Below are 65,245 nucleotides of genomic sequence, written 5' to 3'. Positions count from 1 at the left end.
ATAAATCCATAAATAGGAGTTTGTTAAGAACTCGGGATTAAGATCATTCTATATATGACCATCGGTAGACTCAATTAGAATTTCTATGCTTAACGGAAATTATTAGAAATTCATATTGTGTCTGTGTCCCTGTTCTACACAATCTCATTATGCGAAATACACTCATTTAATATCTCACCATATTAACAATGCGAATAGCACCGTTCCATTCTAAATGGGAATGACATGTATTAATAATGTTTTAATTAAAGATTCTGAACTTTAATTAAATTCATTATGAACAATATTTTTTTTTATTATTATCCTTAAACACTATCCTCTCGTATATAACACTTATATACTATGTTTAAGGTTACATAAATAATCACGGAATTTTCATTTGATATTCATAAAATATATAAATATATGCACATAAAATGATGAATAAACTCTTTTATTAATTGAATAACTAATATTTTATTACATCTTATGCTTCTAGGACACTATTCCCAACATATATATATATATATATATATGTATTCACGTGAGCTATATAATTAAGCTTGAGTTGCACATGAGAATTAGAACTTGAAATTTGACTTGGTCAAAGAAAAGTCAAAGATAACTTGCTATAATGAAAGATAAGGCATTGACGTGGAGATAACTAAGAGAATATTAGATGTTGCAGATAACGTTGAGGAGGATTTTTTGGTATCTGAATATAGGTTCAAAAGTTGAAAAAGGAGATACGTGGAATGGGTTTATATGGGAAGTGACTCTGCTAGAAAAGGTGGGTCAACTATAGGAAAAAATCTTGTGATAGAGAATCGGTGCTTAAGTAGAACAATCTGTAGCTTATGTTTTTTTCTCATTGAAAGTATGAACAACTGAAGGGAGTTCAGCAGTTAAAGGTGAAGACGTGTGGTACACGCTAAACAGTGTCATTGTGAGAGTTCATCACAGCGGCGCTATAGTCTAGGAGGGAGTCCTTGAGTGAATAAGTCCGTCAAGGTTGTAATTCTTAAATCATAGTGAAACTGTTTACTGTCTGGGTGTGGCCCTGCAGAGTAGGTGTGCGCACCGAACTGCGATATTATATTGTGTGTTCCTTTACTTTCTGCACTTTATTTTACTCGAGCAACTGAACGTAATTAACTCATATCTATCATATATATATATATATATATATATATATATATATATATATATATATATATATATATATATATATATATATATATATATATATATATATATATATGAATAAATATATGTATCAAAATAAAAGGAAATTTAGGTTTAACTATTTAGGTGTTTGTTAGCATTCTAGTGTTTAATTAGAAAAAGAAAGAGGGACCATATACGTGGAGGAAATTCTTGCTCATAAGAAGATGGGTTGTCCAGTGTCCACTAAATTAAGTCACACAGTAACATTTATAATAAGGACTAGGACTGCCAAAAAGAATGAGGATGGTGCTGTTTTGCCCACTAAATCAATCTCAACATCGGTGGATAGGTTCCTTGTTATTTTCAAGCAATAAATCTTGGTCAGTTGGTTGCACTTTACTGTAGTACTAGAGTTGTCATAGCTAGCTCACCGCTACAATTTTTTTGGCCCCCTGTTTTCTTCTTTCCATTATTATTTTTCTTCTCAGAAGGCAAGTGTATACATATTCAATAATGCAGATTTTCCTTTTCAATAAGCTGAAATAGACTACAAAGCAGAGAGTGAAGCAACAAGAAAACGCCACAGTAATGGAGTAAAAAGAGAGAAAAAAAAGGGTATTTTGTATATTTGCTTCCTCAACTTTTGGGGTTTTGATAATTTTCTCCGTAGACATCTAATTGTGGCAAATTGGCATCTTTTATAAAAGTGTTGTAATGTGCCTCATTTTACTAATTTTGTTATGAATTTTTGTCAATTTCGATATTGAGAAACAGGAAAAGAATAGATTTATATTACAGTTTATATTTATATGTTGAAATGCTTTTTCGTCACCAATTTATAACGCGGTCATTATTAAAATGGGACAGTACATTACTAGCTTTGCAAGTTGGAGGCAAAGGTAAAAGCCTACACAGAGGCATATATAGTAAAAAGAAAAATACTATGGACTTTGACCTTCTCATCCAAATGGCACAATTCATTAGCCAAAATCCATGTTGGGCGCCAACTAATTAATTTACCTCTTACGCATATTAAACAATTGAACTCACATCCAATGAGGCAACCTTAAGCCGTTAAAAACAAAAAACATTCTTCTTCACAGAAAATCTTTTCTCATCCTTAGAGGATACTCGTGTCCACTGTCAAACGTAATACCAAAGCCTCGCACTCATGGAAGGAGAGAAAATATCCACTTTTTGCTCCCCGTGAATGTACAACGAAACCGTTATCGTTCTTGAACAATCCAACATTTTCAATCACAACCACATCACAGTCGGGGACAGACACCAAACTTATAGGTCTACTAGGAGAAAAAGTATAAAGAGAATACACTAGGCACATCACTCGATGAACAACAAGTAGTAAAAATCCTACGAAACCTTAGCCATGAGATTGGAATCCGGCATGATCCCTTCGAAAATTAGGAAATCATTTCTACCTCTCCGAATCAATCAAGAATGAAATCACAAAGAGCATAAACATTTTATATTGTAGGTGCGTTGAAGATCAAAACTTTACGGCGGATCACGAAAGGATTTGATAGAGTCTAACATTTGTTTCAAGAGTTCTATCTGATTTAGAATTATGATTCTTAATTCTACTACCGTGTTTTTTTCTCATAAAAAATTTAAATTTTAAAAATAAAAAACATGAACTATGATTTTGAACTCATAAACCAAATGTTAAGCATCCCAACAACAAAGTCATCCCACAGCAAATATTTAAGCACCACCAACCACCAAACCAACAAGCCTTGGTCAAAGCGCGACAAGTGAGCTTTATCCTTTCTAGCGAGTTTACGCAAAGGGCATCTCGAGTCAGGAATCGGGAACCTCTATTTCAAATTTGTTTCAAAGATTCGGATCTTCCAAAGTTTTCACCCAAGCAAGATCATGTGTCGGCTAATTCGAACCGTTGTTCATTAAGAATCCAATAGCAGACGGATTTGGTGCTAACATAAATGCAATTTGAGCACTTGAAACCAATGACGAGCGATAAACACTTGAAACAATCGGAAAGGTTACTGACTCAGCTCTCACTGGAATGCGGCACAGGTTTATATAGGTGAGACCCATATTTTCTCTCAAGAGTCAAGATCTCCAAGAGGTTACCGAGTAACCGAGAATGCTTAAAAGATTAAGTTAGCAGTTAGCACCACATCCTAGGATAATAGCATTCTCCTATGTTTACCGGAAAAAAAAAATCCCTCTTCAATATATATGTGTGTGTGTGTGTGTGTGTGTATTTATATAGCGTGCAGCCACATGTAGTCTTTGCTTGTGCCCTCGAAAATACGTTGGCTTTTTTGAAGCAATTACTTATTAAAGTTTGATTCACCTATGGGCACGTTTAGTTCGCTAATTCGAGTTGAGATGTGATTTTATGTGAGAACTTTTTATTATAATAAAAAAGTTAGATGTGATTATTTTTTAGAGCTTTTTACTATAGCAAAACTCAAATTTTAAATTTAAATCGGTAAAATGAACGAGGCATAATTTTGTTTAGACAACCATTTTTGTTGAGTTGTGTGTGGGCTAATTATAGTCTACTCTATTCCCACTGACCACCATTTGACCTTGTTAGTCTGTTCTAATTCTTTGTACTATAAAAATGGGATATTTTTGTACATCCCTTTTTGTTTTTTGTTTTTGTTTTTTTGTTTTTCTTTTTAAAGTGAGAAATGAGTAAAACGTCACAAGAGACATTCTCAAAAATGTAAAATTATCTTGTATCTTTTTTACTCTGATGTGACAAGTTTTTTATCGTTAGATCTTATTAAAATTACATCAAATTAAAAAAACATGCAGAACATGCAGTTTCTAATACATATTTAATAGCTGAAAACATAGACTCTTAAGTCGTTCAATTTTTCAAGACCTGCCAGAAAAACTCCTTTTTTATGTGAGAAATTTAAAACGATACAGTGAACATTACTTACATTAAAACATGTTATTCCTGTATTGTTTTTCTTTGCTTTTGGCGTTGCTCTAGTATATTAAGGATTAGGAGTAGTTCCTAACAATTGTCTCCATAATATGTGGAGAACAGAAATGGGCTTCATCATTTAGTTGTTGTCACTCCATTAAAAATTGGGTCCAGGCCTGTCCACTCTATTGAGAACAAGAGGTGGCTAACTGTCCCAATAGCCAGGAGTCACCATCCTTTCTTTTCATTGTGGAAAAGTCTGTCTCTCTTTATTTATGCCTCTCCAATTTATTTTAATTTTTTGGGACTAAAAAGAGGATTGCAATTCTTGATTTTCAATGTAAAAGATGATTTCAATATATCATAGGACTTTCGATTTAACTCAATCGCCAACTATGCTATGAAGAATAAATTATAAATGGCATAATGAGGTCTTGCCAGTTTTGGTTTACAATTTGCCTACACTCAAAAGGGAGAAAAAAGTTGCAATGGAAGTATAAGTTATACAGCTTCAGATTTTAATAGTTACTTTACATCTAATAATGTAAAAGAAATAATCTGTATTTAATGATAAATAGTTATTTTTTGTGTAGGTTTTTTTCCACTAATGTGTGGAGAAATTGATTTTCCCATACTTTTTTTCTTACATATTTATAATTTTTCAACAGGGAAGCCAACAACAGGTTTTATTTCTGAAGCCAAAGAGCGCAGCTCACTTATTTCTTCATTGCTGAGCCTCCATCCAAGTGCACCTGCAAATTCTTCAGCCTGTTCTCCATTTTTGGCTCCTGGGATTGGGAGCACATTTTCTTGGGCTATAAGCCAATTGAGGACTACCTATATGAAGGCACACACTTTTCAGTAAACTATATCCCTTTTGTGCGCATGTGTGTGTGTTCTGGAGAGAAATTGAAAAGAAATTGAAATTGCACTTTTATTGAGGTATTTAAATCAAACTTTTTTATTCTTTACATATATAAAAGTCGGCTTTGTATTGATCAGAAATAAAGTAAATATGTTGCACAATAGATATAATCCAACATAGTAACGTAACACCTGCGGACATGATAACAGGTAACTGCACAGTACATATTGTATATGGATAGATAAGTATAGCACATTTAAGGGGGGCAAAAAAAAAAAAACCAGATTTGGGTTATGTTTCAGCAGTTAATGGAAGTGACGGAGACAGTACTAGTGTTTGATAACTAAAAGTTGGCGAAGTATTTTTTATTTCATTAACTATTGGTCATGTTTAAGCAGTTAAATGTAGACCATTGTAGAACGGAATTCCAAGCAAACATTATCTACATTTGGAAGTTCAAAAAGAATTTCACAGACCTGTGTGGGAGTTTTGCTGTAGTTCTCTCCTATTTCACGGATTCTGTTTATTAAAGGTTGAACCTGCACAGCAGATTCATCTGTCAGCAGCAAATTTGAAACCTAAAGGAACCAGACATTTGGATAATTAGCATCATCAGGCGTTACCTTTGTCAGAAACTCTGGTGTGTAAATTCTTCCTCGAGGACCATCCGGTGGATTTTGCGGTGTATACTTACCAGTAAGGGCACCTATGTGCGTAGAAAATAAAGAGCGCCATCATTCAGTCGGAACAAAAAAAGAAAATAACAGTTAAACACTTGCCTACAAAAATGTATTAACATCCTGATAAAGCCCCAGTCCATATCACCTATGTGAGGCGGAAGAAAAAAGGGCAGGGAGGCAATTTGGAGTAAATTGTCGAGGGCAATGTGGCTAGCGGTTTTCTGGGTTTGTGTGATGAGGAGTCAAGGGAAGGAGGTTTGTTACGAGTTGGTTAGGCTTGAGATTAGTGAAAGAGAAGTTGATAGTAGAATAAAAGGGAGGGATGATCATCTAGTGAGTAGGCTGGTTTTTGGTAATTGTGGAGAGCTTGCAAGTCTCTCGAATACTTGCTCTTTTCTTTGTATTGCATAGTTTATCAGATAATTCAATAAAATTCAGAAAACCCCAGAGAGAGGATTCTTGCTCTCTGTGACCAAAAACTAAGTCTCAATTCCTCACTTCTCTGGTTCTTAACAAATTGGTATCTGAGCACCGACCTGGATGGCACCTCCAGGGTGACGAGAAGGCCGAGGGGAACAACGGCAAAGGAGGGAACGATGAAGTCTGAAGGGAGATGAAACAGTATAAGGAGGAAATACTGAAGATTCCCAAGCTAGAAAAAGGAATGGAGATTATCTTCAGGAAATTAGAGGAACTGACGTGCCAGAAGGAGGAGCGGGAGCGAAGGGAGATAGTTTCACCGTCGGCCACCATGTGATGGCAAGATGCCTATTAAGTTGAAAGGAAAGTTCTATAAGACTGAAGATTTAGGGGTGAATGATAATTTTCTCATTGATCAGAAACGTATATACAACCCCCTTTTATACATCAAGACCCCGGTTACCCTAATGCTAATTACATCAATTATTAATTCTAGCAGAATTGGGGAACAAAGGGAAAAAGGAAACAAATTAGTAAAAACAGGAAACTAATCAAAAACAGAAAAGGAAACTAACTAATAGAGATATTGGAAATGATTCCAAATCTCTTTATTCCTATTCTACTTTGTCAAATATTCTAGGATCTCTGATTCCTAACCGAGTATTTCAACACTCCCCCTCAAGCTAGGCGTAAATATTGATTAAGCTGAGCTTGAAACTCAATTCTTCAAAATTCTTCCTTGGCAGAGCTTTAGTAAGGATGTCTGCTATTTGCTGATTTGTAAAGAGATTTGTCGAGATAGTAGAGCCTATCCCGTTCTCTAGCATGTCCAATCGTTCTCCCTGAATCCTTGTCCTGAAATGCACAATAACTATGATTAAAAACCACTTCACAATGCAAATCTTTAGTGAGCTTTTGGATGGAAATAAGATTTGTGGTTAGTCTAGGGACGTGGAGAACATTTTTTAACAACAGTGATGGGCTTATTTTGACATCACCTATACCTGCCACAGTGGTCAATGAGCCATCAGCTGTGACTATTTTCCTATTACTTGGACATGGGACATATGATGAGAAAATTTTTGATGAATGGGTCATATGGTCGATAGCTCCCGAGTCAATAATCCAGGAGATGGTAAAGGCTATATCCGAGACATTTAATCCAATGGAGAATGAAAGTTTACCTAAATACGCCAGTGAACAAGTACCTGATGGTTTTTCAAGGTTGCTAATAAGTGATCCCACCCTCTCAATTTCTTCTTGGCTGAGATTTCCCATCTCTTGTGGTGTTCCTTCATGCGGCTGCACTATTGCAATCTGGGTTTGTCCATTGTTCCTCGGTTGCTTTCCTTTTTGTCCCCACTCTCGGATTGGTGGTTTTCCACGCAGTTTCCAACACCGCTCACGAGTATGACGTGCCTTCTTGCAGTAAGTACACTATAGAGTGTCTTTGTAGTCACGATTTTGAGTCTTTGGCTGGCTGGTCCTCCCATTCTCGGCCGCTGGCTTTTTTCTGCATTTGTGGCTGTCTTATTGCTGTTACTAGCAACCAAAGCCGAACTGTCAATGCCTTTTGGTTCAAGCATCAATTCCCTTCTACTTTCTTCTCCTCGGATGAGTGCCACCACTTCATTGAAACTCAGACCTTCCTGTTTGCCAAGAATCTAAATTCTAACTAGGTCGAATTCCGGATTGAGTCCAACAAGGAAATCATAAACCCTATCTTGTTCAATAAACTCCTTCATGATTGCTGCATCATTGAGACACTTGGTCTTAACCACCCTATAATGATCAAGTTCTTGCCACAAGGCCTTCATTTGATTGGCATATTCAGTGACAGTCATATCTCCTTGTTTTGCAGTGATCATCTTTGCTTTGACTTCGTAGACTTGAGCAGCATCCTTTGCCTTGGAGTACGTTTGTTGAATTGCATCCCATATATTCTTGGCAGTGGCTAAGAACATACATGTATCGCTAATCTCCGGAGTCATGGAGTTCCACAGTCATGCCATGATCATCGAATCCTCCTCATCCCACGCTTCAAATCGTGGATCTTCCGGTTTTGGTCCTGTCCTTAAGAGGTAGCTGATTTTTCCTTTTCCTTTCAGCACAGTTCGAACAAGTTGGGACCATTTAAGGTAGTTTTTTCCATCCAGCCTATATGAGGCCTAAATGTTCTGCAATTCCCCGACCAGTTGAGGCCTAACGGTTTCTGCATCCTCCGGCCGTGTTGTAGCAGTTGTCTCTGCCACCTCCGACATCCTCAATCAAACCAAGCAGTCTCCAGGCAATTAAGGCCGGTTGTGTCAAATAGAATATCAGCGATTAAGGCTGATACAATCCAAGCACTCTTCTATGGAAGCGTCCTGACAGCAGTGGCGGCAAGGCAGAAAACAGGACAACAGTGACGAAACAGCCCCATAGCAACACGGTAGAGAAAAAGAAACTCAACCCTGGCGATGAAGGCTAGGGTTTCAACCCTTGGCGATGAAGGCTTGGGTTTCAACCCTTGGCGATGAAGGCTAGGGTTTTCGTTCCCAGAAAAAAAAAGCGTAAGGCTCTGATACCATGATGCAAATTGAAGAAATTGTATTATTGCACTACAATTACAACCGGGTTTATATACAGAAGCCTTAGCCTCAGAAACGGCAATTACTAGGTTATATCTCATCCCATATTATGTGGGATATCCCAACAAAAAACGGAAACTAACCAAATCAACCTAATTCTAGGGAAACTAACTATTATATTCAAACTTTCCTAATTTAGTCTATACACGTGTAAAACACATTCTCCCACAAGGCTATTCTTTAGCAAAAACGCATCAAGGAGTATAGAGGGATTCACTGATGCTGATTGGGCAGGTTCCATTAAAGACAGAAGGTCCACCTCAGGCTATTGTACATTTGTATGGGGCAACCTAGTCACATGGTGAAGTAGGAAGCAAAATGTGGTGGCCCGAAGCAGTGTTGAAGCTGAACTTAGAGCCGTGACACATTGCACTTGCGAAATACTATGGCTGAAACTCCTACTTGAAGAATTGAAGATGGAGATGATTCTTCCGTTAAAGCTTTACTGTGATAACAAGGCAGCCATAAGTATCTCTCACAATCGCGTCCATCATGATCGGACAAAGCATGTGGAAGTGGACAGACATTTCATCAAAGAAAAAATTGAGGGAGGAATACTGTGCATAACCTATGTATCCACAGATGACCAAGTGGCTAACGTCCTAACCAAGGCTCTAGCAAGGAGGATGTTTGAAAGATTAGTTGGCAAGCTGGGAATGTTCAACCTTGGAAATCCAGCTTGAGGGAGGGTGTAGACTAATAGCCAGTGTTGACTTTCCTAGTTTATAGGGATCTAGTTGTTATTATCTTCCTTTTTTTATACAGAGATAAGGAAAGATATTTTCCTCATATCTCTCTTCTCAATGATAGAATTCATTCCCTGATTAATGGGGATTTTACTGTTTTAGTTTGTTTCCTTTATTGTGGAGATTCATTGGCAGATATGTTGCCAAGCTTCTCTATAAAAAGGATATGTATTCTCTGATTATAGAATAAGTGAGAATGTCTAATTCCTCAATTTCACACCAACTCATTAGCCATTTATCGCACTACTAGTAACATAAAACAACTAAGCCGGAACCAAAATCCAATAAGATGATAACGAAAATGCATGAGAGAAGAAAGACCAAACTGGAGAAATGTGAGTGAGGTGAACATAACAAACAAGGACAAATAAATGAGTAGGATTTCACCTTGAGCAATAGGTGAATAGGCAATCAAAGTGATCCCAAGTTCATCACATGTAGCCTTAACGCCATTTTCCTCCGGTGCCCTGTATATGAGGCTGTAATTGACTTGGTTTGAGGCCAATGGGATGCCTCTCTTTTTAAGCTTCTCATATGATTCGCGCAGTCTCTTCTCTGAAATGAGAACCAAAAGAATCAAAATTGGCACAGATTGAACAGTTGTTACAGATTAAACATCTTAATTCTTACTAACTAGAGTTTATAAGGCAAGAAAGTACGATGAAAACGAAGAAAAAAAACACACACCTAACACCTATCGGACATTTTATTTCTATCTAACTTCATTACTAACCCCCCAATATATCTGTAATTAGGGCGAACCAACTACATGTTTGAAAACCTGAAGGTCAATCAATATGCTAACTCTGCGTCAGAATGTTAATATTTCATACTTTCCTTGAAGGGAAAAAGGAGGTAAAAGGCCAATAAGATAGTACACCCAACAAAACAGTAAAAAATAAAAAGATAGAAATATTTTACCGCTGAAGTTTGAAACACCAACAGCCTTCACCAATCCCTGCTCAACAGCATCTCCAAGACCATCAATATACCCTGGCAAAATTGGTTCTCCATCAACTAAGTTATTAAGTAAGAGAAGAGGATTTGGTAACTCTTCTATATCAAACACCAGTGGCTTTAGAGTTCAATTGCAAAACAAACAAAAGAAAGGTATTATGAGCAACCTTCATTTCCCCATACTCCAGGCCTGAAATCCACCGAAAGAATTATTCAATGACTAATCAGGAAAGAAAACTTAAAAGTCTATAAAAAGTTGTCTCTTGATGGATCATATATTACACTCATGATGATACAGACCAGTGAAGCTGATAGAGATCAACTGAAGAAAGTCCGAGGCGAGAGAGGGAATTCTTAAGGGCAGAGAGCACACTCTGACGACTGAACCTCCATGGCAAAGCTGCAAATTTGGTTGCAATGGCAATCTCCGCCCCGGGGTCCTTTTCTTTCCTTTCCTTGATGAATCTATCAAAGATGGTGAAATTTGATTACTACATCTACTAAAAGAACAAGTTGTAGCAAGATCTTCCTTCCTTCAAAAGAAACTGACAGAAGAAATTGATAACTATCAACTTTTTAGGATGTACCTTCCAAGCAGAGTTTCAGAATTTATGGCACCAAATGAAAGCTGCAAGAAGGTAAAATATGATGGCGAAGATTTCCATGGCTTCTAATGAGAAAGAATAAAGGAATCGGTGAGGTTCTTAGCTCACCCTTGAGCCATAAACTTCAGCAGTGTCAAAGAAAGTTATACCGCGATCAATGCTGGTATCGAAAGCAGCCTTGGCAGCCTTCAGCTTTCTATCTGCAGTTGAGATACAGAAAAAGGAAGACATTTTAAACAAGTCTTCATAGGATATGAGATATGAGGTCATTTTCATCAGTCACAACCTCACAGGTCATTAGACAAACTAAAAGCAGGCAATTATGAAAAACAATCTCACAAAGACAACTGATATGCAAAATTTCCATTCTGGAAAAAGACAAAACAACGAAACTTTGGTGGATAATTTTGGAACCACTCTAACTGAAATTTAAAGTAAAAGACAATTTCCTTTCAACATGAAGAGGTTAAAGCCATCCTATTAAAAATTGTTGAGACATAATGTCAAGGCCTAACATTGTGCTTCAAGAGACAATGCTATTAGCTTCTTGGCAAAAATGAAAGTACTTTCTTCTTTGTATACAATAGAAACCTCCACTCGGTATATGATATTGGCCGATTTAAGCCCCAGGCCCGAGAGTTTTGCTATTAGCCTTTACTCCCAAAGCCCTCATACTATTTTAAAAAAAAAGTAATTATAAACAATCACGCATAACCTTCACCAAGGGACGTCGAGTAAACAACTTACCCTTTCTTGGGTCCCAATTAAGACATAATCCAATTCTCATTTCTATTAGCCAACCAAGCCAAATTTAAAAAAATAAAGGAATTAATAAGAATTATAGCATTATATTTCACTAAATTTCATAAAGAATCAGCACAGTCCCATTGATTAAGAAAATTAAATTCCAATTTCAAAAGGGTATCTAAATCTTTGAACTTAACGAAGAGCTAATTTCTTAGAGCTTACCATCCCATTCAAAGTTGTTCCAGTAGCTAGTGTCACCCCATGACCAAGCACCAATCCCAAGCCTCGTTACCTTCAAATCTGAGCCGCCCAACTTCACCTTATCTTCCTCCGTGGTTTTCAGAGCGGCAAAGTCCTCGGAAGCAACGGCTCTGATTCTGTGAGCTCTCTTGCTGCTGAAAGTGGAAAAACATGAAGTACTGCTCACGTGCATAGCCATGGCTGAACCTTGGGGCTTATCACTACGCTTGATGAAATGGGGTTTCCGTAATTCAGCAGGGAGTCCTTCAGGTCCTACTTGTTTTTTTTTTTTTTTTTGTGGTCGACCAATTATTCTCTAAAAAGTTCATACTTTTTTACTGGGCGGTGGAGAACAACCAGTACGATTGCACCAGTGAAATTCAACGAATCTTGAGTATCACATCAGCACCACAAGATAATAAAAGTAATTATTTTCATGTGCGTGCGTCCCTGAATTTTAAGTCATCCACACTTTTTGCCGTCTAAATGTTAAAAACTTCTAATTTATCCTTTTAATTTTTATTAGTTTCACTTAACCCCCTTCTGTTAAAATTTCTCTCAAAAACATATAGTCAAATTGTCTTCTTAAAAATAAAAAATAAAAAGAAGCGCGCGTACAAAAAAAATTGGGGGCTGTGAGGGTTAAGTGAGACTAATTTGCATTCAATAGGCAAAGTGAAGCTTTTAAACTCAGATAATAAAATGAGAATGATTTTAAAATTCGGAGAGTTTAGAAAATTAATCCAAAAAAATAAATCTTACATTATGAAATTCATAAATAAATTTAATTTTTTGTGGTATTTTTTAGTAAAATTTGAGAGATAAAAAAAGTATAAAGAACGTGGTTGATGCAATGTATGTAGGATAGAAAAAGAGAGAAACGAGATTAGAGTCAGAAAATGCTTTTTCCTCAACGTAGTCGAGGGATCTTGTTGGGAGCTTTTCTTGTACCTACTCCAGCACTATGATGATATTTATTGTTGATGAAAAGTTCAATAAGTTAAAAAGAAAAAAAAAAGAGTTGAAACTCATCCTAATTCAATCCAAATTTATAATTTACATGCAACATCACAACTTCATGTCCTCATATGATTAGCATAAACTTGTATTTGTAATACTACCCTTTTTGGTTTCGTTTTCTGGTAAAAAGCATATACAATTAAATGCAACGGGCATAATATGGGCATATAATATAATGGCAACATCATGTCCTTGTACCTTTAGGATCCAGCATAAACGTATCTGTGCAGTGCCTCTCTTTTTGGTTTCGATTACTATTAGGGTTAATTGCAAACAATTCCCCCTCAATTATTGCCTCTTAATTTTAAAAAGTAACATTTATTTCTCTAATTTATGGAATATTTACAACAACAACAAAAAAACTCCTTCCAATATTAGATTTTTAACTAGAATAACATGTTTCAAAATATATATATATATATATATATATATATTGATGCCAATGTATTTGAAGATTAGAGCTGCTATATAAATACATATATTTTTCGCCGGATATAGAAATATTTGAAAAAGAATATGTTAGTAACCTTCAAGGCTTTTTTATTATATTATTTTTTAAGAGTGGTTCTGTACATTCATCCTTTTTTACTCATCACACCCCTTTTAAATTAAAAATTTCTTGTTACAAAAAGAAAACCCATTAAATAAAAAGACAACAAAGGACAATAGACTTAATCATATAATTCAATTTTTTTAAAAGGGAAAATAATGATAGAAGGGGGTTTCCTCACTCCACACCTCACATATCATACTCCCAAAATATAAACTATTACTATTTCAAAATCCATAACAAAAACCTAACCTAATTCACTTTTCAATGACTCTTTTAAAAAATTACATGAAAATATGTTAAATTTTCTTTGCTATTTGTTATATGAAGATAGATCACCTTTGATTTTTTGTTTAATATTTCTTTTGTGTTTATATTTTTTCGAATCATTTTATAAGCTAATCAATTCAATTTTTCCATTTTTATACTGTCAGATTGGTTGGAGTTTTTCCCCTCAGGTTTTTTTTTTTTTTATATGCTGCTTGTGCTCATATGCTATCTTATGGCACTTTCATTTCATTTGCCTTTGTTTTGATCAATATTCAATCAATATAATGCAACTCATGTGTTATTTTTTATTTTTTATCATCTATTTTGTTAACTATTCTTTAGTATTTTTCCTGAATTTCTTATATATTTTGCAGTTTTTTTATTTGCTTATGCCATTTGGACGCTTTTTAATTGGATAACGTCTCTATTTCCAGTTAATGAAATCCCATATTGAACAAAAAATAAAATTAATCATTTAAAAGTTTGTAAAAGTGTGTAATTAGAATGAGAGTGTAGAGAGTAAAACGGAAGTGAGGGGGATGATAGTATCGGTAATTTCAGAATAATTAGTACAAACGAAATATAAATTTGATCAACTCGTTTATAATAACTTACCGCTGATTTGGTTTATTATGTTACATAAGGAGCTGTACAATTAATAGTTTTATTGTTCAGAAGACGTATATTATACTTATCAATTGCAGGTTTATAATGTATACATCTGTTGGGTATAAACTTTGGATCTTCTTCCAGATCCATTAATTTTTTTCCCTAAAAATTTGATTTTAGTGATAAGGGTGGTTATACTCTAAAATATCACAACTTTACTTTTGAAACACCTCTTTAAATAAAAATTTATCTATTTTTTATTTCAAAACTTCACGTAAAATGATAAGAGAGAGAGAAAGAGAAAGACTCCTCTCTCTTTTATAATGATATATAAAAAGATATATATATATATATAGAGAGAGAGACGATGGCCCGTTTAGTTCGTTAATTCGAGTTTTTAATTTGAGTTGAGATGTGATGTTGTGTGAGAGCATTTTACTGTAACCAAAAAAAAAGATGTGACTGTTTCTGAAAACTTTTTACTGTAACAAAACTCGAATTCTAAACTCAAATCAGCGAAAAGAATGGGCTTCAATATATGTTTTGTTTCTCTCCTCATACCGTAAACTCTTGGTATATAAGCATTGGCCTATTTTTGGAGAAACTCATAACAAAACTTTAATTTCTCTAATTTTTATTGTAATAGACAGTAGGGAAGTTCCCCAAACCACCACCCACTATGTTAAACGGGGTTTTGATCAGATCAACGTAAGCAGTTTGTTTACTATAAATAATAAAAAATAAAAACTTAAAAATTACTAAGTAGGAATTAGGAGCCCATCAAATATTTTCAGAAAAGAACAGTACTGGATTAAAATCACATTAATATCTCCAACAGCAATGTGTATTAATAAATTATACATTATATTTATGACGACAATCATCGTAAATGAGTCGCTGCAATTATTTCGTCAGTTACATTATTAAAATGACATGACATTGAGTTTTTGCAACGACATTTAGCATATTAAGTCGTCGCAAAAGATACAAATTTAGCTGACGTGGCTTATATTTTTTGCAACCACATTTGTCGTTGCAAATAATATTTTAATTTTGTATTTATTTTTTTCTCATTTTACTAATTAATGTTGTATATTACTATATGTTTAAATCCAATATTAAATATAATTCATGATATTATAATAATAATAATACATTAAATAAAAGGAAATAAATAATATAAAATATAAATAAAAATTATTATTGTAAATAGTAATTAATAAAATAAAATAAAAATGTAATTATAGTAGAAATGTGCAGAAATAAAAATTGTTACATTAATAAAAATTTAATATCCTAAATTAGCAGCATCACTAGAATCATCGTCGTTATCATCAGAAGGATTCGGAGGCAGATGACCTGGACAGACATACAGCACAGGAGGAGTAACCGCAGGAAAAGTCATGTTGGGTTGTATTTGAGTGATGAAATCATGCATCATTCTGATGCTCTCGTACAGTTGGAGGTTTTGTTGGTAACTCTGTTGTAAGTATTCTTCTACGTGTGGGTCAGAACGTGTCGTAGAGATCTTGCTGAGCGTGAGCCAGATGATGACGCATCCCCTCAATAAACCTTTTGTGGGAGTGATCAACCCACTCCAGTCTTGTGCCCTTTGCGGGTGCCCAGAAACTGCTCCATAATATCCTCCTCGTTAACTGCTCCTACTGCGGATGATCCAAAAGTAGCAGACTGCGTATGGATCTTCGTTTCTCTTTCTCCCTCCATCTGTTGCTACAAATATTATAAGAAAAATAATTAAATACATAATGTGATTTAAATAAAAAAAATATAATTAAACATTACGAGTATACTTACAAAAGTCTGCTCAGCTTGGGAATTAATCTAAGTATCCTCACGACAATGCATGTCCCCCCAGTTATCGATGACAGACATCGGCTGTTGAGTCCCTGTGGTAGACTGTATAGTAGTTTAAATGTATATGAATATATTGTAATCGATTACCAAATTAACATTTATATTGAATAAATTATTAACAAATACTTACTTTCTTCTCGCGATGTTGGGAGTACGACAGCCAACCATGAAAACTCGACTACTTTTGGTTGCTACGATTAAGTTTTTAGCCACGTCACCGCCAGTTGTACGTATCAATATTTGCGACGACATGTCATCACAAATAATGGACAAACTGGCGCCAAAATTGTTTGTGCTAGATTTGTTTTGGCACCAATCACTATTAGCGATGACATGTCATCGCGAATAATTTGTCAAATGTTAGCGATGATATGTCGTCACAAATATTGAATTTTGTGCAACGACATGTCGTTGTAAATAGTGAATGTGATGACAAGTCGTTCAAAAAATTTGATTTCTTTTTGGTGACGACGTGTCATCGCTAATACTGTAATTTTAACAACGATAAATGTCATCGCTAATAATGTCTTCGTTAATAACCCTTTTTGTTGTAGTGTACATATATAATCTTAGAGTTTCATTAATCATGATAAATATAAAATAAGAACATGTACAGACCTTCATGTTGTGTTGAATATTGCATCAAATTAAATATAATAGTCCAAGGAATTCCAAGACATGGGATGAAACTACCGTTATACATAAGAGGGAGTTTTTTACTGTAGTTGAGGGAGAAGCTAAGGGAGAAGAAGAATCCCAACCCGAACCACCAGAGGATTTTTCTTCTCCCTTAATTCGTTGATGAGATTGAATTCGCCAAATACCGTGAAGGTGAAAGGATCGATTGGATTGGGGGAAGTAGTGGTATTGGTGGATAGTAGAACCTCCCACAGTTTCTTGTCGGCGGTGGTAGTTAACGAATTAGGGTTGTCTTGTGATTTGTCAGCCAAATGTGGAGTGCAAGTGGGAAATGAGATGTGTTTTAAACAACAAGAAACTTTTCGTGGCGTGGAGTTGCGCATACAAGGGTACACTGTGACTGAGGATTCTTTCAGATTCCGTTTTGGACATTGGGATAGGTGAGAGCGGATTGATCACGATTCACTATGAGTTTAAGGTGGTGAGAAGTAGGTAAGTTAGATCGGAGATCTTTCTTTATGATATATACCGGTGAGTCTTCGCTCTTCGACTCGGTCTTTTGGTGCGAAGCAAGTTGGAGTGTTGCTGGAATTTTGTGAAATGTTGGAGGATGGAAAATCCGATGCGATACCGAAGGAGTTACATGGAGTGTTAACAGATTCTGGGTTGGTTTTTGAAGATTAAGAGGGTTCGGGACCACTGGATTGTTTTGATGGATCCTTCTAACATCCACCCATACCGGCACCCTCATATTTCCAAAAGGAGGAGATTGAGCACCTAGTGTCCGATATGAATTCTTCAGGAATCATTTGGCCTAGTTGCAGTCCATTTTCGAGTCCGGTGCTCTTGGTAGAGAAAAAGGATGGAAGTTGGTGTTTTTACGTTGGGAGTTAAATCACGGTATTATGGTCAAGAAAAAGGATGGAAATTGGCATTTTTGCGTTGAGAGTTAAATCACGGTATTACTTTCTTTAACACATATAGAATAACGAGCTGCTTAAATGTAATTGGGTTTTGAATTATATGTATCTTTTGTTATTGGTTTAACTTAAATTAAGCAATTTATTTTGTCTTAGGATTTTATGTTTGTTTCGAGGAAAACTTTGATCCTCCTTTCAGCTGAGTTCTGAAAGAAAAATCCTATAACGAAATTTTATTTTAGGATACTCTATTTTTAAGTTTGGTCGAACTTGGAAGTCTCTCCATCCCTTTCTTATTTCTGTCTATCGCTTTTTTAAGATCCTTTTTCCTTATGAAATTACATATGTTCACAACTCGTTTGCTTTTTTAAAATATATATTAAAAAAATATGGCAACAGCAGAATATAACACTGGATGTTAATAAATTTTCATGGGACATTAATGGAAGAATATCATTAAATTATTACATGACATGTTAATCGTGTGATAAAGAAGTCCTAATGGAAAGTGTAAACAATGTCGATCGACGGGACATCAATGGAAAAATTGTTCTAGCTAATCATATCCTTTGTGCTTTCTGCATCTTATTTGGACTGGCTAATTTGTCTTGCTGTCTTTAAGCTTTGTCGTTAAAGCAGTTGTTTAGATAGTTTAATGAAAGTCAGCTTCACTTTTTCTAAAAAATAAATAAATAAAGGATGAATAATTTGATAGTGTCGTTTCTAAGTTTTACGACGTACAATCTATGCATTGTGGAGTACAAAGATTCATTCACTTTAGGTTGGGGGTTTCAAATGTAACTGTCTCTTGGATGGGGCATGAAATGAATGTATTAGACCGCAAGTGTTATAACTTTAGAAAGGTGAACAGGACTAAGATTAAAATCTTTTTTTTTTCTTTGAAACTAGGAAAAAACAACTGAAACAAAAGTCAACATATAAATCAAACAAGATATGTACGTTAATTAAAATCATAGCAAGAACTAGAGTTTCATGGATTAGCCCAAAAAATTAAAATAAAAATAATCCAAAAACAAAACAATATAGTCACTGCAAATATTAAGTGCATTTTCTAAGCAACAATCGTTTTTTTTTAAAGCTTACAACAACCTAAATGTAATAGTTTTCCAAAATAACTACAAATACAGTTAATAGGTTCTTGCTCATGCCAAAAATTATGATACTAATCTTATGAAATTCATTGATCTCTTACTAAAGCTCATTTCAGAGCAGTCAATCTTAACTACATAGAGATAATAGTATTTAGTAAATGAAACTTGGTAAGATTATAATGCTAGTCTTCATGTTATTAATGCTAGCTATAACTCGATTACATATACATGTATATATGTATATATGTGTACTAGTAATTATTACTTGCTTCTGTATTCTCTCCTCTTGCTGGAAAATTATATGCAAGTAATTTTGTGTAATACATCTTAAGGGATAATTATTTAGCAGTTAGATGCTTATTGTGATAAGATTCACATACAGTACTGTAACTAATTGTGATAAGGCTATAAAGTCTAATCCTCATAAAAAAACAATGTACTTTACGGCTGGCTTATCATTATCTAAAAGAATAAAGTGTATTTAAGGTTATTAGTGTCCACCCAAATTACTTACTTCAACGCCTAAGGACCTATGTTTTACTCAGTTTCTGATTAAGGTGCCAGACCTAGCTTGTTTGTCTAGTTTATGATTATAATGAAAACCAAAGCTCTTTATTAGTTTATTGCAAATGTCATTTTAAAATTTCTTAATTATCGGCATACCAGTGGTCTTCAACTTGAGGTGGTATGGGCATGTCCAACGTAGACCGCTAGAAGCACCAGTTCGTACTTGGGAGGGCATTCTTATATCTAATACTATGAGAGGGAGGGATACACTAAGAATTACGTGGACCGAAGTAGTTATAAATGACATTCTAGATCTAGGCCTTCAAGAAAATCTAATTTCGAACAGAACTGCGTAAAAAAGTGAAATTTATATAACTGATCCCAATTAAGATGGGATTAAGACTTGTTTTTGTTGTATCGGCATACCTCTTCAACTTCACTTCAACTCATAATTATGATTGGAATTTCAATTACATATATATGTACTATCTAAATTTTTGTAAGTAATTAATAACACTACTGCATATCCGGATATAATTATGTTGATAAAACCAACAAAAAAAAAAAGAACATTTACCATGATAACTTTACCTTCATCTGCATTTGATGATAGCAAAAGCACTAATTCTTTTTCAATGTGTTTATAAGCCGAGAAACGGAGACACAACCATTGAAAATGAGAATTGTTATACGAAAAAAAAAAATGTTCCAAATCCATTATGTTAGACGCATGAGTTTTGGAGAGATATGGAAGAGAAAAAGGAAACACATATATAGAGTAGTAACATATAGTAATTACTATAAATATACTACCATTAAGCTCCGAAATTCTAATTGCTAGTGCACAGAAGTGCCATTGTTGCAACAACAACCCCGTTTAAGAACTTTAGTAGCACTACAAGCAGTCAAATGCCCCATTAACAGACGACACACGTATTCTATATCCCATAGTTTCTACTATTATAATTTCAAGTCTATTATTTTTGTTATTTAATACAGTACTTTATTAATTATCTATAGACTTGACTACTAAAACTTAAGCCTTGTAACATAGTTAAATATGGGCTAGCTTTCTCTTATTCCCGCACATTAGAGAGAGAAAATACCCACATATATTTAACCATGAATACATAATTCTAAACCCTAATAACAAAGTTCCTCAGTGGTGAAGTGAGAGGACCATACTGAAGAACCCCCAATATTTACGCCGCAGGCGCCACAGTGACCCCGTCGTCGTCATCATCGTCGTCGTCGTCATCATTTTCCCCGTATGAGAAGAGTGATGATGCATCCAAAAACTTGTCCTTATGAGTAGGAAGCAACGTCGTCAAAAGCTTTTTAGGTTTCTCGCTGTCAACAATCACCATTGTGGCTTAATTAGTAAAGGAAAATATTGGAAGAAGCTAGAGCTATGTAGAGAAGAAAATATAGATAGCTATTAAGGATGGCTTTTGCTAGATATACATTAAGCTAGCGTTTGGTCTTGTATTTATAGAAAATTGTAAAGGCAAAGTGGCTCAAGTTGAAATCTAGTTGTTTCAAATATAGCCAGCTCTGATCAGTGGTCGGGAAGGGGCAACTTTTTTTTATGACAGAGAAAGACAAGATCACTTAGGATTTGGGTAGCTTAAGCTCCACTAGTGATTCCATGAGGGCCCGCACGTGAGTTTAACTCATGGAAGGTGGCTGCGAACACATTTCTACACATGGAGGGAACATCCCACCACACTCTTCCTCATGCAACTTTGTCAGTCCCGGTGACAGCCTGGATTATACATACTGTGAATATAACACTTTCTGCAAGTATTTATAAATTTTTGGTATAACATATAGTAATAATGAAGTAAGTTTAATGTAACACGGCGTTAAAATGGCGAATAAAAAGATGTTACATTTACCGGGCCGGAGACATTTTCGTATATGTAAACGCAAGTTCTATATATGTGTTTGTAGTATTTTTTTAAAATTAATTTGGTGGGGTTAAAGTGAACAATGTTAATAAAGATAAGACAAGACTTGAGAGCCAATCATGAAGGTAATTAATACTGGATAGTACCCCCTCCAAAACCAATAAACCAAAGTTGCAAGCAAGCATTGATGTTATTTATTTTCTAATGTGCAACCTTCTCGAATGTAAATGTTCATGCCAAATAACATATTTGGCATCAAAAATTGTGATGATGGAATATTTAATATATTATTTTTATTTGTGTTTAAATATATAATGTTACTTTAAATGTTAAATCATTTTTGTCACAATCAATAAATTTCAAAAGTTGTAAAAATAAAGTTCTAATTTTAAAATTGTTTCAAAGCACAATTGCTGAAATGATTAAATGAAACAAAAAAGAACAACAAAAAGCAATTGAATGCGAAATTTGTCATATGCTAGAGTTGCTTAGAAATTTTCCACTAAATATAGCATATTTCAAGTTTAGCATAAAGAATAGCATTGTATTGGAGAGTAATTTTTCAATTTAAATGCTAGAATTTAGCATTGGTACACTAATTTAACATTGTATTAGAATGCTCTAATAGATGTGTGCATTCCTTAAAAAAGACTTAAAAGCTAATTAAAGAGCTTTTAAAAATCATGAAATGCAAAATAAAGTATAGTTTAGAGAAGTAAAGGTTCATACAAATATGACAAACTGAAAATCTTCAAGTCCTAAGGACCTCTTAGGGACAGTTTTTCCTTTTACACAGTAGAAGTGGATCAGCCACACCTAAAAGTACTGTAATTCTATGTCATATCGTTTGAAAGGCATATGTTTACAGTCTAGGACATGAATGTAGTATTTTCTTTATTATTTTCTTATCTATAGTCTATACAAAAGTGTAGTAATAGAAATAAGTAAGTTTTTGTTGAAGCTCTTCCAAGAAAAGGTCAGGTGTGGAAGAAAAGTGAAATTCCTTGTTTTATGTTGTATTGTTTGGAATATCATTTACGCTAAAAGTGATCATTCATAGAAGTTTATGTGAAAATTTACTTTCTTTATGTTGTTACACGTAAAATTGGTGGTTATGGAAACAAGTCCGTTCCTACGGACCCGTTTAGTAATTTTTTAAAATAGTTTTATTTTGATTATAAATGTGAAAATGAGATCGTTTTGAGAATGATGTTGCGGCGTATTTTTAAATTACATTTAGTTGGTTTGTCAAAAACTGTTTGGAGTATATATTATTATTAATGAGTACATTAGAAATTAAATTATAAAATTAATTAACATGCTAAATATTAAAGAATGGTATTTAATATAAGTAATTACTATGTTAATAACATAATGTACTCATAAATTGTAAGTACTTAATTAGTGTATTAGTAAAAAATAATTAGTATATTAATAATTTATTAGTATTCTATTTACTAATTAAATTAATTTTTAATTACATAATTAATTAATTAGTTAATTAATTACTATTTTTATTTAATAACCTATTATTTGATATATTACATGATCAATTTTAGGTAGTTATTATTCAAATAATAGTTAATCACTAATCAATTATTAATTTATTATTATTGATTAGGATATTACAAAATTAATAATTATAATTTAATATTAATTATTAATTGAGTAACTACCCTTTATTTGTTTATTTGTTAACTATTTACTAACTAATAAGTTATAATTTATGTATCATATTATTATATATTAATTTTTAGTTGTTCATATAATAACTTATTGTTAATTATACCATAATTAATATATTTTATAATCAATTTTGACAATTAATCTTTAACTACTAATTAATTAATGTATATAAATTATTGACAATTAGTCTTTTACTAATACTTAATTACTATTTATTATTTAATATTTAGTTTATAAATAAATTTAAAATTTTGTAATAATTAATTAATAATTAATTATTTTTTAATTAATTACCATCTATTTGTTAGATTACTATTTAATATCTCATGTAATTGATAATTAATCATTAATAATTAATTTTATAAAATAACATTGTTGATAAGTGCTAAAAAATAAAAAGGGAAAAAGAAAAATAACTTTCAATCATATTCTAATTCCTTAACAAAACTCATTCTCATTATTTTTTGTTTTCATTCTCGTTTTCAAAACATTTGCTAAACAAACATATTTTAGAGACTATTTTCATTTTCTTACCTTAAAAGCCGTGAAAAATGTTTTTTTATAACAAGATAAGGCCTTATGTTTTATTTTAAAAGAAAAAATAGAGAGAGATTGGGCCCGTTTGGTAATGTTTTCAAAATAGTTTTGTTTTCGGTATAAAAATGAAAATGGGATTTTTTTTGAAAATCATGAGCCGATTCTGAAATTACGTTTAGTGGTCTTTCAGGAGATTAGTTTGAGTACGATAAAAAAATAAAATCATGTTTGGTTATATTTATGTTTGTTTTGAGTACATGTAATTAATAATCTTAAATTAATATATTAATTAATTAATAATTGATAATTCTTTAGCAAATAAAAATTAGTATATTAATAATATAATAATAATGGATAAATTATCATTAATGAGTACATTAGTAATTAAACTATACATATAATAAATTAATATAGTAAATAATTAAAAATAGTAATTAGTAATTAATTATAAGTTAGTAATGTACTCATATTTATTAGATTATAAGTAATTAATTAGTGTATTAAGAAAAATAATTAGTATATACATAATTTATTAATATTCCATTTACTACTTAAATTATTAATTTTTAGTTACATAATTAAATAATTAGTTAATTAATTAGTAATGTTTATTTAATAATCTATTATTTGATATATCAGATGATCAATTTTTGGTAATTATTCTTTTTATAATGATTAGTTACTAATTATCAATTATTAATTATTAGATTAGTATATTACATATTGATAATTATAATTTAATATTAATTATTAATTGAGTAATTAAATTTTATTTTTTATTTACCAACTATTTAATAATTAATAGATTATAATTAACATAATATATGATTGATATATTAATTATTTATTATTTATTAATTACTAAGTATATCTATTTATTAATTATTAATTAATATATAATATAATTAATTATTAATTATTTAATATAATATTGTTGATAAGTACTAGAAAATAAAAATAGAAAAGGAAAAACAACTTTCAATCGTTTTCTACTTTCTTCACAAAATTTTTATTAAACAAACGCTATTTGTAGACCTTTCAAAAACAATTAAAATACAATTCCAAACGTACCATTAATTCATCCAAGAGTTCTTTTACGTGTTATACTATTAAAAATATACCGCGGGTAAGACTTAAGAGTTATATTGCAGTCCAAAAAAGTTGAAAGTTGGCTTCTAAAAATAGTTAAAAAGAGTTGATTCATTATCTGTTTGTTTTGCCTCATTTTCCTTGAGTGCCTTAATGTCATGCCCTCCCCTTTCATCGAGTATTTTTTACAATCCCTCTACGTATGGCAACACTTCGAATGATGACACAACAAACTTTATCGAATACTGTTACAATTTTTTTTTATAATTTAAATTTCTATTCAAATTTTTTTTTTAAATCAAGCAGGTTACTAATTAAATCACTAGTAGAAATTTAGAATTTAACGACTGTTAATAACCGTCGTCAAAAGATTAGACGACAATGAGAAAAACTCTCTCCAAATAACTCTCATGCGATATAAATTCTTCCTTAAACCAATCACGGCCCGCTATGTTTTTAAGAATCAACATATAATCAACATATATAGATTTAATTTCATTCTTAATCCTAAACTAAATAACTTAAAACTAACCTAATGAATTAACCTAACCTAATCAATATATATAAAAAATTTACTAAATAACTTAAATTTTGATTTAGTTTCATTCTTAATCCTAACCTAACTTACTTAAAACTTCTTAAATCATATACAACAAATAATCACATTTACATTCAAATAGTCAAATAATATTAGAAACGCAATTAATTAGTTCTAATCCTAACAGTCATATAATATTTATAAAAAAAAAAAAAAGCGTCGTCTAATAGTCTAACATAATTGAAAATAACTGTCGTCTAATCTATAGTTATACATTTCAAATTCAAAAAATATTATAACTTAAACTAATCAAAATGAAGACAGAGGCGGTTGTTGGCGGTTCGGCGACGACGGTGGCGGTTGCTGGCAAACGCTTAGCAGTTTGGTGAACACCAGGGCGGCTTGGAGAGTACGACAGAGTAAGAATTGGAGCAAGTGTCGGAGAGAAAGAATGGCGGTGGCAGCATCAAGAGAGACGGAATGAGAGACAGAGAAAGAGAATGGCGGTGGCGGCGTTGAGAGAGACGGAGAGAGAGAGAGAGAGAGAGAGAGAGATTTAGGCTGTGGGTGGCAGCGATATGGTTCACAGGAAGAGAGAGATTGGTAAAGATTTTGAGTTGGATTTCTCTCAAAATGAAGACAGATTGAGGTTAAATTTCATTTTTGAGTTTATGCTCTCACATTAGACGACAGTTTTCTAAAAAACATCGTCTAATATTTGCCAGTTGGCCCGCGTTTTGGGCCAGGACATTAGACGACGGTTTCTTATAAAACCGTGGTCTAATTAGAGATGTTAAATATCAATTGTTTTTTTGTAGTGAATAGCCTTATACAAGCAACAAATAAAATGCTAGAATAAAATTAAAAAGGTAAAATAAAGATGTAAAGAATGAGAAAGTGCTCTAAACTACTTATAATGGAGTTGTATTGAACAACCTTTAGTGAGAGTCAAAATTAAAGATGAAGACGAGTGCGTGAAACGAACGGCTCAAATTGATTCATGTGTTAGCATCGATATTCTCTCTCTTATTTTCTATAGTGCCCCGGTGTTAGCTTGTTTTGTGCTTTTGGTTTTTCTTAACCCATCCTTTTCCATTTAAAAAATAAAAATAAAAATCCAGAAAGATTCAGTGCTAACAAAAAAGATTCCAAAAAGATTTTCCTCGCATTTGCTTATCTTACAAAAATGACGTCTTGTTATTGTAACCTCACGTTCCGCCAACACTTAGTGTTCGTTTGGTTCGTGTATTCAGAATAATGATTCAGAATTATTCTCGTTTTACGTGTATTTTTTGTGAGAGAAAACACTGTAAAGAATCATGAATCATGATTCAGAATCAAAGATGAATACAGAAAACAAACGGGCTCTTAATCATGACACCTCTATTCCCTGCCCCATGTGGAATAACTACTACTAGGCTGCTACCGTATCTTGAAGTTGGAAACCTGGTAATGAAACTCGAAACACGTGATGTTTAAAGTGTTAATTTGCCCTTTCTCCTCCGTGAGATTGATTGTCTACGGTTTCAACCGCAAATTGCCTCTAAAATATGACAAGCCTTACTAGTTACTATATATTTCTACACTCAGTGAAAAAAAATAATAATAATAATTAAGGGACTGTTTTAAAAGTATACTCAAACTTATAATTTTTTATTCTGACATTTAAATTTTAAATTTTATATAAAAACTTTACATTATAATAAAATTAATGATTTAAGTTTAAGTATATAAAATAAACGACCCTTAAAAATAAGAGCGTATTTTGTTAGAAAGGGAGAAAAATGAGATTTTAGATAGATATTTTCTAACACCTTTTCTTTATTTATAATTAAATGACCACCTTTAATTGCACCTTTTAGAGATAAGTATCACCCAATCAAAAAGGTTCTAAACTTTATGAAAATGTAACATTTAAAATAACATTATTTCTAAAAGATGATAACCTTTCAAAAAAAAATCAAAATAAATTAAATTTTATTTATTTATTTTTAAATTTGAATTTTACAATTAAAAAATTAAAAAATTAAAAAATAAATATTATTATCCTCTCTACGCGCCATGTGTCATGTTTGCATAAGCACTAAGTGTAGATGCATGCAAGCCACAAGAGACTCTCTTATTGTCACTTCATCAACCCATTAATTGGTGTGGTCGCAAAAGGCGTTATTCGATAATGTCTATCTAGCAACCCCTGCTAACCCAAGGGAGCATTCAAATATTTGTCCTACGTTCATTCGTGAAGGTACTCTTAATGGGTTAAAGACCATATCAACAAGTCTTCTATCTTGTAAATAAGGCATATCTTGTCTAGGTAAAATTTTTAAAATGATACATTTATTTCCATGCCTTCTAGCTACTGTATCGCCCCTTTAATTTTATGTTTTTGTGAAATATATATACGAATAATACTTGTTGGGTATTTTGATTTGACACTGCTTAACACCTTATATAGTGCTACTCCACTTCATAAGTTTCTAATGTGAAACTTTGGTTGTCAAGTTACAGCCTTCTTATATTTAAACTTGAACAATTCCAAGCCTTTTTTTATTTAAACTTGAACAATTCCAACACTTAGTCATATATTATTTTTGAGTTAGTTTAGAAAATGGTTGATTTTTTTCATACATGAATTTTAATCCAATTTCTTCTCTTTATTTCTTTTCCCTCCAAATCCAACATAGTGGTAGGTTGATTTATTGAATTAAACTTCCAAACTTGTTGTAAAATTGGTCCCAAAAAAAAGTTTCAAAGAAAAAAAATAAAAGGGTAACAAAATTAACTCAAAATTCTCTACGCACCCTTTTTCTAAAGCATAAAAACTATTTCTACCTCACCTCCTAACATCTCAAACTTTTTAAATGAATTGATAAATTAATATGGTATCAAAAAAAGCCAAACTTTTTAGATGAATTAATAAACTAATATGGTATCAAAAAAGACCTTGAGTTTAAACTCTTAAGTTAAGCCTATATGTTTCAGGTTTCTTCTTCTGTCAAGCTTTTTATATAATATTCACCAACATTTTTTGTGCTTTGTCGGCCCACATATATATTGGAATGTTAAAATATATAACTATTTTTTATCTATCTTCTAACAGCTGACGTTTTTGTAATTGATTGGTGGACTACATTATTTCTCAGGGTGGCGACTCCATGTTGTTCTTCAAAGTAGCTGGATATCTTTACCTGAAATCTTTTGTTTGTGGCTTAATTGATTATTTTTTACTTTAGCCTATATCATTGAGTCTCAATAACTTGGTTAAACACTTATGTTTTATTTTAGTTTAAAAAGAACATAAAGATGTTGCGCACGATAGAAAAACATCTGAAAACTTTTGAGAATGATTCATTCTTATGATTCTCCTTTGCGGCGAATCTTGTCATTAATTTTAACGAGAAATTGCGGCAGATGATCCTTTTTAAAGTCTACTAGTCTTTTAAGTAGATGTCCAAGTTATGTGGTCAAACAGATCCTTAATCCGCCCGTTATGCCCATCTTGGCGTCCTTTGTTTTTGTTTTTGGTTTTTTTTTTTTTTTTTTTTTTTTTTTTTTTTGGACACCAGTCATTAGGTAAATGCTAATTAAAAGACAGCAATTTTCACAATAACATAGGTATGCACAAACAAGATAACGGAACTACAGATAAATCTATGAACATAAACGATATTCTTAACAATGGTGAAAAAAAAAATGCATGAAATGGACCATTTAAGTTTAATAGCAACATTGGACAAAAGATATGGAGCAAAATTACTCATGTGACAAGATGAATCTATTCATGCTTTTTTCCCTTGAGCTTTCCTTTCGGGATCTTGCTGAGAACACTGGTGTCCAGCTTCTGGTAGTGATTGCGAAGTTGGTCGAGGACTTGGTATACAAAGTTGTCAATCTGATCATCATACTTCTCATACAGAACTGGTAATGTGTGGGCAGCAACAAAGCCTTGGAAAAAAAAATGGAACAAAAAAAATCTATGAGAGATAGGGAACGAATCAATTAAGCTACATTAGGTACCATGTAAGCGCTGGGAAGTTTTCCCAACATGTGGCCCAAGAAGAGAAAAAAAATTGCCAAAAAGAATCTCTTTGAACTAAACTATCTGTGCTTTGACTCATTATGTTTATGCAAAAAGTGTGCATGAAAAGAAATCAGATTTTAAATTTCTTGATATTAGTCTCGTTCATTTCGCTGATTCGAGTTTAGAATTCGAGTTTTGCTACAGTAAAAAGCTCTCACAAATAATCACATCTAACTTTTTTGCTACAGTAAAAGGCTCTCAGATAAAATCATATCTCAACTCGAATCAGTAGTTGTACTAAACTTTTTTTTTCTTTTTTCTTTTTTCCTCTTTCTGATGAGAACTATCTGAACTCGCTTAGCAAACTCAACTTCGAAACTGAAGCCCTGGCAGAACCTTATAATTTTTGGGAAGCATGAAATTCACAGTATAAACCAGGTAGTTTACGTATTTTATAAGTGTGTAGTAGCCATTAGTATTGCTCTGAATTAATACCCAAATCCTAAATCTAAATTACTCCGAGTTTTTGTTGGCAAATAAGGTCTTCAAGTAGTAGTGTCAATGGCACACAGACACACGCGAATGACGAAATTTACTTTAGATCATGCAACACAAGAAGAAAGATCTCTCACCAATGTACGCTACAGTAAGAAAATTGCACCAGCTTCCAAGCACTGCAGCAGCCCATAAGCCCGCTATAACCTGGAAAGATTTTAATGTTCTTTCAATCGTCAGGAGAATTGAAAATTTAATAAAGTTTTTGCTGGTATAAAACATGCAACAAACAGTCTTCCCCTCCATACTTATTATCAAACCAATTGCAAGCTAGACAGCACACATTCTTGACATGATTTGCAATCTTTAAAAACGTTAACATTTTCTTTGAGAGATCTAGATGCTTGAATCATAAACTAATTTTAATCTGTCTTTGAGTGATATATAAAAATATATAAAACAACTTGAACAAAATTAATACTTCAGAATTTTTCTTCCCACCAAAAAGCACTCTAGGACTTCTATCTTTGAATCCTTTTTAGGATAAACAATTTCTGATCTTCAAAATTCTCATGAATTGAGGCAATGAAAATAAATAAATAAACAATACAGTAATTCGGTACTTCTCAAACTTGCTATACATATGCAGAGTATCTTCCTCAACAGATAAAACACACCATTTATTACAATTTTCCATTCTCATTGCAAAACAAACTGCATAATTTCGTCATAGTTTGAGTATTTATGTTTCTTTAACAAACAACAAAACTTACTCCCAATTCGTAACCTCAATTAGTTGACAACTTTATTAAGACTGGTCAAATGAATAAAACAAAGAACTAAATGCACATAAAAAAATAAAAAAAATAAAAAAACACTATCAAGCCATGTGTACACATGCATAATTGAGTAGACCTAAATTCAAGCTTACCACAAGAAGCTGCTTCAGATTCCCTCCACATGAAATATTCTGAAGATAATCCAATTCTCTATTGATCTCACTACCAAAATAGAGGGCAATGTCGACAAATAAATCCTTTGGCAGTTTAAGACGCGGAACTGAAGAAGGCGACCTGCTTTTATGTAGAATAGTCATTATCACAAACAATTAATTGTGCTCAACTACACATCATTAATGAACAAGTGCAGAAGTAAAGTTTGGACTGGTTTACCCGTTGAGGACGCCTGCAGCATTTGACCAAATAAATTGAGCAAGCATACCAAGAACCAGAACGAAGCCCATGATAGTAAGAAAATTATAGTTGAGCCATTCAAAGATCACCCAGATAATGGTTGCACTGGTTAAGACACTAGCGGATATTTTCTTGTTCCTCCATAACAACAAATCAGCAGCTACATGATTCAGGAGGCAATAAGGGGGAAAAATGATGTTAGGGAGAGCAATATTAATTTTCATTGAAGAAAAAAGAAGAAGATATTCTTACATTTTCCACCGCCCAAAAGATGGTGAACAGGCTTCTGGCGTCCGAAAAGCCTATTAAACTGAGAAGAGACCGACTCCGACTTCTCTTCCCCAAAAAATGACACAGATTTCTGCTTTGTGGTACTTTCAGCAAGTGTTTCCACAAGGTTGTTCAGAAGATTCTCAGCTTTCTCAGACATTGTTCCTATGCTTCAATATCAAAAGAATTGAAAACAGTAAATTCTTATGAGGGAAGGATACTTGAATAACTAGTTGCATTTACTAAGCAGTAAATAACTACTATAAGAGGATGTCAAAACATATTTGAAGACAAACCAAAACGTAAACTAGTTGCACATGTTTTTTGTTCTTAACAGGAACCAACATTTTGTTAAGAAAACAGAACAATACGGAGCAAGTGAAAGACCAGTTCTCCTAAAAGAAGGAAAAAATATATATATATTAACCATCCTAAATTGTTCAAGGCACATGTAATAAACAGTTAGGTTTTTTCTAATACAGGTGAACTTTACTTCTTTTTAAATTTGAATTTCATTTCGTAACAAAAAAAAAAAGGATACAAAGAAGTTTGTGAATGCCAATAATGTTATTTCATCCCCTTCACTTGACTTCTGTCGCAAATTTAAGTGTAACTTACATATAAAAGTCGTACGGGTGAAAAACTAGACTTCAAAAGTGCTACTCAGCCTAATTTACACTAAACCTTTTGTGACAAAACATGCATTCCTTTTTTCCTAATCGCCTATTTGGCCAAAGCCCTTCCAACTTATTAGGGATATGTTGCACGAATAAACAAGTTTATACCATTATCATTGAAACTAGGAAGAAAGATCAAGAATCTAGAGGTGTTTCTAAAATATAGATCGACATAAGGAACATAAAAGCAAAATCATGGGAATGTATTCAACCTAACACCATCACCAAGAAGCCCTTGGGATTCATCTAGACCGTTTGCCAAAAGTGTAGATATATAAATAGATTAAGAAAATAATTATTCACCAAGAATACTGATTGGAAAACGCACAGTAATAAGTAATATCGCAAACCACTTAAACAACCAAATGGGACTGAAGGGTTAAAGGCCCCTGGTAAGTTGAAATACAAATCGGACTTGAAAAGGGAAAAAAAATCAAAATAGTTTCAAGCTTTAACTTTTTTGAATTTGATCAAACAAGAAGCAGAAAGTGAACTGCACATTTAGGCTGCTTAAAAAATAATTAAAAAACAACAAGTCTACGGCAAAAGGAAACACAAACTCCTAAATATTTCTTATCCAATGCAAAAGAGAGAGAGCTGCGAAATTCTATCGTTTCACTCGAATTTTGAGGCATAAATTCAAACATAACCGTCAAAAGTACTACAGAAGATAATGGTAAATCCTTAAAAGAACAGAACCCGAAACTCAAATGATTACAAGTAACCCAATAAAATAAAATAAATTCAATTCCAGTCCAAAACCCAGAAACAAATTTCACTATAGATAATCAATAAGAACTCTAAAAGAAGAATCTTCAACACTACACAAAGAAAAACCCAGAAACCAAAATCTCACGTATAAACTAAAACGAACAGCAAAAGATTACTCTTACAACTAAAAATAAAATAAAAACAGATCAGCCTAATCCCATTATTGCAATGAACAGAGCAACAAGTTGTCACGAACAATACTACAAAAACAAAAACAAAAAAAGAAACAGAAGAATAAAAGAGAAAACGAACGAACAGTAGAATATGTAGATAATGAAATCACGAAGCAGAGGCAAAAGGGTGTTGGGAAGATGAAATCTGGATAAAATGAAGGAAGACACGAGGATTATGATGATGGGTTTTATTAGCAAACCTGTGCAAAGTTTTTGTTGTTGGAAGCAAATGAAAAAGCACATGTAATGGGTAGACAAGTCGCAGAATCGTCTTGAACTGAATATAAATTGCGTGCGCTAACTTTAATTACTTCTTAATAGTTTATATAAATTAATAAATTAATTAAATTATTATTTTTATTCATAATTAATTTAATTATTAATCATAACTGAATAAGTTATTATTTATAATTATTTATAATTTATCTGATTATAAATTATAATTTAATAAATTTATTCATAATTTATCTGATTATAAATTATAATTTAATAAATTATGATCTATTAATTTTTATAATTAAAAATTAACTTATATATTTTCTTAAATTTTTTATATTGACAGATTTTCTTATTTTTTAATTGTCCAAAAAAAACTAATTACTTTTTGTTTATTTGTTTATTAATTATTTAATTGCAGAAAAGCAGGCACGAATTACTTGCATTAACTATTGAAAAAATCCTATTGGTCAGTGCTAAGCAGCCTATGGAGGCCCAGTGTCGCTTGTTTTTATTGTGGGACAAACAAGAGGAAAAAAGTTTTTTCTTTTTTTTTTTCTCTTTTTCAAAGAAAACTCAAAAATAACCTGCGGGACCTCATAACTGAGTTGAGATCACCCGCCCGTCCACTCGCTGACCTGAACAGAGAGAAAAGAGACTCCTGCTTTCGGTTTGCCTTTTCTTTTTTCGTACCTTTTTTTTTTTTTTTTTGTTGAGAATATGTTTTGCAAGGTACTAAATAAGAGAGGTTCTCTGATACCGTATGAAAAAATGAACTATTAAAATGATTGTGTGTTTATTCATAGATCTTATTAAAAATTATTAATTTTTTAAACTGATGTGATTTTTTTATTAAATCTAAAAGTTAAAAATTGACTTCATTAATAGAGAGATCCAATAAAAAAAAACTCCCTCTAAACAATAGATATCCTTTAAGAGAGAAAAATTATAGTATATATCCTATGAGTGTTGTTGTACACTAGTATATTTCTTCTATAAGCTCATGAATTAGATGTTGAGTTTCAGCTGGGATTCGTGCCACCCGCTAAGGAGGAGGGTTACCAGATGGAAGTTGAGGTTGATAGAATCATTGTCGGTCGCAAGGCATTTTCAGGCGTGTCGGACTTCATCTCTGCCTACTCTTTGGAGGTTTTGGTCTGCAAGATGACAGTAAACGTTTATTGGTCCACACACCACTAGTGGCAATGCACATTTGCCAACCGATCTTTTTTTTTTTTTGTAAGTGTTGAGGGGTTTCACTCTCTTTAGTGTTTTGAAATTCTGGCTTGTAAATTTTTTTATCTTTCGATAATGATGGTTTTTACCTCAATTAGTTTGTGTTTTGTCTTATTTATTTAGTGGTTTGTTGTATTTTTTGTCCGTTGGAATTTGTTTCTATGCGGTTTTTTATGTAGCCTTAATGCCATGCGTTTCACACATCAGTTGAGTAGAAAATCTATTTAAAAAGACATTAGTATACTTGATTTTTATGTACTTCTTTTATATTTTCTATTTGTAGAGCATAGTATATACTATTTTTTCTTGAACTTTATATTCAATCTCACATATTTTTTGTAGCCTTGGTACCATTGTTTCATGTGAATTGGTGTTTGTATTTCCTTTACATGGCTTAGAATATATTTTCCTTAAGAAAAAGAAAAAAAAAAAGAAAAAAAAAGAGAGAGCGAGAGGGAGAAACGTAAACTAGGGATAAGTGATCCTATCAGAAGCACTAGTGTCTTTTTTTTTGTCTTTGGAAAAATAATATAAAAAGAGAAAATAATTTATAGTAGGGCACCATAAAAGAAGTAAAGAACATGGCATGTTTGTGTAATTTATAACATCAAATCTTTATTGAGCTCCAATTAGAAAATAAATAAACAACATTTTTCAGTAAATAATATGTCCAAAATTATGTGAAGAAAATAGCAGCAATTAGCAAATTTATTAGGTAACTAACCTATTTGCTAGATGTTTTATGTTTACTGCAATTTATTGCAAATAATTTAAAATCTTGCTATTTAATCATTCTAGTTTCATAAACATACTTTTTACCACATTTTATGTCCAATATATTTGTGTATCGTTTCTCATCCTAATGTGATAATAATAATCAATATCGTGTAATAGCAATACAACTACACTAATACAGAAGTTTAAAAAGGATCTCTAACAAGTAGTGCGTGATTTTTATTTTTTATTTTTTGAAAGAGAGGGAGTGATAATTTGTCCATGATTTTGAACAGTAATTTTTATCAGATTTTGTAGAATTTGCATACTAATGTTTCTCTAATATGCACCCGCTGTGCTCTAATATTTTTTTAAAAAATATTCATTCTAACTAGGAATAAGTTAATACATTTACAAGAAAATTCAAAAATATTTCATGAGTTTTAACTAAATATTACGTTTACTCCTCAATTTTTAAAATCCAAAAGATATTTATTTTTTTAGGAATTTCTCCGGTGTTCCCTCCTTTTTAGAAACACTGATGTTCTTTACTTTTTTGGTCGTTAAATCTGATAAAAAACACACAAAATTAAAAAAATATACAGAATAGACGTCTAACGGCTAAAGAACAGAGAATACCGGCGTTCTAAAAAAAACACTGGAGAAAGTCCCATTTTTTTCCAAAAGACTTAAAAAAAACATGCACTGTCTAGTGAGATTGTTAAAATACTAAAAATATTCTCAATAATGTGCATTTTAAAAATATTATCATAAGCATTAATAAACTAAAAGATGTAATAAAATAAAATAATTTCCAAAATTCTAAGAAATTCAAAACTTAAAAATTAAATAAATATTATATATGATGAGAATATGGTACTATGGAAATGGGTCTTAAGACCTATGAGGTCCTTTTTTTATTATTTCTGGAAGACCCATGAGGCTTCTTCTTTTTTTTTTCTTTTTTTTTTTTTTTTTGTGGCTGAAAACCCATGAGGCTTTTTAGATGGTCGTTATGGCTGCTGGTCAAAGGTTGAACCGACACCTTCAATTGGAATGCTGGTCAAAGGTTGGGAATTTGGTTTTTTTTTTTTTTTGTTGATAATTTATATGTATACAAATGCATAAAAAATGATATATTGTTATATATACATTGTTAACGTCATCAATTGTATTTTTAGGACGAACAAGTGTGATATTTGACAAGTTTTTTTCTTTTATAATACATAAAATTATTTTAAATGTTAAATCTACTTTTATTATAATTATTAAACTGTCACATTGTAAAAATAAATTTTTAATTTTCAAAAAATTAAAACATATAAATGTTACAGTGATTAAATAAAAAGAAGTTTATCTATTAGTCCGTCTTATCGGTAGTCCCTGTTTTTTACGTTGGATCGATCAAAATCACATTAAATTAAAAAAGCATGCAGAACAGACAGATTCTAATACAAATCTTATAGCTAAAAAGTAATAGACTACCGGTAGTCCATTTTTACAAGGACTACATCAATTAATAATTATCTAATATTAAATTTGTCATCCACTATACTTAGTGGCAAATTTAGCACAAGTATAGTATGTGGTAAATTTAACACAATAAAATAACTCTTTATTAGAGAGTATTTTTGCACTAACGACATGCTTACCTACGCATAATCAGAATGGGCATGAATTAGAGTGGGCGGGATTCGGAGTGAGGAATCAGAATTAGAATAAGTTGTTTATTTGGTGACAGGATTCAAAATCGGATCGTCACTCTAAATCTCATTCATGCATTTACTTACACCTACAATCAGAATGAAATAGTGTAAAAGTACTGATATACCGTTTAAGTTAATTTTATATTTTTAATTTAAAAAATAAATTATGTTCTTATTATATTAAAATATTTAGTATAATAATAGGATAATAAAATAATAAATATAAATTTTACAATTATTTAAAATATAAAAATAAATTGTTAAAATTTAAATTAAACAAATAAAATAATAAATATAGGTTGTAATTATTATTTTTAAAATTTATTTTTAATTTTCTATTTATAAATAAAATAGAGGTATTATTGTAATTTAATGTTAATATTAAGAATGAGAGTCCCAATACCAAAAGAACATAAGAGTGTTAATCTTATTCTCCAATTTTAAATTTGAGTATGGCCATCAATCTCACTCCTATTTCAAGATAAAAAAGTAAACATGAGATTGACTCTCATTCTCCACTTTCATTCCTCAATCATAATAAGTAAACATCTCATAAAATGTTAAATTTACTATTTAAGCATCAATTATAATATTGCATTAGAAATGCTCTTAGGTATATGACCAAGTTTTGGCTGAAGAAATACATGATTTGTTACAAATTAAACTTCTTGTTGATACTTTTGTGAGGCTTGACTGAGTTTAGGCCTCGTTCGTTTCGCTGATTCGAGTTGAGATGTGATTTTATGTGAGAGCTTTTTACTGTAGCAAAAAAGTTAGATGTGACTGTTTGTGAGAGCTTTTTACTGTAACAAAACTCGAATTCTAAACTCGAATCAGCGAAATTTACAGGAACTTTATTGGGAAATCGATTGTAGATTTTCTCGGCTAAACAGAATTGATGACCCCTTAGAAAATGATCGATCAATATAATATAAATCCGCAATTATTCCAAGTTTCTCTAGCGCCACATGATTCATGTGAGATAGGTCCTTATAGACTTTAGTCTTATTTAAACTCCAATGAAATGTATTGTACATGTCAAAACAAATATCTTGAGCAACTTCCAGATATTCAGCCAAGAAGATAAGGATAAGTCTTTTTTTTTTTTGCTCTGAAAATAAGGATAAGTCTTTATATCAACATCATGGTCTCTCTATGATAGCAAATGTATCTATTTTGTTAGTTGACAATTTTGAATGGTTACAACCGCAAACTTTAGACGAGATAAAAATAAATCAAAACATTATATTATTCTATAAAACACTAAACTTTTGTAATGTATAGAAGGAGTATTTCCTTAATAATGGCTCTATAAAGGCAAAAGCTTTTTGATTATGTTTTAAGTCTAGCCACGTGCCGGGGACCTGTAGGTTAAGAACTCTGTGATTGTCGGTTTTTTTTTTTTTTTGTTTTTTTGTTTTAGCTTGCTAATCAATCTGTGATTGCCCGGGTTGGCAATAGTCCCATCAATTATATTTTTAATGCCTCTTTACCAAAAAAAAAAAAAAATTAGGGCCTGCCCAGCTAACTATTTTGGAATTTTAACAAAAAGAAAAAAATTTAGATGATACATTACACTTATATGTCTTCGGATTCATGCCACAATTTTTCTGTTCGGATTAGTTCATTTTTGTGGCACCAATCAAAAGCTCTAATATCTACAAAACAAATCACGAGTAGGGTTTTTTTTTTTTTTCCACTAATGAATTACGAGTAGGTTTTTTTTTTTTTTTTTTTTATAGAAAAAATCGTTGAACTTACTCTTAAAAATGTATGAGGTTTAATTTATTCTTTATTTTTAATTAATACTTTTTTAATTAATATAGTATAAATTGAAAAGGGTATTAATCAAAAATAAAGAATAAACATTTAAATTCGTACAATTTAAAGGGTATATATCTCCCTCTTTTTTTATTTCTTATTTTTTTTGCATTCCACAAAAAAAAATAAGAGTTTGACAATGACTAATGATGAGTCGAAAATTTGGGCCAAGCAACACCTTAAATTAAATTTAGGCTGAAATTATAGAATTTACCTCATTACGTACCTCACTTACTAAAAGTATTCTTTTTAAAAAAACCTACCCCTTAACTAGTTATAGTCTAAAACGTAAAATTATATGGACTAATATTAAGAGATAGAAATAAAAAGGGACTTCATTTCAAGAAGTATTTTAAAAATTGCCCCCGGCTCATAGATTGTGGTTGGATACAAGTTGTGCGAGGGTGATTATGGATTCAACAAAATCCTATCTTTATTTGAGTAGAGAAATTTAACCATATAACATTATACCTCTTAAGAAAATTATAGTAAATAGCATATATTTTAATTCTAAATTAAATAAATAACAGATTTTAAAATTATTTAAAATAAATAACAATTTATGCATATAAATAATTCATTTACATCTGGTAAAAAATAATTTACGTGATAAAAAATCTTAGAAAATCTTTATTTACATGAAAAAAATTCTTTTTACCAGTCATAAAAAAATTTATGTGAAAAATATTTTTTCTAGATGTAAATAAATCATTTACTCTGTAAATTATTCATTTACCGCACAAAATGCTACTTATTTCAAATAATTTTAAAATCTGCTATTTTATTTACTTTAAAAAATCTGTTATTTACTACATTATCATTTATTTTACTAGTCTTTAAAAATAAATAAATAAATAAATAAAATAATCTTACTAGTCATGCTAAAATACAAAAAAGAAATTAAAATATATTACAAATAACAAAAATTAAAATCGTTACAATAACTACGATGTTATTATGTAGTATAAAACATAAAAATCATTGTAATAATATTTATTACTATTTAATTATGTTATTCTTAAAATATTTCAAAAATAAAATTGTTAGATTTCAATTCCACTCTTCTAAATATACTATATGGTATATTTTTTACTGATATAATTTGATGTGCTGCTAACTAAGGCTTACTTGAGATCTTTGAAAAGCGTCAACTTTACTTGAAGCGAAAAAGAAAAGTAGAAGCCAAAAAAAGTAAAAGTGGAAAAAAAAAAAAGAATGGCACTCCTCTAAATAACTCAAGTGTGTATTCGGTTCTTCTGGTAGGAAGTTCCTCCAACATAACAGTATAACACATGTGTTATGATAACGTAATATGATAATTATTAAATGTAACATTAATGTTAAACAAAAATAACACCAAATAATTTAGTTATCTAAAGATTATGTAACTTCTTTTCAACGTCGATGTTACGTTCAATAATTATCATATTACGTTTTTATAATTACATGTTATGTTAAAGAGAGATCTTTCCAAAAGGACCCAAAAAGGGCCGTACTTTCACGTACTTTTATCAAACAGACAAACTTGATTTCTTTTATGTGCAAAGGATTTTTGAGACTCCAAAAGATTAATAAGCTAGTTAGAATAACGAATTGATTTTTACCTCCCTTGAAAAAACTATTGCAATAAACGTAATATTTTTCACCTAATTTGGTTAGAAGAACGAATTGATTTTACTGCACTTCAAAATTATTGTAAATTTGCAATGAAACGCATGTTTTTACATTTAGTACAGTGTGCATACATAGTAGCATTGTACCCAGCATGCGCAAGGTGGATTGTTAGTAATTAGTAATCAATATAATAAGTGATTAGTGGTTTGTTATATTTCTTAAATAGTTACTAGTTAGTTAGTTCTTGAAATTAGTGTGAGAAATAAGAGTTAGTAGTATAAATAGATTAGGCGGTAAAATAAGTGGGCATCGAATCATTTTGTACAAACTTTCGAGACAAGGAACCCTAGGAGAGCAAGGGATCTCTCGAAAATCCCCTTATCTTTATGTAATCAATTTTCTGTCATTAATACAATCAAGCTTTCTGTTAGTTTCTTCCGAATTCTGTCAAATACTTCTAACCGTGGATTTGGAGCTTATCAAATGGTATCAGAGCACTTTCTTGGGAAAAATCCAGAGAAGATGGAGGGAACATATGGACGTTGGCAGCAATTAGAGAAGCCAATGTTTTCCGGAGAAGATCCGGATGCGTGGATAGCAAGAGTAGACGAATATTTCTTGAAAAATCGATTTTCAGAGCAAGAAAAAGTGATGTTCGTTGGGGAGTTCATGGAAGGTAAAGCTCTTCAGTGGTTTCAATGGGAGGATAGAAGACGGCCATTCGTTTGTTGGAGTGTTTTTAAGATGCATTTGTTTCAGTGTTTCCAACCAGCAAAGGGAAACTATTCTATTGCGAAGATTGAAGCCATGATTCAAAACGTGGAGCAACTTCTAAAGAGGATGGAGATGAGATTTGGAGCGGCGGTGGCGTCGACCATAGCAGCAGATCGACGTCAAGAGCTATTAGAATGCAAGAGGAACGATATGGAGTCGAAATCTAGGTTTTCAGATCCTAGAGTCGACAGTTCGCGACCAAATCTGGGAGACCGAATCCGACGAGCGGCGCTAGAGGAAGGGCAGTTTAGACTACCGAAGGGGAAGGTGGCTGAACGCGAGGAGAACCCGCGCGGCGGAGGGGTCGATCTCGACTAGAATCGACCCAATCGGCGACGGGACCAACAGATCGACGCCGATTGGGGCTTGGAAAGCCCACATCTGCAACGGGGAGGGCTAATCGACGCCGGATTTGGCCTGGGTGGTGCTCAAGGGTGACGGGAGTTACGATTCGACCATAATCTTTTGGATCCACGACCTGGAGGTCAGATCGGTGGGGAGCGGTGCCGTGGAGTGCGATTTGACGGTGGGCTGTGGTCGGAGGGGAAGCGGTGGCCTCGCGCGGCGACGTTTGGAGCTGGGCTCACAATTTCCGGCGCAGCCGAGGCTGGGCTTGGCGATTTGGCTGTGGTTTGGACTGGGACACATGATTCCGGCGAAGTTGAGGCTGTTTCCGGCCGGAATAGTAGTGACCCACTCAATTCCGGTGATAATATGGTTAGGATAGGGAAGTTTGGCTCAAAACCTTTGGTCGGTGGGGCTGAGTTTTGAAATTCCAGCCAAATGAGGGTTGGGTTACGTGTTTCCGGTGTGGACAGGTCCGATTCTTGCGTGATTGGGCCTGGGCTGCATAATTCCAACATTATTGGGCTTACTTCTAGCTCAATAGGGGTGGAGCCTAAAAATTTCAGGGAAAGTGGGACTAATTTCAGTCAGATATGTAATGGATCCTCAAATTTTAGCCCAAAGTGGACTGGATCTGGGAATTCCAGCATTCCTGGGGCTGGGGATGGAGAAATTGACTTCATTGGAGTAGGACTTGGACACTCTGCAAATGGAAGATCTGATATTTCCGAGTTTGTAACTCCAAAAACTAAAATTTTTATGTTTTGTGGACTGAACAATGGCTCTAATGAGTTCTCTGCTCTCTTTTACACTTCCGTGGCACCTTGGCTTGTCACCGTTGAAGTTGGCTCTTCAAGAATTGGGATGCCTTTCAACATTCTGAAAGGTGGGCTTGACGACATGGGAAGGAGATGGCGTCATTCCACTGCAGTCACTTGACCACACCTTGAGGACAAGGTGTCTTTGGGAGGGGAGTAATGATATGATTATGTTAGTAATTAGTAATCAATATAATAAGTGGTTAGTGGTTTGTTATATTTGTTAAATAGTTACTAGTTAGTTAGTTCTTGGAATTAGTGTGAGAAATAAGAGTTAGGAGTATAAATAGATTAGGCGGTAAAATAAGTGGGCATCAAATCATTTTGTACAAACTTCCGAGAGAAGGAACCCTAGGAGAGCAAGGGATCTCTCGAAAATCCCCTTATCTTTATGTAATCAATTTTCTGTCATTAATACAATCAAGCTTTCTGTTAGTTTCTTCCGAATTCTGTCAAATACTTCTAACCGTGGATTTGGAGCTTATCACTTTCCTGTTCTGGCTTGTGGGCAGTTCCCTCCATGCAAGAGAACTTCGTTGAAGCGGCCACCAAACAATTTTTCCAATTATTTTTATGTTGTTTCAGATTCCGGCAAGAAAACCGAGGGTTTTTTAATTATTTATACGTCGTTAGATTCCAACAACAAACCGACGGCGATCAATGACTGACGGTTGCCACAACTGTTGGTACCACAACATACTACCACTAAGTATTATGGGGTCCGTTACCTTCTCATTGTGGTCCATGATGTTTAGAATGTCTCAAAACTATTCCCAATCTATCTTATTGTAGAAAAATTACTACTTCCATTACATCTGCATTCAAAAAACTGAAAAAAAAAAAAAAAAAAAAAAAAAAAAAAAAAAAAAAAAAAAAGTGTTGTCCTTATGCTTTTTAAGCAGGGTAAAATGGGCGTTTCTATAGCTTACAAAGTAGGATTAACTGATTGAAGGGCACACAATTTGTTCCTAGTATATTCCATCTAGTGCGGGCGTTAGGATTTTTCCTACAATATATGTTATAATATTTGACAGAACTTCAAGGACATTTAGAAACCAACTTCGATAAGCCAATTGCCCACTATGCACGACTAACTTTGTCACACTAAAATAGATCAGGTGAGTTTTGAAGCTTTTTAAACATCAAGGACCATAGTAAAATTTAATGTAAAATTCAAAGACCATTTTGGTGATTAACCCTGAAGAAATAATAAAGGGCGCCTTATGGAGTGGAGAAAGAAAGCAAAGGCAAGTTAAAGACTTGAGCGAAAAGAGAGAAAAAGAAGTGAGCACAAAGGAAAGTAGGGGCGAGTTGTGTGTTGTGGGCAGCATATAGTAATGGTGATGCCGTCAAGGATAACAACCAGTGGCCAACAACAATTATTGGATTCCTAGGCCATTAGCTAACAAATTGCAATAGTTGGCATTAATATCAAAAGATCAAACAACTCAAAAGTTTCTATGAACTCTAATCCAATTTAGTTCATATTTATAGCCAAAGCACACGATCTTTTCTAAGAACGGTAGGCCGCAAGAGCCAATAGAAGAGGATGTACAGCATCAGAAAAACAGAACTAGCCACAAATAGAATGCTTGAGTAAAATATAGATGCACATACAAGTGTGATATTACCAGTACCACACGCTCATAACCTGAAGATTAATCAGCTTATTCAACGAAAATGATACAATTAAACATGGCAGAAACAAGGCAAGAAGATGAAAGTTAATAGTTTTGCGTCTATGGAAACATGAATATGCACGACCATATCAGTTCCAACTGTAGATGGTTTGATTGATACATCGAAAAACAAATGTAATTCCTTCTATAGTTGGTTTGCTAACACATAATGTTAATCAAGTTGAGAAATGCAAGTAAAACAAAGGAGTACATGATATTATTCTCTTTCTTTTTTGGACAAAAAAGAACATACAATCAGATTTCTACCTAAGAGAACAGCACATAAACATTAAGATGTTCTTTTCTTCCTCTTTTTTTTTTTTTTTTCTACTTGTTTTTACACTATTTGATTGAAACAAACCTGGACATGAATGCACACATCACTCTTGATCAAGCATCCAAGTTTTCCATCTGAATGCTGCTTTTCAGAGGCACGTATTCTCCAAGGTACCCACCAAGGTGATCATACAAAGCGGTCTTATCAATCCCTTGATGATGGTAGCTCTTGCAAACATAGTAAAACACACTCTGCACCAGTAAGCCCACCAAATTCACAATCACCAGAACGCCCACCAAGAACCCACCAACCACAATCCGCATAAAGACACCATATTTATCTCCTCCATGCACCACAATCGCCCCAAATATTCCTCCAATGACCATGCAAGTAGCCAAGTAGACGAAAACAAGCACTGCTGCAACCCGAGTCTTCCCCTTCAGCAGTTCATAGCTCTTCTTCATTGCCGCAAAGCCGTAAATCGGCTCCAGAACTGAAACCACACTGGCCAGGTGCCACAATGCAGTGATAAAGACATGGACGACCAAGAAGAGCAAGAAGATAGCCAATAATGAAAAAACAACCAAAAATGCATTCTGGATATCAATGGCTGCAATCAAGAGAACCAAAAAACCAACAAAGACAAAGTTGTAAACGACCATCAAGAGGGTGACCCACAGGAAGGTGATAAAGAGGCGCTTGAGGACCTTAGGGATGGCTGAAAAAGTGGACGAGAAGGAGACGGACTTGGATGTGTAGAGAGAGGCCACAGTGAAGACAACAGCAGCAGTGGAGAGAAGAGAGAATGCGAAGAGGAATATGAGGTAGCAGAATTGGAAGACAAGGAGAACAGTCCATCTATGACCAGCCTGTGTCGGGTCCGCATATGGATTCTGAAGCTGGGCTAGGAGTGGGTGGGTGAAGAGGGAGTGGGCCAAGATGGCAAAAGAGAGAGGGAAGAGTAGTGTAAGGGTAATTAGGTAGAAGGTCTTTGGAGACTGTTTGGGGATTGAGATTGCTTCCCGGACGATGTCGGGTATTGTCATAAATTGGAGCTCTTCTGAAGCTAGATCCATTGATAAATGATCTGATACGAAGAAAATGGAAGTTGGAGACAAAAACTATATTTGTATGTCTTTAGGAGACAAGATCGCTGAGGTTTCTAGATTTTCAGATTTCAAACCTTCAGCGATGATACATAGAGAGAAAATATACTAAGAGCTTCCTCTTGAAAATTTAAGCACCTCTTCCTTAAGAAAATCCTGAAAACAGAACTGGTCATCATTAGTTTTCTAATATTCACCTCATAACGTATGGTCAAAAACGGTAGAACTCAATCACTAGCCTGAGAATTAAAAGCACCAGAATAACTTGAGATTAAAGATAAGTTATTAGAAATACATCATTTCTCGATAACAAAAAGGATCGTCATAATCCATTACACTCTTTTATAATACTAATTTATCAGATTTAAAAATAAAAAAAATAAAAAGGTCTCTAATTTCTTCAATAATTAGATCCCCCTCCAAAGAGAAAGACACAACACCGTCTTCTTTTCCCATTAGAAACAAAGAAACTTCATTGAACACATCATAATACCATTTTTTTTTTTTTTTTTCAATAGGAAACAAAGAACTTAATTGAATATCAGAAAACCATCTTCCCCGCCCCCGTGACATGATACCATCTCTGTACTTAATATCTCCAATGTCTTTCAATAACATCCCAATCCAGAATACCCAACATGGAGAGGGAACAGCCCACTTCTTTTGCGAAAACGGGTTCCCAATCCCATAAATCTTAGCTTCGGCTATTCCCACATTGGAATCATGCAGGTTCTTAGCTATTATTGCCACTACCAGTCTTACTACCACAACTTCATTATTGGATATAACTGCCCAGAAACAAATCTTACTAGAAAGAAAGTCCAGGGCAAGCTTAACAACTCCCCTATTAATGAGAAAATGGAATTCAATAACAGGTTTTATGTCGTTTAAACTGATGCAGATAATACAGCTCCTTGGAAATGCTCATTATAACTACTATTGTTCCTAACATCCTATGTGCGCCCAGGAAATGTTAGAAAATGATTCATCAATCTTCTCCTTCTCTACTAAACAATTCAATCTCACCATAATCTCCGCAAAACTTTGCTTCTCAGTTCTCCTAACTATATAATCCTATAAAATTCACCAAAAAAAGAAATAGTTACAAAGCATCACCTGTTGATTTCACATCCCCAAGATTAAACCTTACTCAATTCTTAAATTCACGATTAACAACTACAAATCCACGACTTAAATCACTTAACAATTAATTCATCCAAGAGCGACGAGATAAAAAAAAAAAAAAAAAAAAAAGGAATATTTTCACGATTCAACACATTCCAGCAATAATAAATTTGCTAAATTCACCAAATGTAAACTGATATTCCGCATGATCACCAACGATTGGCATCAATCACGCATTCTTTTACCGAAAAGAAACACAGCCGAGAAAAAGAAGAAGAGGAAATAAGAACAAATCTATAAATCAGCAAGAACAAAAGAACATAAATTGAACATGAAAACCCTAACAGAAACATGCGATTTCGGAGGTGGGAAAGAATTGAAGCTACAGAGGCCGTACCGGTGACAGCGAAGGGAGTTCGAGAATACGACGACGGTATGAGAGAGAGAGAGAGAGAGAGACGCGGAATCGAGCACTAGGAAAGACATTGTACACGGGTTCTGGAAACTAGTGCCCAATCTGCACCGTCCATCAAGAATGAGGAAAGGTCACTTCTGAGACGGCGATGTTGATCGTACGGTTGAGATCTATTCTCTTTCGATTGTCGGTGTTGTTTGACTGATTTGGGGTGTTTTTTCAGAGTAGAAAGAACAATAAATTAACAAAAAATAAACAAATAGATTATGGTGCTTTTTATTAAAAAAAAATAAATAATGAGATTATTAAGCTAAATTATTAAGCCTTTAGATAAACGCCATGGTCTACTTATATTGATAGCTACGCGACATTTTTTAAAGTGTGAGTTGAGTCGTAATCAGCCATCCCAAGAAGGCTGATATAGAATTCCACATATTGCTAAAGTTCACCATCTATTATGTCAATGTGCCCAAAAAAAAAAAAAACACACTATTATGTCAATGTTATATACGATAATATTTAGGAATTGTTGGAGGAGAAATGTGGATAATTTTGAAATTTAAACTTTTTCGTTAAAAATTTAAATTTAAATTTAAATTTTTAATTTGATCCAATGAAATAAGATAATGAATTTTCTATTATAATTACATAATTGCTTATGATAATTACATGGCAGTCTCAAAAAAAATCAAATCAATACTATTTATACGTACATTTTTTTTATTAGTGTTATAAAAAAACTTAGGCCCCGTTCATTTCGCTGATTCGAGTTTAGAATTCGAGTTTTGCTACAGTAAAAAGCTCTCACAAACAATCAAATCTAACTTTTTTGCTACAGTAAAAAGTTCTCACATAAAATCACATCTTAACTCGAATTAAAAACTCGAATCAGCGAACTAAACGGGCCCTTAGGATTCTTTTACTTAAAAAGCATGGAGGATTGTTTTATTATTATTTTTTTTCAGAGAGTGAAGGACAATGCTCTTTGGTGTTAGGTGAAGTATCAATACTCGTGTTACTTACGGTCTCACAACAATACTCTTTGGTGTTAGGTGGAAGTGACAATACTCGTGTTACTTATCTAATAGAAGTTTAGTCACCAAATATTTTAGTCATCTATTACTTTGTTCCCAAAACTTTAAAAATTGGTCTCTACATCCTCTTTAATTTTAAAAAGTTATCAAGATTGATCCTCCTGTTAACTCTTGTCAAATTGATGCAGATGCAGCTCTAATATTATTTGAAATTAAAAGGGCAATCTATCAACTTAATCCTTTTTATTTATTTTCATGTTTTTTAGTAGGAGAGTTGTATTAATACACTACTCTCTCCAATCTCCATCATCCATTTAACGAATAATATATTACCAGAAATATCTCTGATCAATTTTTTTATCAAAATTAAATTAGAGTACAACTAAATCAATAAAAATTTAGAGCTTACTTAATTAAGACACCTCTCATGAACACATTGAACACTCATAATAATAGGGTTTTCTCTTATCTCTTTTTTTCTCTCTCGTGAGGTGGCTAGAGTTTCGAGTTTGGATCTCTTCTTAGGGTCAGAGCCTTGCACAGCCTCCCCCCGCCACTGGCTGGTCGCCAGACTCTTGGCCCTTGAAACGGTGACTGAGGTCGTGCAGGTGTGGTCGATGGTTGATGGGCACGGCCCATTGGCGATGGAGCGTAGATCTAGTGACTTAGAGTCTAGTATCATCGTTGCTCTAGGGTCTTGGCTCTTCCTCGATATGGTTCGGAGGAAGGGCGGTAGGTGTCTTGGGGCAACTGGTATCTTAGATGGAGGCTTAGCGGCTTTCGTTGTGCAAGGAGTGAGAGGTTTTCAGTGGATATGTAGCGCAAGAGCATCGTTCAGGTTGTTCTTGCATTCAGCTTCGTGGGTGGCAGTTGCACTTCTGCTGTAACGACTCTGCTCAGATCTAGGTTATTTGGTTTTCGTGCAATGGTTGTTGGCTTGTCCTTGACGTCTCTTTCCTTATGGCTGAGACTATTAGTGGGTTTCATAATGTTTTGTGTTAATTTTAATAAAAGCGTTATTTTCGCCAAGTTTATCTTCCCTACATTCTGATTTTGTTTATGTCTCACCCATCTGAATTGGTTAATGATGGTGTGTGTTTATTTACGGCTAGATTTATTTCTAGGTTGTATCACTTGTGTCCTCAATATTAGGAGTTTGTTCTCAATCGACTAGTTTTATCTACCGATTGTAGTGATTCGTTGCATTCAATTTTATTTGTGCCAAGCGGGTCTTTTTTCACTAGCTCTCGACGCTTGTGCTTGCCCTTATGCTTCATCCGTCTTTACTGGTGGATCCACTCAATGACTAGAGTCGAATTCACTTGTAACTTGTAGTCGTTTATGACTATTTATGTAATTTGTTAATTTAGTAATGAAATTTTCCCTTAAAAAAACACTCATAGTAATTAAAAAATAATAACCCGTAATAACGAAAACTCATGAAAGAAAAAGATTTTTCCGGATTTAGGAGTAGCTTATTTCTATTAGTTATATAAAAAGAGAGGATGCGTGCTTTTCTTTTCTTAAAAAAAAAAAAAAATCCATTTTCTCCTTGTTCTTTGTTTTTTAGGTGAGTTTTCTGATGTTCATATAGATTTGGTCAATATTAAATGCATAATTTATGGATTATTTCAATTTCGATTGGGATTTTTCTTCCTTTTTAATAATTTATTTATGATTTATGATATTCCAATCTATCTCTCACTATTTTTCTTTTTTGGATTAATATTGATTGAAGTTTTAGTAAGCTATGATTCTGATGGTTTTTGGTTTCATAATTATTCGCTGTTTTTGATTTTTCTTGGAGATGAGCTTCGAATGAAAGCCAGGAATTTCTTCTAGTAGCACCTGAGTATATGGAGACGCTAATAGAAGGTGTTATTTATATTGGTCATGGAAAATCAAGTTGCAGCAAAAGTGTTATTTTAAATGTTTTCTAAACTCTCAGAATCCATCTCATGTTGTGTAAAATAATTGTTTCAGAGCAAAAATAATAATAATTATTATTATTATTATTATTGTTCATCAAACATTTTATTCGTATCTAATTAATAAAACAACTCTAGATGATCTGCAAAACTGTGTATCTCTTTATCATTATCCTTTTGTAAATTATCCTAAATAAATAATTTTCTTTGTCCGTCAGGAAAAAAATGTTAAAAATGATAATGACTAATGAGTTGAATAATTACGATTAAGCTACTTGCGCCGCTGAAATAATATATGCTCCTACTAAAATAAATATATTTTCTTATATGTCTTTACTAAGATAATTTGTTAAAAAAATTTAATGTACACCCCCACTGAAGTGAAGGCTCTGTACCTAAGAGTAAAAAGGGCTAAAGTTGTTTCATGTAATAAGTTATACATGAAGCATATTGGTCATGTTCCCTCAAAAGAGCTTGAAATGAAGTAAGTATTCAGATAACATCTACCCAAAAAAAAAAAAAAAAAAATTAATATATGCAACTACTACTACTACTTCCTCTGTCAGTGCATATACATTCTTGGCTTGAGTTCATTAATTTTTTTTAAAAGAAATTTACTTGTTTAATTTTCACAAACTAAACACACACATTATCATTGCACACCTTTTTCTTTAGATTAATTAAACACCCCCCCTCCAAAAAAAAATCTCATAGCCTGAAAGTGAATGCTTTGACGTGAAAAATGAACAATTGGGGAAATGCATGCCATGCCACGTGGCCCAATGAGAACCTATAGAGCCTTATCCCAGATCAAAAATGTAATCTCCCCATGATCCAAACTTGCCCATCCAATATCCAAAACCAACCATTTCCCTTCACATATCAAACGTAGCAACATCCAAAAGGGCCATTTCCCTGGCTGACATTAGCCCAATATACCACACATTTTCTCTCCGCTCATTAAAACTTTGCTTCGACACAAACAATAAGCTTTGCAAAAACTAGCTGAGCTTCTTGGTCTTATTCTTATTATTTTGACAATATGGCCTCCACCTCTTGCTTTCTTCACCACCACGCTCTCACCGCCGCGGCTAGATCCTCCTCCTCCTCGTCGCAGCGACAATTGGTCGGCAATGTTAGGCCGGCTCAGTTGATTTGCCGGGCTCAGAAGCAGGCCATAAATGACGAAGATGGCAGCGCCATGTCTCGCCGTTTGGCCCTCACTATCCTCTTTGGTGCTGCTGCCCTTGGCTCCAAGGTTTCCCCTGCTGATGCTGCCTATGGAGAATCTGGTATGTACCACTTACGTACCTTATATTTGTCACATCTATATATTTTATCTATGTATTTATGTATGCCATATTTTCATGAATTTTATAAACTATGTTCTCGTGATAAGACTAGTGGATTAATGTCTATGATTATTATCATAATGATCAGGGGATATATAGACTATAGTTTCAGAAATTTGAGGGGGACAAACTATAAATTTCAGTAAAATATACACACAAAATTATAAGGGAAAAAAAAAATCATGTGGGGGCGGCATGGTAAGAGAAAAATTGTAGAAAAGGGTTTATAGTCAGTTTCTCTCAAAATTAAGTTGATACCCTCTTATGAGTTTACCATATATCATTGGTCATGTCAGATATAAGTAGATGCACACATATAGAGCTAATTGAAAACTTGCTCAAATTAGCAGCATTAATAGTATAATATTGACTTTGGTTTCTGGCTATTTTTGGTACAAGATTACTCCAATCTAATAATGAGATTAATTCAGCCATGAATTATGATTGTTAATTAACTAAAGAAAATGATGGTTTAAGTGCAGCCAACATATTTGGAAAGCCAAAGACAAACACAGACTTCTTGCCATACAATGGAGATGGATTCAAGCTGTCCATTCCCTCAAAGTGGAACCCAAGCAAAGAAGTGGAATACCCAGGCCAAGTCCTTAGGTATGAGGACAACTTTGACTCCACCACCAATGTAGCTGTCCTTGTCACCCCAACTGACAAGAAATCCATCACTGACTATGGTTCCCCTGAGGAATTTCTGTCCAAGGTAAACATATACATACACACATATTATAAACATTAGTGACAAAAAATAACCATGTTCTTACATAATTCGTCATCAAAGTTTCTAATCGAAACCACATAAGATACTCGGGCTAAGTTCGGGATTTGTTGTGCTTATAAAGAAGTTATGCTTTTACTTGTAGCAAAAGGAGAAGTAGAAGTAGAAGCAGAAGCAGAACGCAAAAGTTAAAAATTCTAACTTCTTCTAATGACTGTAGAAGTGTGTTGGTGTCTTGTTCAATTTATTTTTGGACGCTTTTACAATACACGCTACTTGGATAATATTATTATATGCAAGAGATTTTCGGGGCCTCAAAAAGCAATACTAAATTGGCACTATTGATCTGTTTACAAGTGGGTATGTAGTGCCATAAGCTAATTCATCAGCTCCTACTGGGTTTTCGTAGGTGGACTATTTGCTGGGGAAACAAGCCTACTCTGGCAAAACTGATTCTGAGGTAATTGATTCTCTAATTCATGATGAATGAAGAAGACTGAGAATTTGATTAATCAATAGCTTTTTCCTTTTTTTAGTTTGTAGTCGGATTACTAGCAGAATGCATAGGAATAATATTTCTGATGGAATTTAAGTAAACAAGCAAAAAATCCACGCAGGGTGGTTTTGACTCAGATGCCGTGGCAACAGCAAATATATTGGAAAGCTCGACCCCGGTGATCGGTGGGAAGCAGTACTACTTCTTGTCTGTGTTGACAAGAACAGCTGATGGAGACGAAGGTGGGAAGCACCAACTGATCACCGCCTCCGTGAAGGACGGGAAACTCTACATTTGCAAGGCACAAGCCGGAGACAAGAGGTGGTTCAAGGGGGCTAGGAAGTTTGTGGAGAGCACTGCAAATTCTTTCAGTGTTGCTTAAGAGTCTAATCATGAGCTTGATGTATATGTAAATCACCTTAAGATTATGATCACGTTTTCTCGTAAGATCTGTAGTCTATTTTTCGTTTTCTTTTCTTCTTTCCTTTTGGTTTTGGTTTTTCAGAGTCAAAATCGGTTTATCATATTTGAGGGAGTTGGTGGGAGTAATCTTGTGCATACTGAAACGTTTTACGGTATATTTAAGCACCCTCTTCTAATGAGATAAAATCTCTTTCTCTAAAATGCAATGCATCTTATTAAATCTTTAATAGAACTGCTTGATACTTGTGTTATTGGAATGTGCCAACAAAGTTTTCAATAAGCAGCTTGAGAATGAAGAAAGCTTCTGATTTTAGATGCGTCACATTGGGCAAAGGCTGAAAGATATGGTTGATTATCTAATCAGTACACCAATTGCAATTAAAAAAAAAAAAAAAATGTTTCAACTGCTAGATAGTTTCTATCAGAATTTTGGTTTGAACTGGTTTTGATTGAATGATTCAACAGCGGAAGCCTAAAATCAGCGACAATTATCATAACCATATTTACCATCTTATTTTCTTCACTCAGATCAATCTAATCTATCACCCCCTCCCAAATTCTTTGCCAAATTATAAAGAAATATTTTGTCGGAAGTTTCAAGTGCAAGTACGATATATTTTCGACGCACAATGATTAAACCAGGTACAGAAAATGTAGAAAATGAAAACAGGAGATTTATTATCATAAACTTGCTGCATCGTCCACATTCTTGTTTGATATAAATGTCTGATGATTGTAAGTTTTGACAATGATAGAGTATTTACATAAAAGCAATGGTCAGAGAAAGTTGTAACCAAATATATGTTTTCATTAGACCTCAGTTCAAGTTTTCCCGTTGCAGTAATGGATGCCATTGCTGTGTGCATCCTTACCCTTGGACTTCACATTTAGATTGTTTAAGCCCCATATCCGAATCGTACGATCATCACTGGCCGAGGCTAACATGTGAGGATTTACAGGATTCCAACTTACGCAGTTAACAGCTCCTGAATGACCTGGTAACGCCTCGATGAGCTCCCCTGTTCCTCTATGCCAGATGTAGACCTGCATTTCAGATGAAGAACCATCCATTGACATGTCAAACACAAGAATTTGCCAGCCACATTTTCCGCACCAAGTTTGTTTGTTTCAATTCAACGTGTTAAAAAAGTAAAGCAATAAAAATCTGCAATTATAGGCATTCATAATTGAACAACAATCTGGTGCAGCTACCAAGCCATCTTCACTTCAAAATTGTTCTGGAGCAGGGATAAGGCTTGGCTCTAAAAGGTTACGGAAAGTCTCATAGTAGAACAAGTAAGCATGGGGATAAAAAGAGGTACTTGACAAGAACCCCATCATAAATTATAGTGAAATGTTTTCCTAACAAGTCAATCATCAGGGCATAAAAGTTTTGGCCTCGGGATTAAAAATGAAAATTCATAATCATATGAACATTAGATAAATGTCTTGCATGAAAATTTAAATATGACAAGTAAATGATAAACAAATAGAAAAACCTGAATAGGCATTGCCAGATTGGTTACCTGTGAATCCTCACTACCACTAGCAATAAAAGCTTGCTCGGTCCCACCAAAACAAGACCTAATAACAAAACGAGTGCGTTTATGACCTTTGTACTTGGTAACAAGCTTTATTTCTCCTTGTATGTTCCAAAGATGAATTTCTTGGTTCAGAAGATTAACCAGCAAGAACCTATTGTCCTTCGACATTGAAAATGAAGTTATGGTTTGATCCTCTTCGATCAATCTCTCCACTTTAGCCTCCCTGTCAAGTAGCAATATTGCAGTTTCTCCAGAGATACTAATAACCTGCTTCCCATCACTTGTAATCTCCAGATCAGATATCCTTAAAGTCCGTTGCCCTTTCCAACACTCCATCTCTTTCCCATCTAACTCCCACATGCAGATACTCTTGTCATTGACACCAGAGAATATCAATTTTCCATCTGGAAACCACCCACAGGACACGAGGCCAAGACCAGGTTTTTCATAAACGAGGAGACATTCACCAGAAGAAACATCCCAACGCCTGACGGCCTCCTCCACTCCACAGGTGAGCAGCTGATGGTCATCAGGACTCCATGATACCGAGGACACCGGTTTCTGGTGACCACACAATCTATGCTTAAGTGAAACTCGACCATTCACATCGACCTATGAACAAAAAAAGAAACATTAAGAGCATAGGAATAATTGATGCTATCCAAAAATAATTGACAAGTCAATTGCAAACAACTTCCACATTCCTGAATGGAAATGGAATAATGTAAGCCTAAGAGGTGAAATGAGCAGACGATTTTTTAGCCCTAATAAAGAGAAATGAGGAAAAAAGCATTCACTTCTTAGTGAAAGAAACATAATCCTCCATGTGAGGTATAAACATTTCAACATGCTCTCTATGTAATCAAATTTAATGACAGGAACTCAAAGTTTTGTCCACTTAATAACAAAGAAACTATATAACACAGGAAAAAGGTAAGCAGGAAGAAGATTATAAAACTATCACAAAGTAACATTTCTTTACCTCCCAAATTATTGTGGATTTGTCATTGGAGGATGACGCTAAGTATCTCCCGTTATGTGAAAATTGCACAAACCAAACTTCATCAGTGTGTTCTTGTAATATCTGTGTAAATAGCAGCAAAAGATATCTAAGTACATATCCCTGTACCCCGAAACATTGAAAACCAAATTCATATCGTAATAATCGAAAGAGGATTAGAAGTCCACTCCTTGAGGAGAGTATTGAGCTGGTACTTTGAAAGATTTGAAATGTGTAATGAAATAGCTACTTAGTATCCTCAACCTTTAGACATTTCATAAAATACCAGAAAGAGAAGTAATGGTTTTTCTCCATTCACCAAATAACTTTCATAATGCTTCTTCAAGGGGAAACACACACACACACACACACACAGAGTTCATGAAAATAAGAAAACCACATACTGCTTAGTACTAAAACCCTTCTACTTTCAGAATAATGGCTAGATGGAGCCGAAACAAATGACGGACAGAAAACTATTTTTATAGCTCATGATGAAACGCCTGACACTCAAACCACAGGACTAGAAAAGACTAAAGAATTAGAGATGACATAATTAAGACCAGATCAAAACATCAAAATAACAACTACAAACATATGTGCGTGTCCTTTCAAATAAAACATATACATAAAGAAGGAACTTTCCTAACCTGTAGAGTACGAGAAGGAATCTGATCTCTCCCGCAGAAATGATCAGTGTACAATGACATTTCTTCATTCAATGAGTTGTGAAAGAAGCAAGCATCCCTTTGCAAGACAAGAGCCTGTTCAACTAGATGTTCCAACCGACTTTCAGGAACCATAATTGTTGGAGGAAGCAGTTCCTGCAATTCCTCCAGAAGCTTTGGCTTGGCCTTGACCATACTAACATTACTTTGACCAAACAATGAAGGAGCAACTAAGTATGAAGAGAGCTCATGAACTCTACTACCATTAATGCAAAGAGGTGCAATCTCAGTCCTTAGTGTTTTCAATGCATCCATGAGCTTTTCTCCAGCCAAATGTTCGAAAAACTTCTGCTCTAGAATCAGGAAGGAAGCAGATTTTACAATGCTTTCGTCGGGTACACCAATTTTGCGCAATGTGGTCACGCTTTCGTTCCAGTTACCGTCACGTACCTGCTGCATAAACAGATTTACAGAAGAGGAATGCAAAGATATTCCGGACTCTTCCTCTAGATGAGCACCACTTTTCTTGTAACCAAGAGAATACAATGCCTTGGCGATTATTCGGACAAATTCGACTCTCTTTATTACTCCTTTGGAGCCAACAACCTCGTCGTCCCCTGCAGATTGTAGGGGCCTAGCCATCAAGCCTCTCGAAGAGCAGCCGGCTACAGGTTCAACAGAAGATGTGCCGTTGGAAAGACTCCTCAACTCCCCAGAGGACAATTTCATGCGCTTCGTCGCTGGTTCTTCATCCCCTACACCTCCCATGAAATGTGCACCTCAGCCCATATATTACTAAATGGGGTACAGAAACAAGAACGATGATGATTTCGAAAATGAATCTAGTAAATTGCAAGAAGTAGATTCCTGCATAAAATAGTAAATGAAATGATCTTAGTTTCCCCTTATATCTCAACATCATTATGTGTTTAAAAACAATAAACAAGAACAAAACTCGTTGACCAACGCGTCAAATGCAATGCATATAAAAATTCATAACGGCAAGCGAAAGGTGCTTTTCTGACTTCTTGTTGTGATTCCAAGGAATAAATATCTCAAGTTTGTGTTTGCAGTCAAAGTAATTCTAGATTGGTTTATATTCTAGCTTTCTACAAGTCATTACTAAATACCACAAAAGACAAGACAAGAGAGAAAATTCCTCTAGATTATTGTATAATTTTCTCAATAAGGATATTGAAAAAGCTATGTTAAGACACATTCCATTTCCTTTCTGTCCAATGGAACAAGGTACGATGAAGTACCACTAAAGCCTTATCCAATTATAAAACGTAATTATCTACATAAATCTGATATGACTAATGTTTGATTCTTCATCAGTAAAATAGTGATTGACCTTTAATCATGTTCATACTTCACACTTCTGCCACACTATAAAGTAATGACACTCTCGCAGAAGTTATATCCGGTTTAAAGTAGCAACACTACACATTTCTTGTCAAGAATATTCATTTAACAAGGCAAAGCATATGGACTCAACAATAATTCAGTAAAAGTTTTCCGTCATCGAAGCACATAGATACAAAGACAATAACAAAAGATTTTTCTAGATTTCTACTATGACCAATTTAAGCATAAGAAAAAACTAAGTGCATAATTCATTGAAACTGATCACAGGACAGGACTACGAGAACAATAACTCATCATATCACTGACAATATATTTAAAGAAAACCGCAACTAAAACCAAGTATAGCTGGACCCTTCACGTCCAAATACAGAGAGAGTACAATTTCAGAATGTCAAGTTTCTAATTTTAGACTTAAGGATCTCTAACCAATAAATCCTACAATTTAAATTCTGAGAATCAAGAACTGCTTAGTTCAATGAGACAAACTCTATGCAACATAATGTACATAAATTACAAGCAATTACTGCAAGAAACTGAGAAACTTATGAACAACATTTCATAAGAATCACAAAGAGGAAAACAATGAAGAGAACAGCTTTTAATGACAATAGCACAAAATCCGAAAAGAATTATTCACTAAAACCCACATCAGAATCAAGCAGAAAGTTAAGAATCCTGCAACTTAATCAAATTAAAACAACGGTTTAGCAGGAAAAGAAAGGCAATAAACAAATGAAGACAACAAATCTAAACAAAGAATCTGTGTGAAGCTCAAGAACAAATAAAGGTCAGTCTAAATTGAATAGCAAACCAAAAACCCAAAACTAAAATTTCAAGATATCATAAGAAAAGGCAAGAATAAAAAATATATAAAAAATCTAAAAAAAATAGCCAGAAAGCGATTTTGCTTGGGGAACCGATTCCGATCAAAGACGAAGAACCCAACACAAAAATTAGATTCAGAATACAACAATTGGTAAAATCAAGAACAGGAGGAAAGGGCTTATTTCTTTTTTATTTCCATTTGTCGGCAATTTACAAGTATTATTTATTATAGGTGGGCAAGACCCAGATTAGAAGAAGAATGAGAAAATCAAGCGAAAATGAAAAGAAAGCGAGAAAATCAGCAATCTGGTAAGAGGGTCTAAGGGTATTGCTTGTTGGTATCCAAGGGAATGAAGAAGAGCATTTTTGATACCTTCGTGGGTAGAATAACACAAGACAACACACTGAGTTCTCTTTGCGTGGAGAAAACCAACTAGGTGGGGGTTATGTATAGATTTGTAGAGGGCGAGATGGGTAGTCTAACGGGGCTTGGTGTTGGGCTTTGCTTATCTCTGGACTTGGAGGTGAGGTCAGGGGAAGCAAAGGTACTTTTAGGGCCGAGTTGAGATGTGATTTTTATGTGAGAATTTTTTATTGTAATAAAAAAGTTAGATGTGATTATTTCTGAAACATCCTTATTATAGTAAAACTTAAATTCTAAACTCAAATTTTATTAATTAAAAAGAATATTAATTAATAGTAAGAGCTAAAAACCTATACTCATATACTTTAAGAAGTATTTGTCTCTTTTCTCCTCATAATTTTTACAATTTTAACATAACATTTACAGTTTGCAAGTTCTAACAAAAAAATTCACAAGTTATATATTGCTTTAAAATTCATAAGTTTATCTTAACTTATCTAACTCTAACGTCTTAAATTTACAAGTTATAACATAAAATTCACAAGTCATTATATTTTCAAGCACAGTACCGGAAAATTTTCTCTTGACACCATAAAAATTTCCTTTTATTAGATCAATTATTCATCAATGCCATCTTTTTACTTTTCGTATTACATTGCATTTTTTTATTTGAAAATACCAAAATTACCCTAACCTAACTCTAAAACAAGCTTCTATTCTCTCTTTGTAACATCAATATAACAGAATAAACAGGATGAGGAATGACTTTTATTGCCCTCAACAAGCTCGCGTGCATGTCACGTGATCATAATCGTCAAAAAGCAAATGTCATTTTTTATAGGACCTTAATTGCAAATATTTTTAAGTTGAAAGAGTCAATTGCTAAGAAAATATAATAGGGACCAAATTGCTAAATCGAACAGTTGCGCGAGTGTTCGTACAGAAAACCATTTTTGAGTATATGAAACAAACACGCTCTTATTTTACTATGTTTTAAAAAATTTTGGCCCTAAAACTTAATTATTTTTGCATTTTGGTTTGTATCTTACCTTCTTTTTTTTTTTTGCCTTTCGTTATAAAAATTTATTTTTTCACATTTTTGTTACTTTTACATTAAAATTTATATCTTTTTTCTTTTCGGTCATGTTTTGACCTTTTTTTTTCTTATTACTCTAAAATTTTATTTATTTTTTCCATTTAGGTTCCTTTTTGAGAATTTATATTCATAGATTATCGGGTTGTTTGGTTGTTAGATTCATGCCATGATTCGAATCATGGTTCGTGGTTCGCTACAGTATTTTTTCTCATAAAAAATACACGTAAATCGAGAATAGTTTTAAATCATGATTCTGAATACATGAACCAAACGTCATATATATGTTTTAAAATGTGTCTCATTCTTAAAATTTTATTTTGAAAAATTTTATTGTGACGTGCATTTCGCGTATCTACACCACTATTATTTTTTAATGCCTCTATTATTTCTTAGTACATGCATTCTCTCTAATTTTTTTTATTGAGTGATTAAAATGCTTTTCTTCCCCTACGTTATTTCTATTAATATAATTTCTTTCATTACTGCCTCTTTTTTTTTGCTTTTTTATTTTCATTTTGCCAAAGATTCTTTACAATATAATCTTTTTTTAATGTACTTCTTTTAAATAGTTTTTTCTGGAGTGTTCTTATTGAAATATATTTTTTCAGATGTGTCCTTATTTAATCTTTTCTTGTATAATCCTTACTATTTTAATGATTATACGTATAAAAATGTTTGTATTAATTGTGTATTAACTAACAAACTAACTAACTAAGATTTTCATTATTAAATAAATTAAAAATAATAACATGATAATAAAAAATTAACACACTTATTACTCCAAGTCCAACTCATCTATGATTCTTTGTCTTGAACCAGACGAACTTGTAAGCAAAAACGACGAGCAACATGTCGTTCATGAAATGGAAAGACAACATCCAAATGAACGGCATATCGTTTTCAAATGAGCAACATATTTGAATTGAGTTGCGTACCACTTTGTTTACTTATCCGTAATCGGAATGGACATCAATCAGAGTGGACATGATTCAGAGTGAGTAAGAATCGGAGTCAAAATAAATTGTTTACTTAAGTTCCAGGAATCGAAATCGGAATCAATCCCAATCCTATTCATGCGTTTACTTACACTCAGAATCGGAATAAACTGTTATAAATTTACTTACCTACCCTTTAGTAGATTTTTGTGTGTTGAACTTTAAAAAAAAAAATTGTATATTATGCTAACTATCTTAATATTAGAATAACTAACTAGTAATTAGATTTTTTTAATCACACCTAATTAATCATCTAGGGTATTTTTCTCAATAAATTTTAACTCAATTTCAAGAAAAGAATATGATGATGAAATAAAATAAGAACAAAATAACTAAGTTTTAAGTCATAAACTTTCAAAAAGAAGTTTCAAGTCATAAATCGAAAAATATATCCTAAGCATAATTCAAAGTACCAACATAATTTAAGTAAACTAATAATTGGCTAATCTAACACTTAAACCCCACGACTAAGAATTTTGAGGATGTATCCCTTCTTGAGTTGATCCGGAATGTTGTAGAATACATGTAGCAAATTATGCTTTGTTGCTAAAATTTGGTGGCATCATGAACTTGATCATCATCTAAGCCATCAATTTTCAGCATTTCTTGATACAAGTTGGCTTGTAATCCAACTAAATCCTTGTCAACAGTGGAAAGCACATCAATGAGACCATCTAATTTGGGTACCATTGCTGCCATAGATTTAGCCATCGACCCAATGTTGGAGCACATATTCTCAAATATCTTGTCTTTGTTTTTACCTTTGGTATTTGTCTTGCGAGTGGAAATGCTTGGAGAGCTTTCAGATGGTTGGCCCTGTTGAACACTTGGTTGCTGATTGCAGTACATATCATTTTCCATGAAATTATCTTCAAAGGCATTCATATTTGAGTCAACACCCAAATTTACATTCATGCTATCTTGTTGGTGGACCTCTTCCTCATCATTATCTGCATTTCTAGCACCAATGCCTGTAGCTCGATCACGTCTAAGCATCTCCTCAACAGATACATTTCTTGTGCTTGTCAAACATCCTTTCTCACATAGAAGCTTGCATAATCTTCTAATGTTTCTCTATCAATTCTTAATTGTGCCACACACTTGATATCACTCTCGTAAACCAAATCATACAAGTGACCTAATTGTTGATAAACCCTTATAACCATCTTTGGACTTCATATCCTTCGTTCATAATAAATAGAAACATAGGTACACATAGCAGCACACACAACTATAATCATTTGTAACATCATAACTATCTCTTTTATCACTACAACCACTCTCTTCTTTCGTACTAAAAGTCTAGACATGATTACTCTACATTATCAACATATAAAATTGGATTTAGTATGACATTGTATATTATAAAAATGAACAACAATAGGCATAACACAAGAATCAAATTATAAGAAAAAAAAAAGAAAAAAAATTAGAGTACTAAAATCACAAGAAATAAAGAGGGATAAAAATTATTGATAGTTTCAGTTTTCTAATCTTATAGTAGAAATTCCTAAAATAAAACAGATATAAGAGTTTAAAGAAATAAAGAGGGATAAAAAAACTAGAAGCATTACTACGTGTTTTAGTACTCTAGTTTTTGCTGTTCTAGTACTCTAGAAGGAAAAAAAAAAAAAAAAGCTAGAAGACAAAAATAGAGGATGAAAAGCTAGTACGTAGTTTTGCTATTCTAGTACTCTAGAAGGAAACAAAAAACTGAAAAGCTAGAAGTATTATCAACGTGGAAAGGAACAGCAAAACTACGTCTTCAACAAAAAAAAAAAAAAAAGCTAGAAGACAAAAATAGAGGATGATTTATGGCTTACCTGCAAATTGAAGAACCACGGCAGAAGAGGGGAAGAGAGGATGGTAAATGGCTGAGAGAGAAAGGGGGAAATAAACCCTAGAGAGTTAAATAAAGGAGAAAAATTAAGGGTAAATTCGTAATTTTACATTTAATATCAGGATTAGGAGTGGCAATCCGGTGGGGGGAGTGCCAATCTCATTCCTCAATCCCAAATTAGTGTGGGGCCCACACATTCTCACTCTCATTCCAAGATATAAATGGGTAAGTAAACATAAAGTTAATTCTGAATTCCAATTCCCATTTCCTACTCTTAATAAGTAAACATGCCCAAAGTCTACCCATTCACTTGTATTACATTGATGTAAAAATTAAGCTTACTTTTTTAAAAAAAAAAAATGTTGGAAATTCAACTCTTTAGAAGTGGTATTACATATACAGTTCCCCCATCTCTTTTCTCTCTTAGAATGTGTTTGGTTGGGTGGAAAGAAAAGGATTAAATTTGAATGAAATTTAAGTTTGATATTTGGTTGTATTTATAAGAAAAGAATAGTCATTCAAAAGAAATGACTATTCACCAATTTTAAGTGAATTATCATTCCTTCCTCACATGAGAGGAATAGCAATTTCAAATTATTTTCTTTGTTTTTTTCATAATTACCCTTTAATATTATAATATAATTAAAATATATTATATAATAGTTATATCTTAAATATAATATAATGTACAATAAAAATATTGGAAATGTCTTTCGTCCGACAGGCATTGTTTGCTTGATTGATCAGGCAAAAGACATTATACACGTTGTATGATGAATTGTATAATTATTGTAAGTAAATATACAAGACATATGATGAATTGCACAACTTGTCATACAACTTATACATCTTTACAATTGTACAACATCCATATGCTAAATTGTACAAAGCATATGTTAAATTATACAATGTGTAAATATATAAAATTTATACTTAATTGCATAACTGTCATTATGTAAATGTACAAAAAATCTATAAATTATATAGTTGTCGTTCTGGTCAGGCAAAAAATGCCTGCCTGACCAAAGACTTTGCCTAAAAATATTATAATATAATAATATAACAATAAAAATATAGGGTTTCTTCCTTCTTTTCTAGCTCTCGCTTCTTTTGCGCTGGTGGGGGTGTAACTTTGCATTCTTCGATGGGTTTCTAATAGAGGTTTGGTTTGAGAGGGTGGTGAGTTTGCTGAGGGAGGTTTTTCCGTCAGGGGGCAGGTTGCGTCTGTCCATGCACTGGTGATCCTAAACCTGGTGTGGCTGAGTTCCCAAGACAATATGCTCCTTTGGGGGGGATGTGTATGAGATGTGGTGGTCGGAGTTAGCGTTTAGAGCGGCGTGGTCGTGGTTCTCTCCATAGGTTGATGGCGCGTGGATGCTTAGGTGACTCTGTGTCAGGGGTTTTTTGGTCTTCGTGGGGCGGTGGTTTTCTAGGTAAGGCGAGTTCTATAACCGGTGGTGGCAAGCGGCGGCGTGTGGTTCCCACTTGTTGGAGGCTCTGCTTTATGGTCTTCGTGGGGCGGTGGTTTTCTAGGTAAGGCGAGTTCTATAACCGGCGGTGGCAAGCGGCGGCGTGTGGTTCCCACTTGTTGGAGGCTCTGCTTTATTCCGACGCATTCTCGATTTGTGTCCAGTGCGGCGGCTCCCTCACTCTTCCCTTGCGATGGTTGGTTGGCCATTGGAACATGCTGTTGGTGTCACAAGGGCTTTTCCTGATTGTTTGGGCCCGTTCAGTTCGCTAATTCGAGTTTTTAATTCGAGTTAAGATGTGATGTTGTGTGAGAGCTTTTTTACTGTAGCAAAAAAGTTAGATGTGACATTTTATGAGAGCTTTTTACTGTAGCAAAACTCGAATTCTAAACTCAAATAAGCGAAAAGAACGGGGCCATTTTCACTTTCGTCAAATACAGGCGTTGATGTTTCTTCTGATTTGGTTTTAGCGTATTACGGTTTATTATAATAACAGAAGTGGTTTTCTCACTTTCCTGTGTCTTTATGTTGAGTCCGCAAGTAGGTGTTCTTTGCAGTGTTATGTTAGGTTTTGGTGTTTTTAGCCTCTCGATCTTGATTGATTAGAGTTATTTACCATCTTCTGTTGTGTGTTTCAAAGAGTTATTTGTTTTTTTGATTAGTTATGTGACTCATAAGTTTCTACTTGTTGAAATTTGGTACACATTTTACCCCTCGAACATTTCAATTAAATCTACTGGTAGTAGGGGTGTTCACAGATTGGATTCCGCGGATTAGAGGTTAATCCACAATTTATGTTTGATCCAAAACCTTTTCGAACTAGATCTAATTTAATCCAAACACTATCAAATTTTGTGGATTAGATTCACGGATTCAAAGGATTCCGACCTTTAAAATTATAAATTGTTAAACATTCATACAAAATAAAACACAATATAAAATTTTTATTATTTATCATAACTCAAATTAACATAACATAATCATAACAAAAAGTTATTCAACTAAGTTTAAATTGTTACAACTAATTTAACTTTAGAGTATCAATATGGGTTGGGCTTTGTAAATTTTAAGTAGAAATATGGGCCACTAAATATAAATCATCAGAAAATATTTAGTAAATAATAGATTTTTAAAATTAAATTAAGTAAATAATAGATTTAAAAATTATTTAAAATAAATAACAATTTACGTGGTAAATAAATTATTTACCGCATAAATAGTTTATTTACGGTTAGTAAAAACATTTTTGTTTAACGTGAATTTTATTTTTGTGATTGGTAAAAAGAATTTTTTTCTATATAAATAAAATTTTTTTAAGATTTTTTTTTTCACGTAACTTATTTTTTATCAGTAGTAAATGAATCATTTACACGATAAATGATTTATTTACCACGTAATCTGCTATTTACTTCAAAGAGTTTTAAAATATGCTATTTACTTAGT

The 65,245-nt window shown here is 33.3% G+C and overlaps 5 protein-coding genes across 6 annotated transcripts; 1 reads left to right on the top strand and 4 right to left on the bottom strand.

Annotated features, from left to right (window-relative positions):
- Positions 1–4,504: 4,504 nt before the first annotated feature.
- On the bottom strand, positions 4,505–12,351 carry LOC112090958 (uncharacterized oxidoreductase At1g06690, chloroplastic). Its single transcript, XM_024163476.1, has 10 exons — positions 11,945–12,351; positions 11,084–11,175; positions 10,958–10,998; positions 10,671–10,835; positions 10,538–10,560; positions 10,335–10,406; positions 9,801–9,968; positions 5,561–5,643; positions 5,414–5,476; positions 4,505–4,909 (listed from the first exon to the last, which is right to left on the bottom strand). The coding sequence occupies exons 1-10, from the start codon at positions 12,159–12,161 to the stop codon at positions 4,724–4,726; spliced, it is 1,110 nt and encodes a 369-aa protein (XP_024019244.1). The 5' UTR covers positions 12,162–12,351; the 3' UTR covers positions 4,505–4,723.
- A 16,471-nt stretch (positions 12,352–28,822) lies between these two features.
- LOC21396493 (reticulon-like protein B8) lies at positions 28,823–33,101 on the bottom strand. Of its 2 annotated transcripts, none has more exons than XM_010094890.2 (6): positions 33,025–33,101; positions 31,186–31,373; positions 30,913–31,093; positions 30,672–30,813; positions 29,878–29,947; positions 28,823–29,169 (listed from the first exon to the last, which is right to left on the bottom strand). In XM_010094890.2, the coding sequence occupies exons 2-6, from the start codon at positions 31,361–31,363 to the stop codon at positions 29,000–29,002; spliced, it is 741 nt and encodes a 246-aa protein (XP_010093192.1). In that variant the 5' UTR covers positions 31,364–31,373; positions 33,025–33,101; the 3' UTR covers positions 28,823–28,999. The 2 variants fall into 2 exon arrangements, with proteins under 2 accessions (XP_010093192.1, XP_024019249.1); XM_024163481.1 differs by lacking the exon at positions 33,025–33,101 and adding an exon at positions 32,908–33,002.
- A 10,871-nt stretch (positions 33,102–43,972) lies between these two features.
- LOC21396492 lies at positions 43,973–46,890 on the bottom strand. Its single transcript, XM_010094889.2, has 2 exons — positions 46,653–46,890; positions 43,973–45,286 (listed from the first exon to the last, which is right to left on the bottom strand). The coding sequence occupies exon 2, from the start codon at positions 45,098–45,100 to the stop codon at positions 44,138–44,140; it is 963 nt and encodes a 320-aa protein (XP_010093191.1). The 5' UTR covers positions 45,101–45,286; positions 46,653–46,890; the 3' UTR covers positions 43,973–44,137.
- Positions 46,891–50,507: 3,617 nt separating this feature from the next.
- LOC21396490 (oxygen-evolving enhancer protein 2, chloroplastic) lies at positions 50,508–52,819 on the top strand. The gene is made up of 4 exons (XM_010094887.2): positions 50,508–50,924; positions 51,467–51,699; positions 52,124–52,174; positions 52,332–52,819. Exons 1-4 carry the CDS (start codon positions 50,675–50,677, stop codon positions 52,590–52,592), a joined length of 795 nt encoding a protein of 264 aa, XP_010093189.1. The 5' UTR covers positions 50,508–50,674; the 3' UTR covers positions 52,593–52,819.
- Positions 52,820–53,287: 468 nt separating this feature from the next.
- Positions 53,288–58,525, bottom strand: LOC21396489 (WD repeat-containing protein 26 homolog). Its single transcript, XM_024163477.1, has 5 exons — positions 58,412–58,525; positions 55,828–56,712; positions 55,160–55,261; positions 54,160–54,789; positions 53,288–53,677 (listed from the first exon to the last, which is right to left on the bottom strand). Exons 2-5 carry the CDS (start codon positions 56,611–56,613, stop codon positions 53,456–53,458), a joined length of 1,740 nt encoding a protein of 579 aa, XP_024019245.1. The 5' UTR covers positions 56,614–56,712; positions 58,412–58,525; the 3' UTR covers positions 53,288–53,455.
- Between the last annotated feature and the right edge of the window lie 6,720 nt (positions 58,526–65,245).

This window comes from Morus notabilis, unplaced genomic scaffold (genome assembly GCF_000414095.1).
Source record: "Morus notabilis unplaced genomic scaffold, ASM41409v2 Scaffold275, whole genome shotgun sequence".
Lineage (NCBI taxonomy): Eukaryota > Viridiplantae > Streptophyta > Magnoliopsida > Rosales > Moraceae > Morus > Morus notabilis.
Note: the sequence above shows the minus strand (reverse complement) of the source record. Positions and strands in the feature narration are given on the sequence as shown.

What these genes read in the sequence shown, in the direction of transcription:
- LOC112090958 (XM_024163476.1), bottom strand. Translation starts at nt 12,161, where the DNA reads ATGGCTATGCACGTGAGCAGTACTTCATGTTTTTCCACTTTCAGCAGC. An exon ending in CTGAAGTTTATGGCTCAAGG is followed by an intron (nt 10,999 to 11,083) that starts GTGAGCTAAGAA and finishes ACCTTCTTGCAG; the next exon opens with CTTTCATTTGGTGCCATAAA. An exon ending in ACAGCAAAACTCCCACACAG is followed by an intron (nt 4,910 to 5,413) that starts GTCTGTGAAATT and finishes GCCTTCATATAG; the next exon opens with GTAGTCCTCAATTGGCTTAT.
- LOC21396493 (XM_010094890.2), bottom strand. Translation starts at nt 31,363, where the DNA reads ATGTCTGAGAAAGCTGAGAATCTTCTGAACAACCTTGTGGAAACACTT. An exon ending in GCTGCAGGCGTCCTCAACGG is followed by an intron (nt 30,814 to 30,912) that starts GTAAACCAGTCC and finishes ACATAAAAGCAG; the next exon opens with GTCGCCTTCTTCAGTTCCGC. An exon ending in TCTTACTGTAGCGTACATTG is followed by an intron (nt 29,170 to 29,877) that starts GTGAGAGATCTT and finishes TTTTTTTCCAAG; the next exon opens with GCTTTGTTGCTGCCCACACA.
- LOC21396492 (XM_010094889.2), bottom strand. Translation starts at nt 45,100, where the DNA reads ATGGATCTAGCTTCAGAAGAGCTCCAATTTATGACAATACCCGACATC.
- LOC21396490 (XM_010094887.2), top strand. Translation starts at nt 50,675, where the DNA reads ATGGCCTCCACCTCTTGCTTTCTTCACCACCACGCTCTCACCGCCGCG. An exon ending in TGCTGCCTATGGAGAATCTG is followed by an intron (nt 50,925 to 51,466) that starts GTATGTACCACT and finishes GTTTAAGTGCAG; the next exon opens with CCAACATATTTGGAAAGCCA. An exon ending in CTGGCAAAACTGATTCTGAG is followed by an intron (nt 52,175 to 52,331) that starts GTAATTGATTCT and finishes AAATCCACGCAG; the next exon opens with GGTGGTTTTGACTCAGATGC.
- LOC21396489 (XM_024163477.1), bottom strand. Translation starts at nt 56,613, where the DNA reads ATGGGAGGTGTAGGGGATGAAGAACCAGCGACGAAGCGCATGAAATTG. An exon ending in TTCCTTCTCGTACTCTACAG is followed by an intron (nt 55,262 to 55,827) that starts GTTAGGAAAGTT and finishes CTATTTACACAG; the next exon opens with ATATTACAAGAACACACTGA. An exon ending in AATCCACAATAATTTGGGAG is followed by an intron (nt 54,790 to 55,159) that starts GTAAAGAAATGT and finishes TTTTGTTCATAG; the next exon opens with GTCGATGTGAATGGTCGAGT.